This window comes from Dermacentor silvarum, chromosome 5 (genome assembly GCF_013339745.2).
Source record: "Dermacentor silvarum isolate Dsil-2018 chromosome 5, BIME_Dsil_1.4, whole genome shotgun sequence".
In the NCBI taxonomy this organism is placed as follows: Eukaryota; Metazoa; Arthropoda; class Arachnida; order Ixodida; family Ixodidae; genus Dermacentor; species Dermacentor silvarum.
Window position 1 is genome coordinate 65165243 of NC_051158.1, and position 72089 is coordinate 65237331.

Genomic DNA, 72089 nt, shown 5'->3' on the forward strand with positions numbered 1-72089 from the left:
AGCAGTCGCGCGCACCGTATCTTGAAAGCTACCTGGACACAGCTCCCACCTTTGTATACGCTCTGTGCTTTCGCCACTCAGTTTCCGTTGAAGCGATAGACCGCAAAAACCTTCGCTCGCTGCTGCAATAGGGTTGGTAATATCGATGAACGATTAATCGATTAAAAGTATCCCGCTAAACGATTAATCGTCATCGATGTCCACCTTTCATTTAATCGACCTAATCGATTAGGCCTGTTCGATTAATCGTTTTCGAGAGTTGGACAGGAGTGGCACGAGAATTTTGAAATCGTACTGGAATGGCGGCCCACGAGCAGTGTCTGTGAGGCTGGGGTGGAGCGACTGTCGACTGTCTTTCCGAGTCCAGAGTGATGCCGAGCTGAGCGCCTCCTCTCTCTTCCCCCCCCCCCCCCCCACCATATGGCACACGCCACCACGTCGCGCGAAGCCGGAGGCTTGAAATGCCCTCACAATTCAAGGCACACTATAGCGACTCAGTCATTGATCGTAGTACCACTGCCAGTCCACTAAAAATGTGGTTGATCCCTCTTATATAGGAATCGGTATAGAACACGAAAGTGAAACGTGTCTTCACAGAAGTAGTGTAATGTTTATTGCACATTGATATATAATGTCTATTGGTGTTTTGTGGCTAAAGCGCCCTTAGGCGTTGATGCACCCACGCTGACGCCTGGTGGCACGTCTCCTCCATCACGACTACCAACGTCGATGACCATGAGCAACCGTCGTGCATATGGAAGCTGCACTACGCTGCACACGCTAGCACAACGCGAAAGACGAAGCACGTAACTGACACACTAATACAACGCGCAAGACAAAGCACGTAACTGAATCGTCACCGAGTCAAATCAGCGCGTACAGCGCGTCGTAATTGCAGCCTCCGCGATCAACTTCAGAAACATTTTCAGAGCTAATTGCGGAGGCCACGCTCCGCTGTGCTGAGTACGGTGAACGCCACCTAGGTGGCGTTGGTAGTGCTTCTTGATGCCAGCGTCCTTTCGAATGCTGGCATCGAGGCGTCGTAGTGCTGAGACCACCGAAGCGTTCACTGTCGGTGCGCGTTAGTATAGTGCCTAGAATATACTTACTAGTGTGCCGACCGCCGGGCGTTTCCAATGGGAGACGCTGGCACCGCCGGTGATGCCTTCCACCGGAGGCCCCCAGACGGCGACACTGTTTGGGACCGTGCTAATTAACCGAGCGGCGCATCACGCGTCACTTGCGCTTCGGGTGCACTTCGGATGCGCGTTCGTAAGCGCAGTCGGTTGCGGCGCGTTGTAGCTTTCGAGCAAGTAGCATGTGGTGCCTCCGCATGTCATTGCTGGGTTTCTTTAATTGCGATAGCAATTATATGGACACTCCAAAGCAGATTTCTGCCGTCGGCGTCGCCGTCGCCGTCGCCGTTGCCGTCGCCGTGAGGTTCCGTATGACGTCAATGGAGATGAAATCGTCGCCGCGCGCCGCCGAACGCTGTATGTGCGAGTGAAAGGGCGCGAGGGACGCGCGCTTTCACGGGGAGTGAACGCACGGCGGAGAACAAACGCGCGTTCTGCGCCGTGCTCGCTTAAGGGCTGCAGAAGTAGGCGTCTCTTTCCTCCTTTACAATCACCATATATGTAGAGCAAACGCGCCTTCTTCTGACGCACGAAAGGCCGTGGGGGGGGGGGGGGGGGGGGGGGGGGCAGGGACGGGAGGCGACGTTTAGCTGCGGCACCAAGTGCCTATTTATATCAGAGGTTCCGCCAACAATCACCAACGCCGCACGCATTTTGTGCGAACGCGGGCAAAACGCCGACGGCGTCGACAACAATGCTGTGTGTTGCCGGTGCTGCTGCATGTCCAAGTTTGTACTGCGGATAAAACTACTATCCTTACTCCGTATAGCTCTCTACTAAGGTACTATCGCAATTGATGCTTCGCCTTTCGGGTGAAACTGCGACAACTTTTTTCTGTGCGAGTGGTTCGCACTTGTGTCTGTTCACGGACATAACCGAGATGTCGTCGCAGAAAACGAGGCGTAAAGACAGCCCCTGTTTTGTCCCATATTGTAGAACTGGATACCGATTATTCAGCGCGCCTGTTGACTGGCCAGAACGTTTTGCCGAGTGGGAGAAGAATATAAGAGGGCTGATCGAAGGCTATAACTCTGGCAGCTGTCGCTTGTGAGAAACACTTTAGTAATTGCTACATTGAGCGCTCCTTCAAAATTAGTCGACGGCATGTCGCCCATGAAAATGTGCCCTGTTTAAATACCGTCATTTATGGTAATTAATTTAATTTATGGTAATTAGATACAACTTGGTGCGAATTTAGCATTTGTGGACATGTCTCGCATATAATAGTTTACTGTGGAAAAAAGTTACACTTCTTCGGAGACCACGTATTTATTTATTGGTATTTCTCACAGAAACACCCCGTATCGTGTAGCGTTATAATGATAACTGTGCATACGATCGTTTGTAAGTGCAACGAAATCATATTCTTTCGATTACGTTTTGCACCTCAACCAACGCTCCGCAGAACGAAACGGGCTGGGACAGCCCATTGGCGTCTGTCGCACACGCGCGCGTTGGCTAGAGACGCCGCTCGGCATAGCACGGTCCGTACGGCTATCGCCGTCTGGTGGCCGCCGGCGGAAGGCATCATTCTCCGTGCCACCGGAAAGCCCGCGGTCGGCACACTAGTAAGTATATTCTAGGCACTATAGCGTTAGTGTCATAATGCAGTACTTCTCTTTTCTGCTCGTAGGCGGCGGCACCGCCCCGAGCAAGAGCGCGGGTACACGGAGGAGTGTTAGATATATAAGGCGCGTCTGCGTAGCTCTCTGCAAATGCGTTTGTGGCGCAATGGGTCAAACGCTCGGCGATCTATCGTCGCGGACCGAGCGGTCGTGGGTTCGATTCCCAAATTTTGCATGTTTGTGGAACTTTTTCTTCTGCTTTCTTTCTTTGTATTATGTTCGTGTACATTGTGAGCTGACGTATTTCCGTGACGGAAATACGTCAGTGAAGTTTGGTGGACCCCGGCATAAAACACTTTCGTGTTAAAATGTTTCACAGCATGCGCGCTGGCTTAGACCATGTATTTGACACAGCGATGGAGTTCTATATTCTCGCATGCTGGTTATGTGCCATTCAAAGTAGGTGTCGGTTTCACCTAAACATGCCAGCTAATTGACATTCCTTCACTCTGTAGAAAAGATTATGTGGTTTAAAATCCTAAACCACTGACTTTCTTTTCCCCCTGTGTACATTCCAATTTCTTGCATATTTCAGTTGGACTTCACCTTTCACTTTTGCCATTTTTCTTAATCCTTCTTTAACTGTACTGTACTTGGATTCAATAGTGCAATGTACCTTACTAAAGCGAAGCTTTGTATGTGTATAGTCGGATACAACTTAAGTCTGCAGTGAAGCCCCGTCCACGCCCTCATAACCGCCAGCCACTGTTCCTCCGCGAGGCTGAAAATAGTTCGTACTTCAAAGTTTCCCTGTTACCTAAATAAGGCGGTAACCACGAAAATGAAATTATAAACGCGTAATTTTATACGTTTTCACTTAACTATTATAGTGTAAAGTGCAAGTACGACAAGTACAGTCGTATCAAGTATGACGCCATTTTAAAACGTCGCAAGACGACGATTTTGTTTGTTTCTGTGATTGGCTGGCGGAGTAACACAACCACGCGTGGTCCCTCTACCTTTTTTGCCAACTGCTGTTTCTAAATTTGTATCCTACTATAGGCGAAATCGTATATGGCTAGGCGAAATCGCCTGTGTACACAAAACTGTAATCATCAGCATTCGCTCGAACGTCATCGTCTTCTTCCGCAGCTCGCTCGTAGGCGCCCCTCGGGTTGCGCTCGTGCTCGGCATGCGCTCGTGCCACTGCTCCCGCGTTCGTCGTCGTCGTCTGCTTCGATAGCTGGCTGCGTAGCCGCTAATCATTCCAGCGTAGAATTTCACTTCTCCTCTGTCGTCGTAATGGGGAGGCCGGTTTACGGCGCTATCAGCCATTGCTTATAGGGGCATGAGCCAATCATTGTTTTACGTGACGGACAGATTTAATTTTTGAAGCAATTTAATTTAGAAGACTCGCAAGCGGCAGTGGCAGGCGAATGCTGCTAACAACACCGCCGAGAAAATTCGAGACATCGAATGCAAGCGACAACGGCGGACTGCGGGCATACCGTCAGTGACGTCGTTCTCTTCGTCGCAGCCGAACGTGTGTGTAACCTCATAATTGAGCAATACTCTAATGAACCCTAGGGATCAACCCAGTGATAAATACCGGGGCTGCACGTTTCAGCTTCGCTAGTTAACCATCTTCACGGAGTGTTAGGGCTGCAGAATTTTTTCATTCTTGACTAAGTGATATTTTATAACACATTAGCAGAAGCCACTAGTCTTTAACAAGGTAAAGATTACTTTGCTCAAACGTTTATACACTTGTGTTTCAAACTTGGTTCCACCTCTCAAACATTGAAATAGGGCCCTACAAAAGTAGATAACTGCGTTTCAGCCTTTTTGAATGTACCCGGCAAAAATTTCGATTAATCGATTAATCGATGAAAAACCCTGCATCTAAAGCGATTAATCGATTAAAGGCTAAAACAATGAACGATTAATCGTTAATCGAATAAAATAATTCATCGACCATCCCTATGCTGCAACCGCGCTTGTTCACGCCAGCGTTTTGACAGTGGTTGTCCGCGGTCATCGAGTGTAATCTATTCATGTTTGCTGGTGCTCGCTGACACCACGCTTGTTAATTCAGTTAGTAAGCGAATATGTGCAAGTTTATGCAGCCGATAAAACTAATATTCTTACTTCGTATAGCTGTCTAATTTGCTATCGCAATGGATGCTTCGCTTCTCGCGCGAGATTGCGACATTTTTTTGCATAAAAGGTCGAATTTCAATTCAACTGAAATTTTCGACGTAACGAAGCAAATTGCAGATTTTACTGACTTCGTTATATCGAGGTTTAACTGTACATACACACACACACATGCATGCATACATACTACATACACACACGCATACGAGGTGTTATTTGAAAGTTTCCGAACTGGTGTCATGTCAGAAATAACAAAATTATAGGCTTGTGCCGTTAGATGCAGCTGCACGCATATTACACGTGTATGTACATCACCAAGTCGCGGGAAAATAGAATTCATTCACCGGCAGCGTGCGCTAAAGTGATTGTGTCAGAAACCGCCTGCATTCTGAGAAAAACATGAGCAGCGGGTTTGCGTAAAATCTTGCGTGAAGTTGTGCAAATCCGCCACGGAAACTCTGGAAATGCTTTGTCAGGCGTACAGTGATGCTGCTATGACACGCAGTCAGTGTTCAGTCAGAGTGGCATTCTTGGTTTAAGAGCGGGCGAACCTCAGTGGAACACGGCGGAGCGTTCGGAAGCACATCAACCAGCACAGCCCCGGAGAATGTTGCGAAAATTGCAGAACTGATTCGAGAGGATCGTCGCCGAATCATTCATGAACTGTGCAAATTGGTAGGAATTGTTTACGCGCAGTGTCAAGCAATTCTCGCTGAAGATCTCTTTCAGTAGTTCAGTGCAGCAGAACCAAGGCTATGTTACCAGCGAGCGCAGATTCTTGCGAAGCGAGATGTAGTGCCACAGCTCGAAACCCGTTCAATGACTAAATGACCTTGACAAGTGGTCTTGTCGGCAGGTGTTAACTTGGGAGCTTCTCTGCAGGTCGCAGGACGATTTATTGCGTGATTTGCTTCGTTCTTCATTACAATATTTATTGCGGCTCTATGATACTGAAAGTAGAGTTCTCCACTTATTCGAATCAAAAAGTGCAGAGAAAAAGAAAATATTGCAACGCTGCCGTAGACATTAATTTGCATTTAAAAAGTACAAACAAGTGCTCTGACAGTGGCAGAAATTCATAGAACGTACATGTTGTCGGAACAGCTGCGACGCCGCGGAGGACTCCCTCCTGGGTAGTGCTTCGTCCTTCGCAAATATGGCGACCGCAGACTTGCTTGTGTGATATCATTTCCAAGCTACTCTTTCACTCGATAGGAATGAAGATCAGTAATGTGGAAAGTTGGGCGAGTTGGTGATTAATCATCATACCGTATTGGTGAAGCAATGCGCACTGACCAGGACAAAGTGGAGAGACACAAGAATATACAACACTCGCTCTTTGTCCTGGTCACTTTGTCCTGGTCAGTGCGCTGCTTCACCAATACGGTATGATGAGGAACGAAGAAGTCGGCGTTGAACAAGTTTGGAACAGCACGGAAGGAGTGTGGTAAACAGGCACGAATGTTTATTAGGAAAACGGCTGCACTTACGAATGTCAGCGAGCGCACCGTGCACAAGTGGATGTTACAAGCGTTGGAGTCTTGGTAGATGCTGCCGCCGCTAGCAGACAACAGGGGCTGGAAGGGCACCTTTAAGATGTGTTCACTCCCCTGATTGGTTGAAGAAGCCCATACCTTCCACGGTGTTGCACGAAACTACTGAGAGTATAGAGCTCGCGCGTGGTCCTATTTAATTACTGCACCAAGCGGAGTAATTATAGGAGGCCCAATACGACAGAGATTGCCCTAGCTCTCGGGAGTGGGCCCATTGGTTATCGCGAGAGCAAGCAGCATAGCCGCGAGGACAATTTTCCCCAGCGGGGTGTCACGGGGAGCTATTTTTCCTTGCATGTGCAGCGCTCGGCGCCCCTTTTTGCGACCTGATCGCGCACATAGCGGCACGCTCCATAATCTAATTATTTCATTAATTAGATCACGCGAGGCTGACGCGGCCCTGAGACTCGCTAAGCCTGAAACCGCGGTGGTCAGTACTCCTGTGAGATTCGAGACACCCACAAACGTTATTTGTGCGTCGGACGCAAGCTCTAACAAACTAGCACTAATGAGTGTCATTTCTTTATTCAAAAAGAACAAATATGTCAGTCATTAGAAGAAAAAAAAACATTTATTACCTGTGTGAAGGCATTGCACATATTCGTGTAAATAAAAACAGCAAGGAAATTAATCAAATGCAGTTAAACATAAATACAGATGAGATTCGATTATACGAGCCAACAGCACAAGAGAAAGGTCTTTCCACAAGGACTTCGTACTTGCAATGAAACTCTTGTGCATCCTCCCCTAAAACAAGCCACTACGAGACAGTAAAACAGGCATCATAGTGGTCTACGAACAAGTACCATCGTACACGTATTCACATCATGCTAGTCCATTTCTAATGCGCTTTTTCGCTGATTTTTGAGCATGTGTGGGGGCAATAATAGGATGAAAGGTGCTGACTAGCCTGTGTTTCGACATCTCATACAATATCAATCAACTATAACGCAGATACCATCAGCCTAATAATGAATACTGCCCTCCAATTACCCCTGCTTTGTGTCAGAAAGTTTCTCGGATGTCAAAAACATTTGAAGAGGCAGCTTCAGGCAACTTAAAAAAAAATTATGGGGTTTTACATGCCAAAACCACGATCTGATTGTTGAGGACTCCTGAAATTGAGGACTCCGTAGTTGAGGACTCCTGAAATTTGGACTACCTGGGGTTCTTTAGCGTGCACCTAAATCTAAGTACACGGGCGTTTTCGCATTTTGCCCCCATCGAAATGCGGCCGCCATGGCCTGGATTCGATCCCGCGACCTCGTGCTCAGCAGCCCAACACATTCAGGCAACTTTTCTGTAGGAGTAAGAATCTAATAAACATGATGCAACTGCATTTTCTTTCACGCTCAAGTCCAATGTGATGAAAATCTTATTCCACATGCTTGACTATCATGACGGAATCACAATAAGAACGTAACACCTACATAGTCAGCAACTAGTTTTGTATATTCAGAAAGGTGGCACCAATCCAACCATATGTGCACACCATTTCCTCGCTTACGAAAGCCTTTTTCTCAATAAAGCTGACACCCTGGGCACTTTGTAGCAGTAACTCATCACTTTAGTTAAGCCTAATATTTGCCTTTGGTGTTTTTTTATAACATATCACAGTTGTCAACTGTCATAAGCATGCTATCAGCAATGTACCTTAACAAGATGGTAACGTCTGCAATTTTCAGAAAGTATTGCCATCCACTGATCTCAACCACCAGAAGGTAACACAGAAAACCAAACCAATAATTTTTTTTTTCTTCGGCTGTGAAGTCTTCCACTGAAGAAAATTACTAGGTAGATAGATGGTCAGTGGCTGCATTAAGCTGTGATGAAAAATTTGTCCTACCAAACAACAAAAACATTCAGAACAAAGGTGAACTTCACACTCATAAGTATTCTATTATGATTCTACACACCAATATAATCTCCAAAGCAAAACAGTCACAGAATCACACGATTTCTTTCTGACAGAAAGAAAAAAAAAATATTTTCATTGCCAAGCATTGAACAGAAACTAATATATATATATATATATATATATATATATATATGATACTATTTCTGAACACAAACCATATGCTTCCTGTAGTTTACGGTAGTCATTAACCATCTTGTAAACATGCAACTTCCATTTCTTTCTTTAGCTGTGAAAGTGATTGCGTTATAACCTGCCTGTGTATGCCTTACAACATTGTCAAAGGCAATACATGAACAAAGCAAACAGATAGTAGAACAATAGAAACATTTAAACCATATAGTGTGGTGAAGCAAAGAAGCAAAAGTCACAATATATATTACAGTGACACTGGGTAGCACTAGTTTGCTAAAATGTAATAAAAATATAGGAAACAGACACCTCAAGTGTACATCAGCTCTAGTCTTAACAAATAAATAGGGAATCTTGTACAAATAAAATAATTGCACAAAGAAAAATAGGCAAATTCTTTCTCGGCATGCACCATGCATAAATGCATATGCATAAAACTATACATATTGCAGTATGAATATGCTGTGTGTACAGTTCCCCAAAAATAGAAAGAGCGGTGAAGGGGGGGGGGGGGGGAGCATTTGCTCCAAAAAGCACACGACAATGTCTAGTGGTTAGGTGAGCATCTGCCAGCATTTTGATCCAAGTTTGTACCTTGCAATGTCAATAACACACTTATACGGCAATAAACCACCATTATATAATGAAATTTGCAATGCTTTCAATACCAGGATGTTGTTGAATTCCTCCTAGCATAGTATTTCAGTCAATGCATATTTTGCTGCCTGATGAAGCTTGTCATGAGGTATTACAAAGTGTGATTTCAGCCGTGCTGTGCTAGTGACAACTTTGTTTCAAGCAGGCTTGCCGCGATGTCACAACATTCCTACTGGACGCACCCCACAGGACACAAGATTGCTGAATGTGTTGCTGCGATATTTACTGAATATGAGTTCATACTCTCTCGCAGAATCTCAGATAGAGAACTCCGGAGTCAGCTTAGATTTGAGATTGTGGTCCAAAGAGTCGGTGCACTCAAATGATAGGCATTTACCGTGCCATGGCAACACTAGGCTATCAGAGACCTCATAGTGGGGTAAAAACTAGTAAACATCTTTGACTACCTGAAGTTCTTTAATGTGCAGTACTCAGTACATGAGTGCGATTGCATTCTGTCCTCATCTGAATGTGCCTGCTTTTGTCGAGGAATGAGGACTCAATAAATAAGGATGCAGTTCAGGTAATCTCCAAGTAAGTTGCAAGCACTGACGTTGCCTTTAACAATCCGCCTGAGCACTATGGCTACGTCACCACACCAAACGGCTGGCCGAGATGGGGTGTCAGCTAAACCCAACTGGTTGCACTAACCATACATAACTAAAGGTACGTGGTAAAGTGGACAGCGGGTGCATGGAATGACAGGAAAGACATCCCAGCTGAACTTTTTAAAAGTGGAGCATTTGAAAACCAATAAACAGAACTTACGGTGGCGTACCGTGTGATGAACAAAGCCACGGGAAGTCAGGTGGTGGCAATGCAGATGACGACCACTGGGCTTCTGTACCTCACAAAATAATCTCAAACATTTTTGACTAGCAGGACAGGCAAGGAAGTACGACATTTTAAATTTGTTGACATTCCAAGTGGGTTTCACTTAAGAGAGCACTTCCTTTACTGTTTGGTTTATAGGTATCTGCTTTGACCCAAAACTCTACAATATTTTGCAGGCATGTGAGAAAGACCTATTGCATGGCTGCAAATGCAGCAGCCCTTGACTAGATTTTTCACTGGGCAAGGCTGTAGAGAAGTTTGTTCACTTATGCAAAGACCAGCTGTTGAATCCTAACAAAACACTCACAAGAAGCTGACGACACAGTGATGGTGTCCCACTATTGAGCACAATTCGAGATGGACTTCAACGCCTGACACAATGCAACTGCCATTGGACAGGCTTGTGTGCTGAGCTCAAGAAGAGAGTTTTGCATTCCCTGTTGAGAATTACGAGAGTTTAAAATAATTCAATTGTTCTCCAGTGCCCTGTCTCTTGCAGCTCATGGAGAAGTTCTGGGAAAGAAGCCTTTCAATCAAATATTTACACAACCATGAGCACGAAAACTGATGGGCTTGCACATGTAAGCAACAGTCAAAATTGTTACTAGAGAGAGAGAGAGAGAGATACAACTTTAATGGTGCCAGCAATTCACGAGGGCGGACGCAGCCTCCCTCCGCCTAGCAGACGGCCGAGATCCCTTGGGTCTCAGCGGCTGCCTCGGCTAGCTGGTAAAATTTTTTAAAGCCTACCCTGGCCACACACACGCTTTGCAAAATACCTGCACATTTTATGTGCGCACATACCTTTAGGCACAGCACTTTTGCAGTGGCAAATTTGGAACAGCAGACGCTGACAAGCAACACATTCATTTTGGATCACAGAGAGTTTTTCAGCGACTTTGCTGTAGCCAATTTTGCGCACTTCAGGAACTTGTTTGAATAAACTTCACAAAGCAAGTACCCCTGTAGTGTATGTAGTATTGCACCATGATAAGAGGGCAGCATAGGTGCCACAACAATTGTTCTTTTGCATTTTTTGCAATCTTGCACCATCCACATCCTTAAAAGGCTTTACAATAGTTTCACAAATAACTAGCACTTTTCATAAAGCTTGACACAACTTTCATAACATTATAGAACCAGCCCAAATTCGTTACCTTTATAAAAAATTTGGAAGAGTTGGCAAGTATGCATTACTTACATGGAAAACCAGCAATCCAGGTTAAACATACAGGCAAACATTGTCCCTATTTTCCCCAATTCTTACACCTTCCTTTTGAAGCAGAGTCCTGCTGTACCTTTAAAGCGCAGCTGCATGTGTTCCCATCTCTAAGTCGAGTCACTAAATTCAACTGCAAATGCAAGCGGGCATACAAGATACAAGCACTAAAAGCACATGTGTGCCAACCTGCTTCCCTGCGAGATTGATTGATGGGATTGAAAAGCCCCAAAGAGACACCTCAGCTATGAAAGACTACATAGTCGAGTGTACCAAGTTAATTTTGTCCACCTGAGAGTCTTTCTCTGTCCCTCAATATGAGCACCTAAGTAAGCTCTTTCACATTTTACTCCTGTCAGAATGCAAACGAACCAGCTGAGAACAAAACTCACGACCATGACCTCCCGCATACCTTTAAAACACTAAAATAGCTAAAGAAATATTCATATGGGTGCTCAGTGCAAGCAGAAAGGTCAAGACCAGCTTGCCTCCATAGTTTTTTTACACACTGAATGAAGTGCCACAGCCTTGCACCACTCCCTTTCTCTCTTTCCAGGAGAAACTGCCTCCTCCGACAGGTCTGTAGGTGTCAACGTAGTTCCATCACAACACACCCTCAGAATGCGTCAGTCTGTTATGAGTGGACGCACTGTCCCGTCAGGGCTGGCAGCAGTGCTTGTCGTGCGCTAGCAGGGCTGCTGCGTCCACGGCACCCGGTGAAATCTTTTGTTGCTGCTGGGCTGGCAGAGGATGCTGGTGGCTGAGCAGAGCCACCCTGACGACCGTGTCATGGGGCACACTGGCATTTGAACGCCGGTTCGCCGAAGTGGTGGCGAGCGAGAGGTAGTAGCTGCCGGGGCGATGCTGCAGCACCTGCATGGCCACTGTGTGGCATAGGCAGAGGACGATATACAGGCAGCTTAGAGGCTTATTATTATGACCAGATGCATAACGTGAGACAAAAAACTTGGAGAACGTTTAAGCTTCATTTTTAAGAGTAGAACGCGACAGCATTCAAAGATCCCTGCTTGCTTCTCAAGCTTCCCGGCAAGTGCAGTTTATGTAACCGTAATGTTTACCGAGAAACACTGGCGACGAGCGCTATGTACGAAGGCAAACTTTCTGGTAGAAACGGGGCCTCTCGTGTGGGCCCGGAGGTAGTGCACAGCGGCGCCAGAAAAAATTAGTACACCATTTTCAGGTTTCCGTTATTGTTTCACACTTTCAATATTTCAGTCTGAGAATATTTAACAAAAAAGGCATGCAGTCTCGGTGTTTTGTTTCATGACATTTGTTTGTGGGCTGTCATTCTCAAAATTCCGAGGGATAACTTTGTAAAGAATGTAAACAAGTTATCAGCAACTTTAGTGATAGAATGGTGTGGCAATATAACCCGCATATACCACATGTCATATAGCAAGGCTCTGGCATTTACATATGCCTAAATTTATACGGAAATTTTCGCTCACGGACAACTTCGCAGACACCCACACCGGATTTTCTGTGGCATGAGGCTTAACCTTAACGTTGTCACGTTAAAACACGGAAGAAGGCGAGGAAAGGTCGTGATTTAGAGGGACTAAAAAAAAATCAACATCAGGCCAAGACATGTTGGTAAATTACATTTGCAATAAAAACTCACCAGAGTTCTGCATAATTTGTACATCGATTACAGCAATAAGAGATGAAACATGCAATGTTCGTTTCATGACATTGTCATAAAGGTATGTTGTTCTCTTATGCTGGTGTCGTCTTATTGCAAACGACGTGCAGCAAACTCTATTTACTCGCGATGCCACCGTAAAGTAAAGCGATGGTGTTTTCTTTTACATTCAGCAGAGCCCTCAGGGTTTTTCTTACATTGAGCAGGATCATGGGCAATTAAAACTCACGACCATGACCTCCGGCATACCTCTAAGCACTAAAATAACTAACGGAACTTTTGTAGGAGATGCTTAGTTCGAGCAGAAAGGTCAAGACCAGCTTGCCTAAAGTGTGACGACACATTTGCTTTTTGTTGCATCACAAAGAAGCTCCAGAAACCTTTGCAAGTTCCCTGAGCTAAATTAAAATTTCCGATTTGTCTGTGATGCAATAGACCATGAATTGTGATTAAAGCTCTATAAATGTCTTCAAATCCTTCTCAGCAGTGTCAAGTACATGTAACGCCAATGCTAACTAAAGAAATAATATTTCCTAGGTGAACTTGTCTGTGGCGCGAAATGCATTTTGTGAAAAGGGGACAGAAGAGAAGAGACAGTGAAGCGCCAAACTACCAACTGTTTAATGACAGCGTCAGAGCATACAGAAAGAAAGTTAACTTCCGCGCGTGCGCAGAGAGCCAAGGTATGACATGGAACTACATGGTCATGATAACATTTTTTCAAGAAAGCACATTTCTGCAGAATACAATGTGATGGATGTGTCACTAACACAATCAGACCCTTTCTTTTTAATAAAGTAAGCTTCCAACAACTCCCTCGAAGTTTTGTTGCCACTTTTGCCCAGAATCAACACTTGCATGGCTGTGTCGATAAGCAAGTGTCAATTCTGGGCAAAAGTGGCGACAAAACTTCGAGGGAGTTGTTGGAAGCTTACTTTATTAAAAAGAAAGGGTCTGATTGTGTTAGTGACACATCCATCACATTGTATTCTGCAGAAATGTGCTTTCTTGAAATAATGTTATCATGACCATGTAGTTCCATGTCATACCTTGGCTCTCTGCGCACGCGCGGAAGTTAACTTTCTTTCTGTATGCTCTGACGCTGTCATTAAACAGTTGGTAGTTTGGCGCTTCACTGTCTCTTCTCTTCTGTCCCCTTTTCACAAAATGCATTTCGCGCCACAGACAAGTTCACCTAGGAAATATCAGCACCAACTTGCCCAAGAAGAAGTTCTTTTGGAATATTTTAAAGAAAGAATATCCAGCACAATGTCAGCATGGCAATCATTCACTAACAGCACACTCAGATGCCTGTGTATCATAAGAACTCACCATTCTCCTTCCGTGAGAAAATGTCTGGAGCACACTTGCTGCCTGAAAATGTAAGAGAGCCTGTTTAACAGAACTGCCATACCAGCAGTACTAAGATACCAGGCCACTTTTACTACTATTGAATAAACCTGCTGAGTCAAGTGCTATTCAAACAAGTTTTCATGGTTACAGCTGAGCTTGCATTGCTCAGGAACTCCATTTATACACATACTAAGCTGCTAGAGCTCTACCATCATCATTTCCAGCTGGTTCGATAACTTTTCACAATGCCGCAAAATAAAAAAAATTACAGTTGACTTCAGTTAATTTGATCTTGACGGGACCGACTACTATGGTCGAATTATCCTGGCAGGTCAAATTAAACAAAGTGCAAAAAAAAATAAAAAATTGGTGAGGTTGGTTAACCCTGGTTGATAGCGAAAGCTGCACTGCCCTGGCTAGGCCCATGCAATGTCGAGCTGTGGTCGAGGTGTGGTTTCGCAATGATATACAGACATGTTTGCAATGAATACAGTCTTTATTCATCATTTTTTTATGCATATGAAGACACTGTGGTGATCAGTAAAGTAGTGAGACTTGGTTGCAACTCACAGCCGGGCCCGACTCTACTCGGGCAATGGCGGCAATGTCTCCTTTCAGGGCTCCGTAAAGGCCTAAATATAGTCTGACGTAGCGTGAACGCACGCACAAGTTATGTCACGTTGGCGAGAACAACAGCGGCTATAGTTTGACCAATGGTTCGACGTACTGGCGCCGTCAACGTAACCGGACACGCGGCCAATGCGCTCCGACGCGCCCGTTGTCTGATGACGTTCGCCCGCATGCACGCACACACGCACACACACCGATAACATTGGACTATAAGCACGCCTTAATGCTCTCTTGTGGTTTGACCTCTAGCTCTCAAGGTGAAAACTGTTCGAGTCGCCGACGGCTGCCCCAGGTAGCGTAATGAAGCTTTCGCTTCAAAAAGAAAACGCCGAAACACGCCCTTGACTCACTAGGCAGTATTTGCCTTTAAAGGTTGCTTCGCCGCAATACAGCCAGGTTATGCGGTGAAGCATACCAAACAGGGTAAGGAGCTCTGTCACGAGACATAACACGTGTTTCCTGATTTGCACACGCACATGCGCTGCCTCTGGCCCCAGTACGAGCACCGAGACCCCTAATAAGTTTACCAGGACGCCTTCAGAGTTTTAGAATTACTCCCGCTTTTTCCCTTGACTTTGAGTTTTTCTATTTTACCGCCTTTCTTTTCACTATCTTTCCCAAAGCACAGACCGCATTTCTCTGCTTTTCAGCGCCTGTTCGTATAATTAAGGAATGCGCACTAGGCCCCGTTAACGGTCTCCTATATGAAACATGCAAGGAGGGTGAAACGAGGGCTCAAATCGTCACTGCAACACCAGAAATAGTTCTGAATCGCTGCCAGTACACTTATTAGGTGTCTAGGTGCTCATACTGTCATCGGAGATGACACGTGAGTGCCTGTACGATTAAAAAACTTGTACTATGTCCCGTGACAGTGGCCGCTTTCCATTCTTCATATGCTTCACCGCAATAACTTAGGTACGCTTCACCACATAAGACGGCTGTACTGAGGCGAAGCTGACAAGTCAAGTTTGAATTATCTGGCAAACGGCCAATAGTGAGATCAAAATAACGGAAGTATGGGACCACAGAAATGTATGGGCGCCGGCCAGAACCTTCAGTTGGGATCGAATCAACTGAAAAATTGAATTAACCGGAGTCGAATGATAGGAAGTCTACTGTATTTGAAGACAGTATAATCTGCCTGTGTTGGTTCATCATTGTTGAAGCAGAATTTTTTTTTCGTAGCACAGGGTACAAGGACGCAGACTTCATTTGTGTATTTACATTCGTGTTTACCCAGCCCAGCCGTGTGTGTTTATAGTTGTCTGCATCCTTGTCCGATGCACTGCAGAGAGCTTCTAAGAGAATGATGATGACCACAGCAGTGATAGGGAAGGCACTGACACAAAGACACAACAATGGTCCCGCTGCCACAACAACAAAGCCACAGCAAAGGTCCCCCTGCAGCCTAGTGCTCTCGGACCTCCTTCTGTACATTTATCTGCACGTTACCTTTTTTGCTATGAACTTAAAAAACTTGATTACTGATCCTGAAATCATGACCACCAATCAGGGATTCACCATTGAACTGCAGTGGGCACAAAAGATGAAGGACACAGGCAGAGTAAACAAACAAGCAATAAACTCGCAACTCAGTTTACCTTGGCAAAAAAATGGCACACATATACACCAGCTGACTACAATGAGCATGTGTAGAACAATGCTTTATCATTCACCAAAAGTTAAAAACTGCAACAAATGTAAGCTGGTCCCGTGTTGTTAAGGAAAACGAATTCTTTTTCAGGGAGTGCAGTAGATGGTTCACTAATGCACATATTTGCGCGATTTCTGATATGGAAAGCCAGATATGTGCATTAGTGAGCCATCTGTTGCAATCACTGAAAAAGAATTTGCTGCACAAATGCTGACAGAATACCCACCGAAGCATAGCTGCTGCACGGTAAGCCGTGCCAGGATGTCCACTGTCTTGTTTGTGAAGTCCACAATGAAGTACTGTTCCTCCTCGGTGTTCAGCGAAAGCTGGTGCTTCTGCACACCAAAGCAGACGACCACTCTAGACGACCGATTTATTGCCCAAGCACGCTTGGAGAAACCCACAATGTGGCGTGTGCAAATCAGTTGGCTAGTTCATTTAGCATAATTATGAATAACCCGGCTGGCATAAGCTCGTAGAGCTCGTATTTATATGCAGAACTTCTCTTATAAAGCAGCATTTCGTCACCAACTGGTGCAAAAATATAAAAAAGCAATGTCGAACGCGCATTTTGCCACCATAGAAATTAACAGCTGCGGAGATTTGGACTGGCTTGGCCACCTGTCAGCAAGTAAACGTCAGAAGAAACAAAGCAAACAATGACACTGTAGTGGCACGACATTTGATTACAGCCTGCCGAGGAAAAAGAGAGCCACGTGCACATTCGCATGTGGAATAGAACACGTTAGCGTGCTTGGCCTGAGTGGTCGCATCACCCTGCCACTCCCCGGGACCATCACCATCATGGCTAGCTAGCTTCAATAAACAGTGGCCGCGGCAGCTCTCTCTCCTCAAATGTTTCTATTGACCCTTTTCATCGAGCAGTTTGTTCCAGAGAAACGAGATGGCGCTTGCGGCGGTGCGCCATACACTGCCTCTGCGACCTCGCACGAATGCGAAACTATAACCGCTTCTACCTTGCTTCTGTGCAATCAGCTGTCGGAAATGCAACTGAGTTTTCGCTAATGCACTGTGCTCCAATCATGCTGGATTGAATCATGTGGATTGAAGACGTGTGCAATAGATGGCTGCAAAAATAGTGACTGGCATGTTAAGGAATGGAATGAATCTGTGTGGCCAAGTTCACAGACCGCTGCTGCAACTGTCCGAACGTGTTATTGGCACTTCGAGATGTACGGCATTCCTCAAGGATACAGAAATTTGCTCATTCGGCGCATTGTATCGCTAACCTTCAAAGAAAGGACTTCAGCCCCAGAACATCGGCAAGAGTGAGCACCACTCGTTGAACAATGACAAAGGGAGCAGCGCCGCTTTCCTGTCATAGTAAGTTTCACGCGTGTTATCTATACACATCTATCCCGACTGGCCGGAAAACTTACGCTCAGTCTATCGCCAACGTATCAAGAATAAGCGAATGGGCACACACTTGAATATATAGGTACTATATATGCACAATAGATGATGGACTACACCGATCGCACTACGAATGATCGAAGCTGAATGTTTCATGACGGTCCACAAGAGTAAGTGAGTTACTAGCGATAATATATATTTGCTACAAGGTATTTCAATGTACAAAACAGCTACGTTTCAAGCCTTGTGCGCAGCAAGAACAAATCTATCGGAACTGAGCACACCCGCGAGCGATTAGGCAGAAAATAATCAAATAGTGGTCACACCGAGGAACTTCACCGAGTTAGAAACTGACAAGCCGCTGCTTCAAAATATTTTCCACATAAAAACAAAGAGGACAATGCACTAATCCTGATTCAATTCATGAGCAGAACGTTTGGATAGCTTGGAACACATAATTAGCCTCGCTTTTAGAACAAGCACCATATACACGGCTTGTACTGTTTGGACATAGCTTAATCAGCTCCGAAAGCGCTTCTGCATGTTTTCTGAAGCTGTGATCAAAGCTTCGTGTCATCCACCCAGTCACCGTTTACGATATCTCTCAAAACAGATGTTTTCTAAGCCGCGCCGGCATCATACACTTAAATTGTAAACAAGGAGGAAAGCAATGGATGCGTCACCACGTGATCAAATATGGCAGCGCCCATGGGATCGCCGCGAAAAGGGTCAATATAAGTGGCGACTTGCCCAATCTGGTGCCAGCAGGCAGCCTTGTGTGTTCCTCAGACTCACGCTGGTATGACGTCACAATGTACCAACTGCGTTTCACGCCAAGGCCCCTCATAAGGCCAAAATTTTAGTTGTACTGACACTGGCTGTTGTAGGACGCCATCAAGAAAACGTTTTACTGCCAGAATTTTTCAAATTCCTTCAATATTAAAGCATGCAGGAGAAATTAAGATTTTGTGTTGCAGTAATTGCAAAGAAGCGAACTTCATAACTAACATATTTATTTATTTGTTAAGGTACTTTCAAGGCCCAAAGGCATTACAAAAGGAGTGGTATACATGAACAACACTTCCAATCAACGATTCACTGCCAACGTGAACTTCCCTGCCGAGGGACCACACTCCATTTGTGCCACGAGTTCTGCCCCTTCTTTCTTTTCCTCTCTTCCCTTTTTCGATGCGTGGCACACTTTCAGTGGCAGTATTACGCATTCCTAATTGGACAATTTACCAAAGTCAAGTGCTATAATTGGCGACGTTGAAGGCTGTGCGCCTAAGTAGAGGTATTTATGCATCTGAGCTTAGATTCTCCAGCAAGAAGTGTGGCTCCTTCGAGAGGAAGGGCATGAGGGCTCTCATTTGAAATTTGAGCTATTTTTTTCCCACCGTGCACTGGTTTGATACTGTGTGGACACAATCTACGCACCGCACTTTGCTGTTGGCAATGTCAAAACCTGGTGATGGGCCCCTTTAAGCGTAGGCCATACTGTACAGCCACGATCAAAAGTTTGTTGACGATGTGTGTCCTGAAGAGACTTATTTTGCAGCCTAGACATACAGCCTGAAATCAAGTGGTACTAGTATAATGAGCGTGCATGTCTTTGAACAACACAGTGCTTCTTATAATTCCAGGCTGCCACAGCCATGCTGAGCAAAAAATTAAATATTTTCTCAACTGCCATGATCTCCAATCTGTTCGTGATAGTAGGAGTGACACAGCACTCCTTTTACTATGGCTGGTGACAACTTAAGAGCACCAGCGACAAATACACCACTGTCCAATTTGAGGAAGTTTTCATAGATGCACGAGCCAATTATACTTGCTTCATTTTACATCACGACAGAGGCAAACTTGTTTCGATAACAGCGTACCTCTAGAACTGCATCTTGTAGCGAGGTTTTGAGAGTGGAGCATGTACCAAATTCATAACGAATTCGTTAAATTCTAGGATTTTACATGCCAAAACCACGACCTGATAATGGTAGGGGGCTCCGGATTAATTTTGACCACCTGGGGTTCTTCAACAGTGCACCCAATAGCACGGCACGCAGGCATTTTTGCACTTCAGCCCCATCGAAATGTGGCTGCTGCAGCCGGGAACCAAATTCATTGGTTGTCCCTAAGTGTAGGTTGTTAGAAAACTCTAAAAGCGTGAACGCCATGGTATCACTGGCCTTGTTGGTCCTAACTGCATCACCCCAGTTCCTCAGAAAGCACATGTAGGTGCGTACCTGTGGGTCGTAGTTTTGGATTCCGTGGAACGTTTCCAGGTAGTGGGTGTACTTGGGCTCCTGCAACTTCTTCGTCTGTTGAGGGGAAAATGAAATCGATCAAAGAGACAATCATGCTGTTACCGCTAAGAAGCCTGCGTGCATCAGTACAAATGGCAGTCACTAGCCTGTGAAGCAGTAAAAGACCACAGTGGGGCATGACTGCAAGGCAGTTATTGAATTTACAATGTGCTACTATTCCATAAATGTGCAATGAATGCATGAACAAATGATTGACTATAATTCCTGCAACACTACATTGTTGATTTCCAAAAATGTAAAATAGTTCTGGGTCACAACAGAATATAAAGAAGCGATGAATTGAGACTCCAGAGAAATGCAGTCAGTGACCGATAATTTGAACATGTGATTATTCATGTTTTCATGATATTTTCAACATGTGGTCAGTCCTCAGAGAGTCCGAAGTATCATTTCGCAACTGTAATCACAGTAGCCTCGGCTAAGCAATGTGTTAAGATTCACATTCGTTGTTTACTCAAAGTGAGGCACGATCGCCCTTTTTCAACAGCTGAAAATTTCTTAGCGCATGAGCCCGTGAAAAGGTTGTCACATTGCGTGCTGTCAAAATATCTGAGCTATAAACTTGCCAGTGACCATCAAGCAGCAGCTGTAAGGTGGTAATGGCAACCTCAAAATTATTTAGCAAGCACACATCTGGTAAATTCATACTTTCAACTTTTGAAACTTCTTTCTCTGTTCAGTGAAAAATAAAATCATCAGTGATTACTGCGTACAGCTTAGATGAATATGGTTCTCATTACTAAAATTAATAATTAAAATCCAATCAAACTGCCCCTCTACGGCCACATTAGTCAAGCACCTAGCGTGACAAAATTGACACGAAATTGAGTGAAAATGTTTTTTTTTCTTTTAATTATGCACATCCAACCCACATGCTGCAATCTGAGAAGGGAAGCTTTCGTGAAGTGGTTAAAGAAATGTCATGTAATTGACTACACAGTGCACGTGTTGCACCATAGTGATTATTTGCTTGCCAGTGACGACTGCAAGACACAGACACCAGGTGACCACACATTAGTATACTGCCTCTATGATTGGCCCCCTTTGCTGTGACACTTTATCCAGGGTTGCCACGCCGACTAGAACAGGCTGATCATGAAGATAGTGCAACAGTAAACTGCACTTTACTCAGCGAAAGACCGACCAAGCATTTGCACAAAACCCTTAACCCCAGGAACAGGCCATGAAAAGATTGCTTTATTAAAGAAGTTGGCGATGTATATTTATTTATTTATTTGCTTACTTATTTATTTACTTATTTATTTATTAAAGTACCCTCAAGACCCAGAGGGCGTTAAGAGGGCGTGGGTTACATAAACATTGTAATAGTAAAAAACTGAAAAGTCAAGTGCATCTAATTAGAAAAAAGGTTCGTGATGGCAGGCTTGAAGAACTTGCTATGTTCAGTGGCAGCAATGGGAGCGGCTAAGGTTATTCCAAACTTTGATGGTCCTTGTCAAGAACGAATATAAGAAAATATTAGTGTGACAAAAAAGGAAGGAGGCCATTTTGTTGGAGTGGTCCATACAGGATGACAAATACAATGGTTCTGAAATAAATCCGTGCCCAAGGGTTTGGCTGTGAAAGGAAATCATTTGAAAATGAGAAAGGCGAAAAATTTTTCTTCGTATTACAGTGGAATCTCGTTGATACGATTCTGCATGATACATTTTTCGGAATACTATGTTTCTTTTTCTTTTCCTGATAATACGATTTCGTTGGATAATATGTTGGATGATACGATTTTCGAATGATACACTTTATTTTCTGGTTCCAGTGAAGATCGTATCAATGACATTCCACTGTACCAGGTTTGGAGGGCCAAGGGAAGATTTCATTAAAGTGACACTCGGCGTTCGATTGTAATCTGTGAGAATAAATTGAGCCGATGGGCTTTGGACGGATTATAAAACATCAGTTAATGCGTTTTGGGGGAGGATCCCATATTGCTGCAACAAATTCAAGCTTTGAGCAAATTATTGTAGAGTATAGCAGTAGTTTAGGGCACGCAAGGGTTTGGTCAAAGTTTCTGCAAAGTTATCCCAGTAGGCAATTAGCATTGTTCTAAATGTAGGTTATGTGGTGATATCACGATAGGTTACTGGTATTTTTGTTGTCTTATTGCGATATTTGTGGCAATGGGGTTTAGGTGTCATTTGTTTTATCACTGAGTAATTTCGTAGACGATGTGGTGAGCAGCCTGGTATCTGTAAGGTAGCAAAAGATGGTAGTGTTCATGAGAACTATTATGCAAGACAGCAGCAGCACGTACAGTCAGAAAAGTCCAGGAGGGTTCGCAAAGAAACTCTGCTTTAAAACAAAAAAGCATTACTGCATCGTACCAGCCCAGCACACCGAAAGGAAGGGTAATTACTCCAAGTTTGCCAGTTCAATGATGGGTGTGCTGCAGTGGAAATTCAGTGCTAAATTTTGACAGTGTGGGTCCTTTAGCAACGAAACCTCAGTGAAGGCAAATTTTTTCAGCTGCCCCCACCACAAGTGGAACCCGTAGTGGAATAATCTGGCTGCTGTGTTACCATAGCTGGTAGACTAATAATTGACTGACTGACTGACTGGCTGTACTGTACATATCAACACAAAACATGGGGTCTATGAGAGGTGCCGCAGTGGAAAGCTCTAGACTAATTTTGAGAGCCTCCGGTTTTTTAACATGCACATAAATTTAAGTAGACAAATGTTTTTTTGCATTCTATCCATGGCCACTGAGCCAATTTGATGGGTAAAAACACAAAGGCACTGACCCAGAGGTCCAGGTCACGGCGGCTGGCGGTGGCATCCGCCAGTGGGCTGGTGGCCTTGATGAGCACGCCGTCCACGTAACGAGAGATAGCTGGCACCAGGTGAGCCACACGTGTGGCAGTCCCGTCGTACTGCATCTGCCAGCTGACATGGCCGGTTGACACGCTCAACAGCTGGAACTGCGCTCGCAGACATGAATGACGACAACATCATTCCAAAGCTCCAGTATATGTTCGCCAATATTTACACTCTGTTTCATACTTAGCAGGCAGCACTGCGAAAGCTACGCAAGTAGTGTAGTTACAGAATTCTCACACCGTACATTCTGCAGTGCAATGGTTTTTTATGTCTAATGCTTCCTATGGATTAACTATTTTATATATATTACAACTACAACTTGTGGACTATTTTCTGTTTTGTTAACCTTGCGCTTTAACACAACTGATTCGCCAGAATCGTTTTACATCGGATCGTGCATTTTTGTGCACCTTTGTGCTTCCAGTATACAATGTACAATCAAACCTCTATATAACAAACTTCAATGTAAAAAAATTCTCGATATAACAAAGTATTTAACATTTTATAACTTCTTGTCCATAGAGCCCCATGTATTTGGGCCTCAATACAACAAAGTGAGTTTATACACAATCTCAATATAATGAAGTCTCAATGCCGATGCAAAGAAATGCCAAGACAACAAATAAAACTTTTGTGGATGTAGATGGTGAAATGGTTAATTAAATGTGGCTGCTTACTCGCACACCTCTCGAATTGCATGCTGTGCAACCGAGAGTGACCGCCGAAGCGGAGCACCATCATGTTCCATATAAAGTCCAAGTGCGATAAGATCCTATAACATCTCCCATGCAGTATGCTTTGGGTGCGAGTGAATGTGTGCAAAGGTGAGCCAAGAAGAATGGTGGCTTCATGAGCGCCGTCTTCCCACGTGAGCAAGGGGAAAAGGGGGGAGGGTACAAGCTTGCGGTAGCATGACCAGCAGGGACCAAACACATGACCACGAAGGGTTTCTACACAGCGCTTAATTTTCTTGTTTGTTTCACATCCAAAAAATACACATGCCACCAGAACCACATGAGCCGTGTCAAGCAACTCACCAGTGTGGCGCGAGTCCCATGATCTGAGACCACAAACAGCTCGTAGGTGCTGAATGCTGTGAAGTGGCCGGCAACTAGGCTCCTGCAAGAAGACATGCCTAAATTTAGTCGGTCCCTTAGGCACAAGCTAAAGTTTGGTGTAATGCAATTACAATGCGCACTGCACCAACATTCGATTCCACTGCTTATCCTTTGGTAGTGGTTATCAGTAAACAATCTCCACAGACTTTTATCACACATGCATTTCAATCTCAAAAAATAGAATTTTTACTTATCAAATTGCATATGTGTTTGTGTATATATATATGGGTATGTATATGAGTGTGTATGTATACAGTGGAACCTCGATGATACGAATCTCAAGGGGTCACGAAAAATATTCGTATTAGCCGAAATTCGTATCATCGAAACACAATTAAAACTAGCTAAATTAAAGAGTCAGAGGTGAACTCACTCAGGCACATGCACGTAAAAAGCATTTACAGTATAGATAACTTATAACGTAACCGTTTATAGTGAAGAACTGGCTACAATGCGGCCTTTTCCGACTCCCGTTCCAGCCACATTCCTCGACTGTCGCATACGCGTGGTGGCTCGGTGCACATGTTTTGCATATGTGCGGGCCTTGAAAATTGTTGCTTTGGTTATAGTGCGGTACCGCTTATAGTGCGGATATTCGCGAGTCCGGCGACTTACGTTATAAGCGGTCTACACTGTATTATAAATTGCATCAAAATTAAATAACAAGAAAATTGCAAACTTCAGCGATTCCTCTGGCTTTCTAAGTTCATTTACTCTGACAGCGACAGTCTCACACAGTGGCCATCCTCTTGAGAACAACTTCTTCTTTGCAATGCACACAACATCAACCTCGTCCACAACGGTATTTGCCTGCTGTGGCCACTGAAATGCACGCAGACGTCAACTACTCTCAAGTTTTGTGAAGGCGCAAATCACAAAATGCCAAAGTTGTATGACAGAGCTGTAGTTGGCCCATCTAGTGCCCAACAGAACCTTGCAGCAGGAGCATGAGACGGTGGTTGGCAAAGTAGTGTTTTTTTTGCCCGTTAGCGAGAGTGAAGCCAAGGAATAGGAGGTGACCTGACAATGACAACACAATAATGACGATAAGCTTACGATGGTGACAACAGCTGTTGTCATCAGCATACAGCAAAGGGAAAATAAACAGATGGATGCGGCAAACCCAGATTCACACTTTCAGCAGCTCTCGCGGCAAAAAAAAAGAAAAAAATTGGAGGACGCTTAAGCTTCGCCTTTAAGAGTGGAACGCGACAGCGTTATCGGTCCCTGTTCGCATTGCATTTTCTTTGAGTAGGCTTTACTGCAACACAGGACGTGGGAAAGCCAGCTTACAAAGACCAAGCTTACACCAATCCCTTTAAAGTCGGCTTCACTTTTAAACAGAATTGCATTGCTGGGAAGGCATTTTTCCTGGGGCAATATAAGTCGTCTTATAATAAAATGTGAAAGGATCGAGCACCTTTTTTTATTATTTCAATAATTGTTTGCTATTGCCCCGACGGGCGCTAGTGTCCAAAACGCATTAGGCAGGCGAAGTCCCAATTTGACCTGCCGAGGATGCGAGCGCCATCTGGATATGAATTTCGCAACTAACCTATCCGAGAACGCCACTGTGGGTATGGTAGAAATGCTGGAAAAGGGGTTTGCGTTTTAGTTTCCTCGTAACAGAATTATGTTTTCTCGTACATTCAAATTACAATCCGACGCCACCATGTCTGTAGGTTGTGGTTAGGTCGCACTTTTCCATTTTTCTGACGGATTCCACTGTGAGAAATTCAATTTTTGTTCTTTAACACCTTGCGCCACGCAGAAGGCCTGCGCGGTCGGGGGTCGGGGTGGTTGGGGATGATTTTCTCCACCACGAACGCCGACATGCACGCTGACGCCGGATTTTCTGTGACACGGGGCCCTTAACGCTATCGCATTAAAACTAAGTCGGTCCACTGCTTCGTACAAGTAATATGGATTAGTAAATCACTAATTCAGCCCTACCAGGCCTGCCACCAAGCTAGCTTCTCCAGATATTATTAAACTTTCTTTCTCTTTCCAATCAAACTCACGCCTATTTTTTTTATAAGTGATGCTTCCAACAAAGCAGTTTATAAGGGTGGTCATTCTTGCTGAAACGGCTCTACCTGATGGGCGAGTCGAGCTTGAGGTCCGTGCTCCAGCGCTGGTGGTAGTCTAAGCCGGCCAGCTTGAGCAGCTTGCCCTGACCCCAGGCCAGGATCAGCGAGGGCTCCTCGTCATCTTGAAGCACCACGAGCTGAAGGCCGTCCCCACCGGAAGCCTTGCTCTTGCTGCTGGCACAACGTCCCAAAGTCAAGGTGGAGTGGACAGACAGGTTTCCGTAACATTTCAAGAGCCAAACACGACGAGGGTGAATTGAAAAAAAAAAAAGAACTAACAAGACGTGACAGAGAAAAAGCTTTTTTTTTACGTGTGTCCAATGGACTAGTACACACTGAATGGGAGCACGGACATGACATTTTGAACCTGTCACATTCTTCACATTAAATACAGGTGCAAGCCCCCTGTACCCTAGAAGAAATAGTACTGCCAATGGTCAGAACATCCTTAATAATTTATTATGGTATGCTTGTTTCTACGAATCAGTTTAAGTTTCGATGCACAGGGAGTAGATGGGTCACGACATCGTGATACGCAGAGTCGTTCCGTTCCTGTGAGTGCTGCGACAGCCACACGCAACCACATCATAGAAAGAGTGCTGCATTCTCGCTCATTATCACAGCGAAGCTTTCTTTGCCTCTTCCTTCAACTGTTGTTGCCGTCTTGGACGCCATGTTGGGAGGTGGTTGATAGTCCAAGGTAGGATTTATTTAAACATTTGCCATCAATATCAGCACCTATTACCGTCAATTAATACAAACAGCACAGAAAGCTTTGCTTACACCCCTTCCCAGTGTGCATGGGATCTGTACATATATATATATATTTAATGAGCAGCCTCATAGCAAGTAGGCCTATTCCTACAACACATCCACAAATTTTGCTTTGCCACGACGTCATGATAACGCCAATGACAGCAGGTGCAGCATTTAGAGACTCAACTGTTGCACCAAAATACATCACATGAGCATTTACCGAGCATCTTACTAGCTAAGTGTAATTCTTTTAGATGTGAGAAGCACGTAGTAACTTCTGGAACTTGGAAATTTTGACGTGATATGCCTTCAAGCTGCTTCAGCAGAGTGTGCAAAACCACAGAGCAGAAGCAAGAAAAATAGCCAAATGGTCCCAATATCAGCTTATAGTTCATGGCAAAAGGCACATTGTATCATCATGATCATCATAATATCATCATTATCAGCCTGTTTAGTTCACCTGCAAGACAGAAATCTTTGCCAGCAATCTCCAGTCAACCTGTTCCTGTGTTAGTTAAACTCGCCCTATGCCACCAAATTTCACAGCCTCACTGAACCACCCACTTCTCTGCCGCTTTAAACTGCACATCTCTTCCCTGTGTGCAACTACCGGTTATCTGTTCTTCACAGTAACCACCTTGCTCATCAACTAGTATACCATATTTATTCCCATAGGGCCCGCCCCAATGCAAGTCCTGCCTGTGTGCAAGGCCCGCTCTCTTGCAAAGCCCAGGCCAATTTAGGAGTGCAAATATTTTGAAAAAAAAAAAAAAAGCTTCAATGGGTGTCGTGCACGCACTCGCGTGCTGGTTAAGTTTCACAAGCCACCACTACATGGCACTAGTTACCGTCCTACTGATAATGACATCATCATCGTATCCCAAAATCACATGGCATAGATCCAGCATGCTTCAACAGTACATATATCAGGGTCGTAGGCTCACGGACTTAACGTCATCAGCATAGAAGCTGTCGATTAGTGCATAATCTATATACAAGAGGGATGTCAGTTCTGACTCATCTGCTAGCACGCTTTATCTTGCAGTTGCACGCCCGTTCTTACTTATCGGGACACCTTTTGTCGCGCACAATAAACTCACTTCGCCTCGCGAAGTGTGTTTTGCACAGTGCGTGTGGAAACGCTCAGTACTGACGTTCACACACCTCTTAGAGAGGTATGCAGCGAGGAGGAAACGGATCCTGCAGGTGAGAGCTGCAAAGGTGAGAGAAAAAAACACTTGCTCACCTTCGAGCTAACAACGGTCCAAGGGCCCTTTCAGGCAAGTTAGAATAAAGTGCAGAGCACAGTGCCAGTTTTTTTAGAACGAGACGCACTGCCCATTTCTGCAGTAAAGGTAATGCTCACATCGCTACAGAAAAGGTTGCAATTTTCCACTGCGTTGACAAACATGAGAAGTGCGAGCAAGTGCGACACATCCCAATACACCACGCACCATTCTCCCATCACATCACTGTGCAAGGTGAGCTCACCTCCACATGACCTGTGCTGTGGTACCGTCTTGCGTTCGGTTGACAGACGAAAGCTGACTCAGCGGCACATTCAAGAGCAAGCCTGCAAAGAGAAGAGGCACGTTAACAGAAGGTGAAATCAGGACGTGTCCTGCTTTTACTGCCTTGGTACCGCTGCCCCACAGATTACGTCTGGGACGTTGTTTTGTCCCGCTTTGGCTTCTCTGGACACCGAATTGTCCAGAAACGCCTCCCCTGCGGCACCAAATTGGCTGTTTACTTTGACGTGAGGGGGGGGGGGTGGCGCCATTTTCAATAAGACTCGAGAGGCAGGCGGCAAAGCGAAACTCTGCCAGAAGTGAGGCATAGAGCGTGTGACAACTTACAGCTCTTACTAAGTTTTCTCAATCCAGCTGCAATGGACTTCGCAGTGCGTTGGTTAACAAGCTGTAGCCAAGACAAAGCGCAATGACCATGCCTTCTTCATGTCGTCTTGCTTGTCATGCGTGAGTTGTTGAAAGCACATGAAATAATGTCGAAACACAGGTTGAAACTTACTGAAGGACTTGGAAAATTGTTTTCTCTTCACATAAACAAATTTGGAATAAATGTTGAATCTCATTTATATATGACCGGGTTCTAACACTTATCTGCTGGTGTAAAGATGTCTAGCGAGCAATCACTTACACACCTATTTTAATGCGAAAGCATCATATGGCTCATGAGGCAGAAAATTCGGCGTAGTAGGCGTTGGCGTGACCACAATGGTCCAAGAAGTCAAGTGAGCCCAAGTGAGCCAATCAGGTAGGATGTCAATTAAGGCAAAGTAATTAATGCAGAGTGAATGAACGCAGAGTGAATCAAGACGAAGTTTATTAAGGCAGGTTTAATTAAGATAGAGTTCAATACGGCACTCGAACCCACAACCATTGGTGGGAGTCGAACCCACAACTGTTGGTGTTAATTAGGGCACAGTTAATTGAGGCAGAGTTAATTAAGGCACTTGAATCCACAACCTTTGGTGGGAGTCGAACCGTCGACCTTTGGTGGTCGCAATGCTTTTGCATTAATCCACATAGGGATAACTAAGTGCCCCTTGAATGTTTTTGTCCTCCCCTTGAGTGAGGAAACCCCACACAACATAAAAACGTTCCCAACTTGTTGCAGCTGAACAAAGTGTCCAGAGGTGTCGCTAGGAACAGTACTGCCACCCAGTGTTCCGGTATTCTGTACATTGGAATAGCATAGAGACAAGCTAATGATCTCCGACTTTACTCAATCTCGAGTGTTCAGTCTTTGTCTTCTTCGTTCATCATTGGTCAAGCCCTATCAGCTGCGCACCTTTGTTGGCGTCTGTAAGGCAGTGCACAAAGACGTCAACGTGGTGCGAGGCGTTGCGGCCATGCTCTAGTGCTCCGAGAATGCGCGGGATGCTGTTGCACTGTGGGAGCACCAGGGGCGCCCTCAGTAGGCGCCCATCGTCCTGCGAGACCAACGCCAGTGCCCTCTCCACTACGGATATCGAGAACGGCTCGGCGCTGGGCTTCTCCACCTGCACACAAACACACACAGCTTAGTTGAGTTTACTGATGAAGGCTACTGGTATATACCTCTTAAATATGAGCTCAATTTAATTTGTTTTTTTTGTTCATTGACCCTTTTAAGGTTGAGAGAAAGAAAACACCTGAAGAAAATGTTTATTTTTCATTGAAATGTGTGAAATGCGCTAAGAATAGAAATATTCCATGAAAAAAACATAAATATATATATATATATATATATATATATATATATATATATATATATATATATACATATTTTGCGAAAACTTTCCCAGCAATAGGTTCTCTGCATGTTGGCAACACTAGGCTTAAAGCGTAAATGTGCTGCCTTAAGTCAGCACATTGGATTCATGTGGAACTTGTGCAGACAGTTTTCATCAGATGTGAAACCGAGGTGTACATTGCATTTTTTTTTTACATTGCATTTCCTCTGCGATGCCACTGCAGCCAGAGACATTAAGTCAGTCTCTATCCTCTGACCGTCCTATAAAATAAAAAAAGGAGTCACGTGCGGTACTTCTTGTTACTCATAGCACAGTCCGTGGCTGCCACGAAACCACCTTTAGGGCAAAGTTCTCCACCACCAGCACCACTGTAGAGGCGGGGAACAGAGCCACTGGCCGAAGATAAGACGTAGACGATTCATAGCATCTCCGTGAATGGAGAATGCTTTTACAAAGATTTGGGCATTGCATGCAGTTACGTGCGTATTTCTTTTTTCTTTCCAGGGTGTTGTAATTGGGGGTGCAGCTTGTACGCGGAAAAACAGATATACAGTAAGCTTCTGTTAATTTGACTCCAGTTCATTCGATTTTTCAGGTAATTTGATCCCGACCAAAGGTCCCAACTAGCGCCCATGCATTTAATAGGCATAAACTTTCGTTATTACGATACTAAAATTGGCCTTTGGCCTTCACCAGATAATTCAAACTTGACCAGTCAGCACATACGTGCCTGACCCCTATGGTGACCCCAACAGCAACCCCATTAGTGGCAGCATTGTTTCACTGAAGCTTTGGGGATAGTGAATGCATTGAACACGTCATCTCCCGTCGAAAGCACCTATTTTTGGCCCTGCTCTACAAAGGTTTTCAAGCAATAACCGTAGTTTACAATGTCAGATTATGGTATTTACCAGATTCTAATGTGTGCCTTAATTATTTTTCAGGAAAGTTGTGCCAAAAATTGCCTGCGCACGAAACCGAAACTGCCTTTGCAGCATTTGTATGACTTCCCGCATTTCATGGCTGGATTGCGGCGAAGCTGACTATAGGAAAACAGTCGCCATTTTTAAAAACCAGGTGCGTGTTAGATTTCTACTTTGGCTACAAGCTTTAAGTCATTTCTACGTTAGTTTTCTACTTTGAACACATAGAAAGTGGGTGCATGATTGATTAAGGGGCATGATAACATTGGGCAAACATTGCCAAATGAATCGGTGGTGTGTTTTAGCGTTTTTTCTGCATCTTTTAAATTAGACCCGCCAGATAATTCAATCACCTTCGTCAGTCCCGCGAGGGTTCAATTAACAGAACTCGACTGTATTCATCTGTTTAGAATAGTACTTCGAAAACTTCAAATACTGAAATTCGAGTCGAAGCAAATAGTGAATAGCATAATATTCGATCGAATATACGAAAATATTGAACATTCGATAATAAATGTTTTAAAAACTTTTTCAGCACGTTTTCAACTTTATTTATCCTTTATAGTAAAATCTGTTGCATGTTCCTTTGCTCAACACCTGAATCGAATTACACAGCCACCACTAGCATTAGAGAAGCTGAACTGAGAGTAGCTGCATGTTGCAAGCAAATAAAAGCATAGCCACATAGATAGCTGCATGGCAGACTCACCTGCGTAGAGATAACGAGGTCTGGCAGGCCATCCTCATTGCAGTCCGGCACCACATGAAAGTCCGAGACAGACTGCAAGGTACTGCCACCAAGCTGCCCACCGCTTCCATGGTCATGTGCATACCAGAGCACCACCCCTGTCATAAAAAAAAACATGCATGTTAAGACAGTGGTGCACCGATGTCGGAGGGAGGAGGTCTAATCCTCCCTGCCCAAACCAACCCTGATAGTATCACAAAAGTTGTTTGTCTCCGTTGAGCATACAGAATGCATACAGAGGACGCATGTATGTGCGCAAGTAGTCATTTATGACAGTTGTTCTTTCAAATAAAACTTCAAGTGCGAGTAAGCGCCTGTGGGGTCTTCTTTCTTCGTCTGCTACACCACCCTCAATCTATAACATATCCACACAACCTCGGCCAAATGTCAACCTTGTTTAACAATTGTGCTGATTTACTTCTAGGCTCCACACCGTTTTGCTGACCTAACCTGGATTAACTCCCAGGACAGCTGGTAGTTCATACAAAGGAGCACAAGCTGTGGGGTCTCAAGTGTGCCCTTGGGATAAAGGAGACAGTAGTGGAAACAAACCAAAGGGCATTCATTGCACCTTCTATAAAATAGGCAAGCTAGTTAGCGCATACGAGTGAACACGAAGGTGTTTGCGAGGCGTGCCTGCAAGGCACCCTGTTGAGTGTGCGCGCAGTTCGTCGCGCGCCATGTTCCCACAGCCCAATAGGAGGAGGCGAGTTTCTCTTGCAGCCAAGTATCCCAGCCATCAGGTAGAGGTAGCAGTGGAAAACTCATGCCATTTCTTGCACTACTGCGCAACTACCGACTACAGGCGCCACACATGTGCTAAGTGGTAAAGCCAGATTCCAGGAGATGCGAGCGCCCATATGGGGAAAGCAACGTCAGAGGACACGAGAGAGTCAAGCGTCCCCAAAAATTCAGAGGACAAATGGAGACAATGCAACAGAGGCACAGCAGACCTAATGGCGTCTACGCTACATTGCCTTTGTATGTTTCGTGTATCCATACCACAAATGTGGCCGCCTTGACTGCTAGGGGCGCTGGCTGCGACCAGACGACAGCACTTCAGGTATACCAATCGTCTGTCCTCTCTGACGTGATGTATGCCTTGCCAGTCTTGAACGTGCCGCCAAATGTGATGTCTGAGTTGGAACGGGACCATCGTGTTGCCCTCCGAGTCATGCTTGGCTTACCTCGTGAGGCCCAATCTGTTCCACTACTCACGGAAAGCGCACCAGTTGCCCCTGAGCTTGCAAGCAGACCAGAGAAGCGCTACACCATATCGAACGTTTGCACCGAGCATCAGACGGCCAAGCACTGATTAATCGGCTGCTTCAGCGCCCTTTCTCTCGGATGGGGAAAATGGCGGCATTGTTTGTGGACATTACACACAGTTCACGAGACACTACTTCTTTCACTACTCCGAAGAAGCGCAACAAATGCTCCTTCCCCATTTATCTGACAATTCCTGAAATACACAAAAAATCTAGTCAGCCTATTCCGGCACTATTTCAATTGGCCCAGTCCCACCTATTTGAAAAATTTGAAGGTTATATTGAAATATTCACGGACGCATCTGTACACTGCGACGCGCAAGGCGCTTCTGCAGCTTTCTTCTGCCCTTCGACTGGCATCAGACGGGTATTCAGAATACTACATCCAACCTCATCAACAACTGCAGAACTAGCAGCGATTGATGTTGCTCTGAAATACGTACACGAAGAATTAAACGCCTTGAAGGTCGTCATTCTTACAGACTCCCGTGCTGCCCTCAGCAGACTTAGACAAGATGCCGATAGCCCATTGTTGTGCAGTATCCAAGAAACTTCGGGCAAAATTACTTCCTGTGGAGTGTCCCTCATTGCCCAGTGGGTACCCTCGCACGTGGGCATCGCTGGAAATGAAGAGGCTGATCGCCTCGCTTCAAGCTGTGCCCACCATGAATGTGACTGCCCTGACATTTCGTGCACGTTTGAAAACGCCCGTCTTCTTATACGCCGACACCTCCTAAAGCAGCACCCAGACCGGCGTGTTGCAGACGGATCGTTCCCTCCCCGCGTTCGTGGTCGAGGCTTGCCCCATCGTGCTAGAGCACTGTTATACAAGTTAAGGGTTGGGTCTGTGTTGGTGCGCGAACGCCTATACCGACAAGGACGTGTGGACAGCCCATCGTGTACGTTTTGTGGCTCCTGTGAGACACTTGAACATCTAGTTTTAGAGTGTCCCGCATTCGTTGCGCAGCGCGCATTACTAATTAAGGAGTATAGACTTATGGGGCTGCAATGTGCGACCCTTGACGATTGTCTTTTTCCAAAGGGGAGCGCTGCAAGACGTGACCAGGCCCATCGAGCCTTGCCAAGTTTTCTGAAGGACACTGACTTGGCCTCCCGTTTATAGACATTATTTGTATTTTGGTTTCTTTTTACTTTTTTTTTATTATTTGTTCTGTCCGTGTCTCCGTCATTTCTTTATTTCCTCTTTTCTTTTCTCATATTTTCATTTCCTCTATTCCCTCCTCCTATAGGAGTAGGCAGGCGTTGTGCCCCTCTCGGTGGCAGTTGTCACCTTGCTCCCTCCTTAATCCATTTGTGTCCTTGTGTGTATATGTGTACAAATCAAATAATAATAATACCACAAATTTGGTTGACTAAGAGGCTTGCAACCCAGAGAAACACCTGGGACTGCATTTTTTCACAATCCATTCAATTTTCCATTCTTTTCACTTATCATCATTGACTTAGTGCTACACCACTACTGTAAGGGTCAGACACTAGCTGCAACAGGTGATTAAAAAAAACAAACACTGGGGTCGTCGAGCAACGGCCTCCCTCATAACTTGCCGTCAATTAACGGCAAGTTATGAGGGATGCCGTGGTGGACAGCTCAGGATTCACTTTGACCACATGGCGTTCTAACCCATAAACTCGTGCTTGGCTGCACAATGCCATAGCCACTGATCCAGTGTAATGAGTCAATGTTACAAGTCTCTTCAATGGAAACATGCCATTTTTCTTGTCCACAGCTGACTTGCCCAACCCCATCTTTCTGAGCTCCTATGCTCTGTTTGCAGACTGCTGCTTCCTCTAGATTTTGTGGCCTGCAACAGCTTGCAGGCCTGCCTCTGACAAGCGTCAGCTTGAAGTCCAATATCCTTAAATTTCTTGCAATAGTTCACATGCAACAAACAGCTTTCTCTCTGCAGATTCCCTTGAAAGCAATCACTTTCTTTACCCATTGATGGACAGCTCAACATGTAGGCCCCACTCTTCATGGCAACTGCGTGGTAACGGTAAAATACCATATTTACTCGCATAATGAACACACTCGCGTGATGAACACCCCCCTACTTTTCCAATCAAGAAATGTGTTTCTTCTTTTCCTCGCATAATGAATGCACCCTGAACTTGCTGCCATGAAGTATGAGAGACACGTTACGATTTGGCGTCCGATATGGCATCCAGCGGGTACCACGGTATTGGACGCCAAATCAGACACCGAATCGTACCGAGCGTCTCCTACTTTTATTGCGATAGGAATTATGGGGACACTCCAGGCGCATCTTTGCTGTCAGCGCCGATGATCACGCCTTAATCTCCCGTGTTCGAGGGGGGAAAGCGGAGAGGAAACGCGCCATATTCCCTCACGCGCATGGCGCTGGAGGGAGGGGGGTGGTGCAGCACGGCCGCGCGTGCCTTATCTTGAAAGCGATCTGTGTCGGGGGCCGAGTCTAGGCGCGATGACGGCTTATACCTTTGCACATGCTCCGTTCTCCCCGCTCAGTTTGTGTTGAAGCGATACACAGTGGGAAGGTCACTTCGCTCGCTGTTGCTGCTGCGCTTCCTCAGGGCAACATTTTGGCAGCAAGTGTCTGCGGTCATCGAGTGTGATGTGTTCGTGTTTGCCGGTGTGCGCTGACACTATGCTTGTTAATTTGCATAGTTAGCAAATGTTTGCAAGTTTATACGTCCGATAAAACTACTATCTTTACTTCGTGTAGCTGTCCATGCATTTGCTATCACAATTGATGGCTCACCTTTCGGGCGAAACTGCAAACTTTTTAAAGGTGGCCGCGGAAAAAAACATCTCAAAATTTTACCCCGCATAATGAACGCATCCCTCAACTTTGCGCATATTTTTAGGGAAAATATGTGTTCATTATGCTAGTAAATACGGTATAAGTTATATTTCACCATTACTGCGCATTGAAGTTGTCATGAAAAGTTCTACCATAGGTATACTATGTAACTATACATTGAACGTTTCATGCACATGTGTTCCTGGATCTCATTGTAACATTTCTTTTCGTTTAATTCCATGTTGAACAACAAGGCGGAATAGTTGCAGCGATTGTTTCCTCCCTCTTTCTTTGTGTTTCATTATTTCTGTCATCTTTCTTTAAGTCATTTACGATGACAAATGGCAACTCTTTTGAGCAAAAGAAATCACTGGACTTAACAAAGTACATAAATGTAAAATTTGGTTGCCCGCGCTTTGCTTTATTGGATGTTATCCAGCTACAATGAAAACAAAAATGTGTGATTCAACATGGAAGCAGAGAATACATTTTTGTTTGCACGTGGCTTAAAATACGTCCTCTGGTAACAAAAATGTCAAATAACTCAGTGCAGGCAATATCAAACGGCCCATTCTGAATGCAGGTGGGAGTTTTGAACAATGGCTGGCAAGCCAATGTGCCAATCTCTTGTGATTGCACCAAACGCATGGTTGCATATGAGCAATGGTGCAAAACTTGTGCATGCAACTTAATGTTCCGTTGTTGTGTAACAGCTCGGCCAGTAGCTGAAAGGCCATCAAAATTAGCATGAGAGCCCCTTGCTGACCTGTCAAAGGTGTCCCGCTTGTGTTTATTCCGCACAGACCCAATCAGGATTATTTTTATAAGTGTTTGTGCTTATAATGAATACTGGACACAACGAAGGCGTTCTTGAATCAAATGCAGTTTCATTAAACTACTGTTTGGCTGTAGCACTAAAATTACACTCGGCCCATACTGACCGTTGGACTTGTTGACAGCAGCGAGAAGCGAGTTGGAGCCGTCGCCCAGCACGAAGCAGACGTCTGGGAGGCACTGCTGACGCACTGCAGCCGCGTACAGCTCCCGCTTCCACATGGTCGCCCCGGTCATACCGTTCAGAGCCATCACGCCAACTGTGGACGTTTCGTTGTGCTCAGAGTACTGCCGGAACCCCAGGTGCACCGTGCACTCTTGCTCGACATCGTCCTCGAACGAGGCCTCCACATTGGACGTCAGCGCTGTGTTGAGATACAAGCAACGTTCTTTGTCACAACAGTAACTGTTCTGCAGTCTTCTCTTGGTTTTCAATATTGTCATCCATAGCATGTGTGCCAACCTTGTGATTTGTGGTTGCATGGTACCCTTTATCAGAGCTCCTTTCTCACAGCTGGTGCCACAACATTACAGCCAGCTCTGCTGCCATAGAAAATACGAAATAGCCTTCTACTAAATAGCCCCACACCTCTTACGGGAGTGCCCAATACAATTTCTTTATTTTTCTTCCTCTGATACATAGCTGCAGACCCAATAACTATGACAAGAAGTCTCAATTCCTTGAGAGCACAACAAATAATTAATCAGATCATCTTTAAATAAAGTCACTTCAAGAGAGATATGCCAAGTTCAGCACAGTCACAGGTTACAGCACGAAAATAGCGGTGGCGGTCACGTTCATCACAAACAGCAGAAGTCGGCAGGAATGGTGCAACACACATGCAAACCAAACCACGACCGTGCTGGTTAAAGCTGAGTGCGTTGCTAAGCTGAAAATTGGCTTTTGAGATGCGCTAACCAAACTGTACCACACTGCACGAGGGAATCATAAATTGGCAATGAGGTGACAATAGTTAATCCGTACTAGGCAGAAGCTTGCCGTCATGACGACGTGCAGCGGCTGATGGTTGCACACGTTTCCCCTAATTTTCTCACTGAGGGTGTTCAAGCACATTTTTCAAACAGCATTGTTTGCTACATGCAACGACGATGAGAAAAGGACTCCGAGGACGGCACATGCCTGAAAGAATGTGCCCACAGCTCATCGGTGAACAGAATGCCAATCGGCTGAACGCCTGGTCTCCCGTTATTGACGGCCTCATCCACCTCGATGACATAATCAGCCCCGCTCCACTGCCTTTTCAGAGGTGCCTTCAAAGCTGGAAGTCGGAGAGAAGTGAGCTAAATCGAGCACGAAGCCATGGCACTCACCGACCCCCTGGTAGAGGTGCGTCCACTGCTGCAGCACGCTGGGCACGCTCTCGAGCGGCTGCAGGCTGCCGTAGCGGCACGGCAGCAGCCAGCCGAGCCCAAGCACGAAGAGGGCGCTGCATGCCAGGCTCAGTGCCAGGCAGCACTTGCGCCACGCCGACAGTGGCGCCGTCCCTTCGCTGCTCCAGTCGGGGACTCCGGCTGCCTGCACATGCGCAGCAAGGGACAGGCCCCCACAGGAAGATGTAGAACTGAGGAAGGGGGGCAAGACATCAGATGCAGTCTACCCATGGAGGTACAGTAAAACGTTTTTAATGAAACCACTTTATTCAAAATATCACTTTATTAGACATTTTTCATGTTCTGACGTTACTAATACTCTTCTTTAGCTCCTGTGCCACTTAATAACAAAATCAATTTCTGGTCTTGATGACTTCGTTACAACGTGGGTTTGCCATACTAAAAAAAAGAAGCAAAAGAAAGAAGAATTCATGTGAAACTGTTTTGCACTGCTGTTGCACTCTCGCATTATGTTGCATTAAATTGCATCTTTTCTATGTGCCAGCCATTCTTTAGGGCTACACCGTACATAACCTGGATTAAAGCCTCAAAGCTACAACCTGTTTCCAATAAGTGTGCCTTTGAGGGACACTAAAGAGCAATGTAAGGTGAGTTGAATTAGTAATAACATATTAATCGCCTACAATAGCAAAGCAGTCATTCTTACGCCTCGCTCGTTACGAATCGTTAAGCCAGAAAACATGCAAGAAACAAAAAATCCAGGTGGTGACACCGCCTTGAAGTTTCTCCACCGCCCGCCTCGCCACGGCACCAAGGACGGCATCTGCTTGGGCCTACTCAATTTTTTATCAGTAAACATGGACTAAACTCGGTCCTAAACAAACAAATGACTGAACTTGGCAAGTTTCAATAACTTTTTACCGCAATGCGGTGCCAAAATCGCATGTGAAAACGCTCTGAAATCCTTGACGTCACACTGACGCTCAAAAAAAATTTATGTAGCTTGCACTGCAATGTAAAGAGACAGCGGAGCTGATGCGCACCTAGCTAGCCCTGGCTTTTGGGCTAGGCTAAGCACTACCAAGTCATCCTCAGCATTTTCCGGAATTTATTGAGTATTGATCGATTATTGATTAGCTATTGATTGGATATCGATTGGCTACCACAAGGTATTGGCCCCGTATTTGGGCTAGGCTAAGCACTACGAAGTCATCCCCTGCATATCCCGGAATGTATTGATTATTTGTTGATTATCGATTAGCTATTGATTGGCTATCGATGACTGACAAAGCTTAAGTAGTCCCAACTATGCTTAGCTAAACTTAGCAAGGCTCAGCTTCGCTAGTTCACAGGGGTATGTGAAATAGCGCTTGGACCCTTTCTGCACTTCCGCCAGGATCAGCCCACATTTTCTGTTTGCGGTTGACACATTACGCCCGGTTTAAACAGTTCCGCTGTTAAAAGCAGTACCAATGTACCAATGGCACATGGTACTAAGTCACTGACTCAGTGACTGATTTGTTCACTTAATGACTGACTGACTTAAGGTGTTTAACATCCCCGAACAACACAGGGCTATGAGAAGCCATAATGGAGGCTCCAGATAAATTTTAACAACCTGGGTATCTTCAATGTGCATCTAAAGATTAGGTGTATGAGTGTTTTCTTGCATTCCAGTCCAACTCCTCTTCCCCATTGGAAAAATATGCCACCACTGCAAATCAAACTTGCAACCTTTGCACTTAGTACCAGCATGCCAAGTTCATGTCTTTAACCCCACGAAGCCTTAAACACCATTCCACATAAAGAAAAAATTACAACTTTCTGGCCATGGACAGTCAACTTGTACAAAAAAAAAAGATTTTTAATTGCATAAAATTTATTCGTCAGGTCGAACTTTCATGAAGTAACTGGGAATTTGAACTGGAAAATTGAAGCTTGGTCTGTACATATGAGTAAAAGCAGTCATTTGTATGAAAATTGTTTAATAACTGCTGCTGCTGTGTAAAGGGGCAGCCACCTCGTCAAGCTACTAATTTCAGTAGCTTTTTGTGGCTACTCCTTCCTTGTGTATCTGTTCAAGGAGAATAAATTTCAATTCAATTCAATTAAATTCAATTATTTTTGACCCCAATGATTTACATCAGACAGATCTATAGAGTAAGGTGCCAGTTTGGGTTAGTTTGTTCAAAATGATTCTTAATTTAACAGCACACAGGTTAGAGAGAACAAAGAAAGGCATAAAAACACAGCACTGATTTTCGCCATGCTTTAGTCCCTTCCTTTCTTTTGTACAAGTGCTACCTTCACGCTGTTAGTTTAATCAAGCTTTATCTAGTGGCTGTTTCATATGCAGCAGTCAATGCTACGAAGACTAGAAAGGCATTTCTCACTGCTTGCATATGTAAGCAAAAGGTAGTGCGCCGCATATGAAACAAAGATACAGGTATGCGTCATGTAATTTAATGTAAATTAATGGCAATTTCATATGCAGCAGTCAATGCTACGAAAGATAAAGACGCAATTCTCACTGCTTTCATACACAAGCAAAAAGTAGTGCATCGAATATAAAAGAAAGACACAGGTATGCGTAATGTAATTCAGTGTAAATTAATGTCTCGTAGTTTTGAAATATGACATAATTCTTTCGCAAAAGACGTTACAGATATGAGCCCATTTACCATCGAACAAGTGAACTGACACGTTTCTGTCCCTGGTAGCGACAGTGCACCGTTTACGCTCGCGACCAAAACATAGTTAAGTCACACATTAAACCCACAAATGTGCGCAAGTAACTCATGATTCGATGACGTCTTACTCCAAATGTTGTAGTTGTAACAAACGAATTAGTTCTTCCATAGAAAGCATCGCAGATCAAGAACAGCTGCACTGCGAATTGCGTGCAACGAGTTCTTTTGTGACCACACTAGTACTAGCGTAGCTTCCGCTGTGTAGCCTGCTAAGTTTGAAGCAGAGTGTTGTGGGTGTTCTCCAAGTAACTGCACATAAAGTATTTCCCCGAGTGCTCATACTGCCCCACATTACTGCACGCTACAAAACTAATCAAAAAGTCCGAGATAATCTCTTTCGCTGCAGAACCCTTTCAGCTGTCAATTCATTCTGTTGATTGAAAACTTGCTTTCACTGCATTTCTTGCACCTTCAAAATCATAAAAAGTGTACAGCTGTACAATAAATTAATAGATTTTAATTCTTTAGCGAGGTTTGTCAGCTTTACAGTGTGTGGACTCCGTGCAAAAACGCCATACAGGAACATCAGATATGGGAACATCAAGTATTTCATGTCTAGCAGGCTTAAAAAGCAGCTATGCAGACACTTCTAAATTATGCCTCGTGCAACACTTGAAAAACAATGAAAGTAAACCTGCTACATACAACTACATACTCACACCGAGCAATAACACACAATCGTCTACCTTCCCACTCGTCTTACTGAAACATTTTGATTACGTTATTCGAACTTGCAGCACATTCTCAATCAGAAGTGTCTCAAGATACATGGGATACATTTTAAATATCATTACTTTCATTAATGGTTTTGCTGTTGATGCAATTGTGTACACAGTGCCTGAAAGGGTTAATGATACTGGAGATGTAAGAAATGTCTTAATTTCCAACAGGCAGAATTATTCAGCACCTGGAAAGGTATGCATATTTCAAATCTGAGGCCAATAAACAAGAATAGGATCTTACGAACAAGTTCTTTTAAAACTCACAAGCGGTATTTCAACGATTGAGCTTTTCAAGCTGTATCATAGCTGTAGAATATAGGTAGTTTAACAAGGTGGCTAAGCTTTGTCTGTGATCATAGGCATGCTTCTACAATGTTAACAAAGCTGACATAATGATACTGAAGTCATTTGTCTCTGCAATACAGCTTCATTGTCGTTTTTACACGACCATCTGAGCGCCTCCACTGCATTCTCAAAAAACCAGTCAAGTGTGCCACATCCTGGATCTCTGGCGCATAGCACAAATACACACTCACGTCAGCATGCTTGGCCTCCAGACGTGTCATGGCTATGTGTGCTGCACCCGCAGAGGGTCCAGGAGCCGCACCAGAGCGACCATTTGCCGTCGCCGCAACACTGGAAGCGGTGACCGCGTTGTTGCGGCGCTGAGCCTGCCGTTCCTCTATCCTCACGACTTCGTCGTCGCTCTGGCTCTGCGGCAGCGGCACGTATCGCTTGGGGGCCCCGTTGAACTTCATGGCTGCACCAACAAAATGCAACAATACGTAATGCATCATAGGACTCTTGACGCCTCTTGAGGCAACACATAAAAGAACCTGTTCACAGGGCCTACAGAACAAGAGCAACATTACAGCTGGTGGCAGACAGCTACAGCTGAATTTCAACAGCACTTGCTAGCAGGGAAGCAAGCCAAAAAGAAAATAAAAATGCTTGAGTAATATTATATATCATTTGTTTATTTATTTCATAATATCCCTAAAGGCCCCCGAAGGGGTATTACATAGGGGGAACAGATACATGAAATAATGCAAGCTTTGCACGTTACGGAAAAGAAAAAAGTTATACAAAATTACAACATCTGGCAAAATACACAAATAAAACAGAATACAAAATACATAAGGCAAGTGAAAATTAGAGGGAAAATACAAAATTGACTGAGAAAACACAAATAAAGGGCATTAAATAGATACAATATACAAGGAAAAGTAAAACCAGGTCTTGCTCGGAAACTGGGTAAGTTGTCAACTTAAAATTAAGACATGAATACACCTATACAATGTACACGCAAAACGGTAAAACAAATGATCAAAGTAAGTAATATATACACTAAACAACATATGAACAGACAGACAGACAAAGAACCTTATTAACTAGGTCCTGAGAAGCCCTACCCTAGGGCAGAGCTGCAGGCCGCTCCCACGTAGGGACGGGTAGGCCGAGCCTAACCGCCGCATCGTGGGCTCTCTGGACAGCCCAAGTTTGTTGTGAAAGTTCTGAGCTCTGGATGGCAGAGCTCCATTCTTCTTCCGTGATGCGATTGGGTCCCTGTAACGAGGGGCATCGCCAGAGCATGTGTTCTAGATTGCTAACAGCCCCACAGTCGGGGCAAGTAGAGCTAAAAGCCCCTGGAGTGATCGAATGAAAAAGGGCCAGGTTGGGATAGGACTTAGTCTGAAGCATGTGTAAAGTGGACGACAGAGGTCTAGCCAGTTTGCTATGAGGGGGAGAATAAGTCCTCCTACCCAGGTGATAGTGCTTAGTGATTTCGTTGAAAGTAGTGAGAGTGTCCCGAAACTCAAGAACCCCGGGCTCTGAGCTCGCCCTTGCTCCCGCGCGGTGGGTTAGTGCGCGCGCTTGGGAGTATGGACCCTGAAACGAAAGCCCTGACCGCCGATCTCGAATCAGTGAAGATTTGTGTTTTGCTGCTATCTATTAGTGCCATAGCAATTGTGACCTGGTCTGCTCTGGATGGAGTTGAGCACTTCAGGGAAGCTGCATTCACTATCTGTCCGTTGTGATCAACGATGGCAGTGGCGAAGTTAGACGACTGTCCATATTGGGCTGCGTCGACAAAACATGCCGAGTGGGGATCGTCTTTGATGCTCTTGAGGAGGGCGAGGGCTCTTTCCCTGCGTCTGCCTACGTTGTGTTGAGGATGAACATTACGGGGAAACGGTGCGACTCGTATATTATTCCTTTAATCTTCCGAGATTTGGTATTTCTGTTCTTCCATGAGTATAGGGTTGATCCCAAGAACCGCCAAGATCTTCTTTCCAGCCGGGGTGCAGGATAAATGGGCTTATTTGGTTGGAGTCAATCTCTAAGTCTTAGAATAAATGGGCCAGTTGGGCCGACTCCTGGGCCTCAATTATCTCGTCTAAAGTGTTATGCACTCCTAGTTGCATAAGGAGGTCCGTGCTCGCCCGTAACGGAATGCCTAGTACTCTTTTGATACTCTTTCTGATGAGCATGTTAAGTTTTTTCTTTTCGGAGTTATACCAATTGCGTGGAATAACCTGAGGAGGTTTTCTTCCTGAAGGCCTCCACGACTATTCAAGACTCTGTTGATGAGCCTGATCATGTTCTCGGTTTTAGCTGTGAACTTGTTGAGCGTCGTATTGTGAACATATGAAACAACATATGAAGAAACATTAAAATAGTACATGGTAAATATTTACACATAACTGTTATGTAAAAGTTCCTGAAAAGTTGCAAAATCGGTTTGAGTAGCAATGAGTGATGGCAGGTTATTCCATGCAACTATTGTTCGGGGAATGAAGGAGTTAGCGCAATGAGCTGCAGCGACAAGTTATGCGTTTTATCTTGAAGATTTGGTTTGTGCTTGGAAAGAAGGCTGTCGGTGGTTTGAAGATCTGGCAAAAGTATGGATGATGATAAAGTTTGTGCAGCCGTGAAACACAGGCAATTCTGCAGCGATCAGATAAGTCGTCAAGCTGAGCGCAAACTTTTAGTGCTGAAATACTAGTATACGGTGAATAATAAGAAAAAAAATGAAACAGACCGCGCGGTTTTGTAGCGATTATATTTCTTGGGTGATATAGGTTTGGCAAAGGTCCCAGATAGCTGATGCATACTCGATTTTTGGGCGTATTAATGTGATGTATGCTAGTCTGCGTAGTTTAGCTGGAGCATGGTGAAGGTTGCGTTTGAGGAGGCCTAATGAGGGGTTAGCTGTTGGCAATGTCAGGCGGATGTGATGATGCCACGTTAGATCAGACTGTAAGTGAGCACCAAGGTACTTGGTTGTAAGTTGCAAGTTCAATTATGTCGTTATTTATTATGTAGGATGTTAAAATACAGTGGTTGTGTCTAGTAAATGACAATAACTTCGTTTTAGCTGTATTAAGAGTCATCAATCATGTTGAACACCATGTATTAATTGCGTTAAGATCGGTTTGAAGAATATCTTTGTCATTGTCACATGAAATTAATCGATATATTACGCAATCATCAGCAAAAAGTCTGATGTGGGAAGAGACACAGTTAGGTATGTCACTTAGATAAAGAAAAGTAAAGGACCAAGAACGCTGCCCTGCGGAACACTGGAGGTTACTTTGGTAGAAGAGGAATTTCTGTTGTTAACAGATGTGTATTGCACTCTGGATGAGAGGAAATCCTCAATCCATCCATAACAGTTGGGTGTATGCTAAGGTTCATTAACTTCAGTATTAGTCTATGGTGAGGAACGCGATCGAAAGCTTTTGAGAAATATAAGAAGATAGCATCAACTTGAAACCCTAGGTCTAGGTATGAATGCAAGTCATGTACAAAGCCGGCTAACTGTGTGTCGCATATAACAGATAACTGTACCACTATTTTTTAGTATATGCCATGGCTAAGTAGTAAAGGGAAAGCTACGATGAAAGAACTTCATGAACCACTCACATGTGCAGGTATATGATCTGCAGCTGCCTACTGCAATTGCATTTTACACAATGAAGTTACACAATGGACAATGGGAGACACCGCAGTGGAGGCCTCTGGCTTGTACCCAAGCAGCTGGTGTTTGACTACCGTGCACGCAAATCTCTGTACATGGGCATTTCGAAATTCTGCTGGTACGGGGTACCGTCCGGTAGTACCCTAGAAAAGTTACTGTTTTTCAGTGTGTGTCCCTGATGCCCTGCTGAACACGTATTTCAATGGTAAGAATAAACAGGGGCTCTGTACATGGGCATTTTGTAATTCTGCTACTAACGGGTGGAACCCCTTCAACTAAAAGACACATATCCGGTGTAGGACCCTCCTATGCCCCGTTGAAAACACATTTGAAGGGTGAGGGTATACAAATGCCGCCAAGGGGCAAATCTCTGTACATGGACATTGAAGAATTCTCTGGTACCGGATGACTGCCAACACTAGCTTTCACATAAGAGACAAATTACTGGTCTGTGACCCTCACGCCCTGTTAAAAACATAATTCAATGAGGAATATACAAAAGACACTGAAAGCACCCTCATGTAAGAATACATATAATTTATTTCAACCTGCTAGAGAGTTTGTCACTATGCTAACTAGATCGCACCAATGAGTTGCTTTGTTATAATGCAGCATCCATTCACAAATATGCAACCAAAGACCTCACACTGTAGCGAAAAGTGTCAAAGAGCCTGTAAAACAGTGCATTTGCTTGCTGTTGATGTTTTGATTTGCAACATCTTAATTGAGGAACTTAGTAGACTAGTATGTTATATGGGTATTTCTGGAAGTTTCTCACAAGACCTTTACACTTTTTGGTCAGAAGTGCTCTAACCTTTAATTTTGCAGCATAAGCAAGACACATGGAAACGGTAGCAAGTACTACAGCAGCAGTATCCCCTGCATGTAACACTTAATACCCTACTTTTGGCATTACAGGGTGAATGCTTTTAGTGGCGTTGCCTTAACTTTTGCCTTGTTAATAACATTATCTTTTGCGACACTGAGATCGATGAACATACTTCCGGCACTCATTTCAGCTGTCATCATCACTGTATTTCTTGTTACAAACTATGCACGTGTATCCTAAACTTTAGATACGGCAATGAGAAACTTCTGGTCCTAGACTCTCAACGGGGCCCTGAGACACTTTTCGAACACATTGGTAAGAAAACATTGCCAAACTGCAGACTAAGCTCCTGCGAACGTGTGATCCAGATATCACTGCATGCAGTAGGAATTTACAATCTCGTGCCAAACACAGTAGAGAGTCGCCTATTCTCTCATTCGCAATGTCGTCAGCGACCACTTTGCAAGACGCAGCTCCAAGGGCGTGGTGAGGCGAGGCAGCCCGAGCACCCGTCTCGTTACGAGAGAGCAATGTGCACACCCCAACCAGAAGAAGCATCATAAAGAAAAACACACAACGAAAATGCCCAACTTTGGGGTGGGGCCTTGCCACCCTTGGCATCCCCCTGTCCAGCTTCAAGAGCACTAGCGGACGTGAAAGGAGAAAGAGATAAGTGCATCGGTGTGATAACTACCCATAACTCTGCTTATACTTGAAGGATTCGCAAAATGTTTGCAGCAGGAAAATTGTGACGCAAAGTCCTTTAATAGTGAGGCCATTCAATGATTAGTTATAAGTGTTTCAGATTCCCTTTAACGGCATTGACATGTGGCACAAGTATAAGATGCACTTGCCATGCTGAGATGTTAATAGATAAGCATGTAAAAACAAACTTCTCTATTCAGAGGTTAATGGTTTGGTCGAAGGCGTTCAGAGGTGCAGCCTGAAGTGCCACCCCTCTGAGCCCGAATTTCTATAAGGTACTCAAAGAGACAATGTCGGCATTGTTTAAGGACTACTCTTATCGGCTCCAACAGTGTTGGCCACGGAAAATCAAATAGTAAGCTGCCTGAGGTGGGAAAAGCTTTGTCTAGTTCGTAAACTTTATTCTAGCATACCACCTAACAATATTGTTAAACTAGCATCCCGCAACTACAAGCGTATCAACCCTGGACAAAGCGTACACGCACAAATAACATGTTTCCTCGTTTTCTTTCGCAAACAAGTGCGCATCTTTCATATCTTTTGGAAACAGCTGCCGACCGAGAACTGAAAAACCATCGTCGACTCCCCCCCCCCCCCTTTTTTTATTCACTTTTATTTTACTGCATCATTTTACTTTAGCATCTATTTTCATCTTGTTGCACTTGCATTTCTGCTTGCCACATGCACAGATCATTTATACATTTTGTTTTTCTTGCTTATAGTACTACATATTCTGCACACACTTTGAAGCTATTTTTTGTCAGTTCATTTTATTATTCAACCTGTACCACCATCTGACTTTCTTCATAATAAAATTCTTGTGCCTCTGATCACACACGCATTCTTTTTACGTATTACTCTACTACATTGTGACTTATGTTTCCTCCCCAACCCAACAAAAATTACAATTCATGAGGCATTTTGGGTATTGAAAATACATGAATTGTTCGAATGTTCCCAGTTAAAAAAAACATAAACTTGTTCAAATTTTAAAAAACTTGAAACTGCCTGGACACTCCAGCCGGAAACGATTCATGACTACGAGCATCACAGTGAAGTTACACAAACTTGTCACTTCTGTATGCAAAAAAGGTTAACAAGTGAGCCTTGTTTTACTAATGGTTGGCTCAAACATTTGTAAACAACAACACCGAAATCTTTTCACTTACACAGAAAGAATTTCACTCGAATTGACACGGACGTGGCATTTGATTCCCAGTTGCAGCAGAGGAGCTTAACAGTATGAAATGCTTGAGCAGCTGCATTTTCTTTTCATGTTATTTTACGAACCCTTAAAGCGGTTGAGACATCAAATTTGTGGCTTGCGTGTTGTTTGTTTCAAACGTTTCTTATTGCTCCAGAAAGCATGATACACGCTGGAAGGTTCCATATATTCTCGGTAAATAATTTAATATCACATTATTTATGTGCACCATTTTCGGTTTCGGTTTCTCAGCGCCGAGTTGGACAGTGACGTCACTAGCTAGGAAGCTTGGTCACGTGGGCCCACAAGGCTGTGACGCACGCACTGCTGCATCGTCTGCTCTCGCACACACGTTTTGTACCAGCGCAGGCAAACAAACCCACGCCGACAGTTGCCATCGCTAGCTGCGGCAGCTCCAATTCCGACTGCGTCTGCTTATACTGCACTCTAGACTCGAGGCTCTCGAGGCTTGCCCCGTGCTGTGGGTCACCGCTCATTGTACGTCACTCTAATGTGGTATGATGTCACTAAAACGCGTTATGCTTCCAACACAGCGACGTCGATGTTAATCGCGCTAGCGATGGGTCTCGATCGCGAGAACAAGCATTTAGGCACTCTTTGGAAGCGAATTAAAATATATTTTAAATGTTTTCTGTGTCCAACACTTCATGTTGAGTGTCCTTTCATACAGAGGAAGCCTACAGCAGGCCTTTTATACCCTCAAAATTTGGTGTCTCAACCCCTTGAAATGCTCAAATACAGTGCAATGCACCTTCACGGTCTTTTGGTCAAACACAGGTAGAAAATACCTTGGCTTCCTCTTTGTAGCATTTCTTCCTTTATTTCGCTGCCAGTGACATAACCTCATGCATTACTTCTTTATTTTTAACATTCTCTTAATAAAGCGAACTGCGGTGATTTTTTGTGCTCCTACTGCCATGCTTCATTTTTATTACCTTAGTCTTCGAGATATGTCATATTGTTCTTTCTTTCCTCTTTCGTATCTTTCTTCACATAACTTCTATTTCTATGTCTCTTACTTCCTGAAGGCAGTTGCAAGTCTGCACGTTGCTTCTTTTTTTTTCCCCTCTTACAACTGTATATGTGTTTTCAAACCAAATAATAAAAATAATGGAAAATGTTGGGAATGCCAAGGTGAAGCTCGGAACAAGCTCCAAACGCAAATGTAATTGATCAGCAAAATTTTTAGCAATTAAGCCTAAGAAAGTAAATTCCCCTAACGAATTAAACAATCAACTCCATGGATATGGAAAGCTCATTAGGTATAATAATGAATCAATTCAACTCTACATTGAATGAGAGTTTGCTCGTTGGCCCCTGAGGAAGAACAGGTGTTAAGTGCCCCAAATAAGGAAAAGAAAAAGTGAAGAATTGAGTAAACGAGGAAGGGAGCTAATATTCGCGTAAGCAAGTACAAAACCTGAGGAGGTATTTTCGGACGGTCACTTTCGGCGATATCACTTTCAGCGCCCGCTGATTGGCTGCTTGAGCAAAACCGCTCGAATCATACAACGCGCAGTGTACTACGTCACGCGACTGCGATAGTATCGCCGAAAGTGATCGTCCGAAAATGTACCCCTACGTTACTGACACACATCAGAAACCGCGATCAAACTCACGCGCGTGATTCTGAGAAGCAAAATCCAGTTAAACGGCGTGAGAACAATGCACTAGGTCAGTGCAGGACGTTTTACCAGTCGTTAAAAGACAATTGTCAACTCAAGTGCAGGGCTCACCGTTTCAAGAATATCACAAGCTTGCTCTGTACAGATCCGCGGTATCCCGCGTCTTTCCCAGCGGTGAAGAAACACGGACGGCTCTATCGGCGAACCAGGAAACGATATTTGTGTGTCGAGGCATATAGACGCGATCACGTTTGACTAGGCGTCGTAGACTCCGGAGCTCGCCCCGAAACCGACTGCGCTAATGAGCAAGGGCTGAAGTCAGCGTCGTACGCTCGTTGCCGTGATGAACTGCTCACGTGCTTCAACCGGCGACAGGCGCCCAGCTGCGCTGACAGCACCATGCAGCTGGCGATATGAGAAAAAGCCAGCGCAGAACAGTTTAACGAAGACCCTACGGCAGCCCACACGCCTTTCCGCAGCGGCGTCGTCTGCCGTATCCCATCTTGCACGTCGGATTGGCTTCGGATTCGCCTAATTTCGGATGTTCGCGGAAATGTAAATTTCTGTTGCACTTCACATCCGAATGCGCGAATTTTTGAATCACGATGTTTGCATCTGTTATGCGAAAGTCTAGCGGCGTAATTTAGTAGACCGTGAGGCAACGCCGCGTCGTGGCAGTGCATTAGCGGCACAGTCTGTTCTAACCTTCGCAAGATTTGTGGCATTGATCTTTATCTTAAGTGACATCAGTGATTTGTGGCCAGTAGCGCAACCAGGATCTCTGCCTGGAGGGGGTTAAAATTTTTGTGGGGGGTAGGGGGGGGGGGAAGCAAGAACTTTGCATAATATGCAATTTCCTTGCTTTAGCCAGAGGAATCCAACAGCAAATAAAATGCCTAATAATTATAATAATGACACAAAGGATGATGACGATCTTGATTTCTTCAGCGTTTCAGGCACTTTGCGTGTATTCGCTAGGTTTCTTTCACACTCGGAAAAACACTTTTATGTAACACGTATTTAGCAACAGAAAGCTGTATCGGGGATTTTTCATGTTGCTCTACAATTTCCTGGTTGACAACCTTCATCTATAATATTTGAGAAGTTGATTAATTAATTAGGACAAAATATTTAATTAGGCGGAATGCAAAAAAATAATCCGAGTATCTGCAAGTGATGGCAAACGATAATACCTTGGTTCTGTCCAGCTACGTGGCATTTGCATATTTTAAAATTTTGGTGCAAGATAGTTGGGACCGCCTGTACAGTATACGTTACGGGTACTGCATGTACACATCAGTGCTTCATGCATATCACAACGCACCCAGTCTCTTGGCTTGCACGACGAGCTTTGGCATGTGAACTCTTGACATGACATTTGGTCGCGCTATTATAATGTCGCTTTTAACAGATCGAAAAGGGCAGACGAGCTCATGAAACAAAGAAACGCAGCCTTACGCGCTCTCCTTCCAAATTAACGCTACAAAAGATAGCCTCTAATAGCATAAATAATACGTGAAACTTACGACTAAATGTGGACGTTCGTAGGAGGTGAAAATCCACATGCTGGAAATGTCCATTTTTCGTGAACAAGAAGTGCAGCGCCATAGAAACCGTGCGAAGCTGCACCGATCAAGCAGCCACTGAACGTCTCTTCCCGCCAAAAGCTCCCCCGAAATGCCACCATCTACGCGCCTGCCTCTTGTCGGTTCCTCCCCGTGAATGCTGCCTGAACTGACATGCGACAGACGGTTGAGGCGACCTCCTTCTCCATTCTTTCGCTCCCCCAAGTAGGAAGTCGACGTCGACTAGGCGGCGACTTCTATTCTGGCGCTGGCTAGGCGGCGGGCGGGGGCATCTTCTATGATCGGCCAGCAGCGTCAGGCCAGCGTGAAGCCGACGTTTCTGGCCAGCCAAAACTTTCGTATTCGGCATTATGTAGCCCTACACATCCGGGCCAGCATCCATGACCAAGCCAGCGCCGACAGGGGTCGGCAACATAAGTCGGCCTTTTTACGGCCCAAGCTCTTCAAGCCAAGTTGATCGGCTCCCAGCGATCTGCCGAGCACCACCTGATGGTCGGCCCTCGACCAATTTTGCTTGGGAAAGCGTGGGAACGGGACACAACAGCAATTTCCGGGAGATTTTCCTGTCAACCGTACAACCGGAAGAAATGGTCCAAATCCGGGAGTCTCCTGGGTATGGACATGCAGTTCGACTCAATTGAGAAAGGCCACAGCCGCTTGCTGTGGCCACTCTTTATTCCCTTTCGCGACGTCATAGTCAAAACCAAGCAAGGTTGCCAACATCATAAACTACAGCCACGGCATGCAAGCGGCTGTAGCATGCGAACATAACACCCCTCCCCCCCTTAGACAGAACATTATTAATAATCCGCTAATACTATAACACTGAGAAGAAAATTTACAGAATAAAATTGGGTTGGAGTGCATACGGCAGGCATTACCAAATCCTGACTGGGAGATTACCACTGTCATTGAAAAGAAAAGTGTACAATCATTGCATTCTACCGGCGCTAACATATGGGGCAGAAACTTGGAGGTTACCAAAGAAGCTCGAGAACAAGTTAATGACCTCACAAAGAGCAATGGAACGAAAAATGCTAGGCCTAATGTTCAGAGACGGGAAAAGAGCGGTGTGGATCACAGAGCAAACGGGGATAGCCGATATTCTAGTTGACGTTAAGAGGAAAAAAAATGGAGCTGGACAGGCCATGTTCAGTGGGTTTCCGCTGAACTATTACGTTAAACACTTGCCTTCGCTTCGAGTTGTCGAATTCGACTTTGCCCTGCCATCTGCTAGCCACCTGGTTAGCTCAGATGGTAGAGCGGCTGCCCAGGAAAGGCGGTGGCCCCGGGTTCAAGTCCCGGACCAGGACGAATTTTTCTTCGACTGCGAGGCTTTCTTTTCGAGGAACCTGTATGGGTTTCCTTTCTAGCAATTGCTACAAAGCCTGCAGTTCGGCTTTGTTCGTGAGGCGAGGCGTGTTTATGAGTGCCTGTCTTACTCGACGTCGGATGGACCTCTTCGGAATCGATGAGGAATCCCAGAAATTCCACGCGATCCACACCAAAATTACATTTGTCCTTGTTGACTCTCAGCCAGACTTCTTGAAATCGACCGAGGACATAGCGGAGGCGGCGAGAAAGCTCTTCGGGTGAGGCACCAGCAATGATGATGTCCTCAAAATACGAAACGACACCTCGTATGCTGCGCAACAGGGTTTCCATCAGATTTTGATAATGCCGGGTGTGACATTGACCCCAAACTGTAGTCTTCGGACGCGGAACGGTGCGTCACTATAGTTTGTGCGTCGGCAGGCACACAATGTGTCCTGCTCATTCTAGGCTCAAATATACAATGACTAAAGATGAGAATTTACATTAGCAATGCAGGGGTCGCATTATCATAAGGTATGACCACATGGGGCCACTAACCTTTCAGGCAACCTGTGAATTGACTATAGCTTGATCCAGACAAGAAAATATATCTTTGGGCAGTCTCACAATGTTTGCATTTCATTAAATCTATACACTGATGAGTGGTGCTCTTGCATGCCACTTATCTCCTTCAACGAAAACAGCACTCTACATGTGTCTTGTGAGGGGCCATTCCTTTGTTTCAACACTGTCGTTAAATAGGTTTATTTGATTCAACTGAAGGTTTGTTCCTTTCAGAAAAGGTGAAAAACCCAACAAACGAAAAGGCACAGGTGGTACTGACATGTGGTGCAGTTCTCAGCACCTTATGCGAGGATGCAAGATGCAACCTGTCAGCACTGCCACCACTAAAATGTCAATCAAATGTTAAGGTGCAGGCCTGTTGTCTGCTGCTGGTCTACAATAGTGCTGTGGGTAAGCACTGGCGGGATGACAGCAATGACAGGTGTCCAAAGGCCGTTTTATTTATCCTGTGAGCTCACACATCTGCTGACACGGACAACAAAATGAACAACTTTCTCGTTATGAAAATCAGAGTCTGAGAGCGAAAACGAGGAAGTCAACGCAGTGTTGTGCCAAGTTGGTGCTAAACTGGTCCACAGCAATCGCATTCCAAGATACCACGAGAGAGTTGTGGCCAGGTATTTTGATCATGAGTTCAAGCGCCTTTTTTGGTGCTCCAGAGACACATTTCAAAGCCTTGTGGAGCGTTGTCAAGTCGTCTGCATTTTTTCTAATGCCTCGGAAAGGTCGCCCGCAAATACCCATGGAGAAAACCTGCCTAATTGCTTCGAGTTATTAAAGTACTAAGAACAGCATGTGTGAAATTGTTGATACCTTCGATGTGTCTGAAGGCCGTTTCACATAATGCGATTTTCATCGCACCAGAAGTGCGATTTCCGTCGCATGTGACAAAAATCACAGTCGCAGTGCCGACTCTGCGATTTCCGGCTGCGATTTTTCGTTGAAAATGTGCCGAGAGCTGTTTTGCGGTCTGTTTTGGAAAATGGCGTCTTGCTCAACAAGTGCGATGCGCGCGAAGGTGCACTGCTGAATCCGGTAGGTATGCAAAGGGAGAATAAATAACTTCTGCCGCAGATTCCATTCTCCCATTTCTAAGCGTTCGTTTACGCGCTACGTATATCAACCAAAGTGCATTTTCACCTTTGCTTCATATGCTGTAGACACACCTACGCGATTTCCCAATACTATGAGGTGTTTGATCCCCACGAGACGATATGGCCTTTTGGAGTCATGACAATTTTAATTTCTTGAGTAGCATACAAAATTGCGCGTACGGAGCAGTTTAAATAATTGCAACTTCTGCAAAGGCAAATGACAAAGCAGCAAGGTACCCGAAGTTTCAACGTTGCGCTGAACGCGCAACCGTTTAGATTAATTCTTTTCCTGTCGGTTTCCCACACGCGTTAACTTCCCGATGCATCTTGAAAGGTTATTTTGCCTCACTTGCTTATCAAATTTGACATGCCAAGCGTGCAGGCTATCATAATGAATTTTCTACGACAGCATATTTAACTCCACGACTTGAATAAACAATGTCAATTAGTTTTCGAATACTGCATGCATGTCAAGTTGTATTTTCTATGATGGAGAATTTTTTTTCTATGCAGAAACCAATAAACCTTGAATATATTGCAGACTCTTTACCCTATTCAGGCAGAGCGACACATAGAAGGCACATGAGACAACACACAGTGCTGAACAACCAGCCGCAAACAGCTGTTTACGTACGTCATGCATAGGAACCACCGTTGCGCACTCCAAAACAAATTTAAACTTCAACACGCTTTTAAATTACAAAACACATGTATTATTTCGTCCTAATAAAGAGAGGACAATTATCTTATAATGCGCACGTCTTTTTCATTACATTAAAAGAATTATGCAGCGCGTGCGACAAAACCTGGCAGCAAGCAACCCTGGGCGTCGCATCAGTCGCATTCTTGAAATCGCAATCATGTAAATGAGCCCTCAAAATATCGCATCGCAGTTGCGTGCAACCACACCGATTTTTTTCACTTCCTAGTCGCAGCATGTGAAACAGCCTTGAGTCATCAGTGTCTCTGTGCCTCAAAGGGTTCTGGACTTCTCATTCAACATGAGCAAATACGCGATTGCTTGGCCTAGCAATCAAGAGCGGATGAATATCAAAGCACGCTTTCTTGCTAGGAGCAATGATAAAGGACCAATAAACACTATAGGGTGTGTTGACGGCTGCCACATTAAATCCCTCACCAGCGAGTCCCCAGCATGTACTATAACGAGGAAAAATTTCCCTTCCATCGTTCTGCAAAGAATCTGTGACTAAAGCAGCCCTTTCATCGACATTTTCGTTGGCTATCCTAGCTGCGCACATGCACGCGTGCTGAAAGCTCCATCTACGGTGTATCAAAGACCAAGTGCGCTAATGACAACATGCTGGGGCAGGGCGTATTCGCTTACGCCATGGCTAATGACTCCATATAAGGATAATAGGGCAACATTTAAGCATTATAAGCGGAATTTCAACAAGAGACACAGCCAACGTGTGGCAGCTAAGCATGCATTTGGCATTCTGAAACAGCATTTCAGGAGACTATCTTGTAGATGCAGACAATTGACCAGTGTTGTCTCATTGTATTTGGAGCATACGTGCTACATAACCTATGCGGCAGTAGCATCGATATCTTAAGTGACTGCGAGGACCCCCCCAGGCATCGAGAATGAAAATGATGAAGCCATCACAAGGACTGCAGCTATTAAGATGTGCGAGCTTAGACGCAAGAATATTGCTCAAATGCAGTGCCGAGTTTACTGCTGCAGCCTCCACTTTTCTCAAGAATGCGAACTTTGTTTTCTGGCTTATTCTGCCGACTATAATTTGTTTTGCATGCTTTGCAGTTCTCATCCTTGTACCTTCTTTAACCTTCTGTTTTGTGTGTGGATTGTATAAATAGCAGAAAACAAGATGTTTATTTTCTTGCTTCATAGGCGCTCAGGAAGTGCTCCAGAAGGGCCATTTTTTCAGTGTGCCGGGTTGCCTTATTTTTTCTATTTCGGCAAGCTTTTGCAGCAGCTGCACTAAGGGCAAAGTCCTTCAATTTGTGTAGCTCTGCTTCCTGCTTGCTTTCTGCACTTCGGGTTTGGCTGGGTGGCACTTCTGGGGCCTGCATAGTATCCTGCAGCAAATGTATAGCACGTCAGAACTTTACTTTTTTAGAGAGAAAGGCTTGCATGGCAGCATGCCTAGCATATTGCTCCAGATTGGCATGATGACAAACGAAATGTGCACAGTGCACGACAGATACACAACACACACCACATCAATTAACAAACTAAAATATCTCAATGAGACCAGTGTCCTCGCTTTTACTGGCAAAAGACATTCAGGCCAAGAATGTAATAGGTAATAAGGCCATAGGCCAAGAATGTAATAGCTGAAGAGATGGCAGTCTCCGATTAATGTTCAGCAAGGTACATTGAGGCTCTGCTTTCTGAAGTAAATAGCCTGTAAGCGCAGATAAGTGGGCTATGTCTTTGCATACGTTGCAGACACGATACAAGTGGAGACGATATCCATTTTATTAATATCCATATCCGATATCCATAGGTTAAGTAGGAAATGTTTACTTGTGACATTTAGCCGAATGTGGTTAGGGAATACCTGATTGTGCCTCCTAAGGCCACATGGCATGCTAAACTAGCTCACAGGGTAGCAAGCACAAGTACATTAGCTGCTGTTTCGGACTCGGAACACAGAGTCCATGCAGACAGCACGCAGGATGCAACACAAAACGTAAGAGCTGCCGCCTTTACAAGACCATGCTCACTTCTCCCCGTCAACTGGCACCATTCTTCATCCCGCGCATACTATGTCATAACAGGACTGACATGGTGCTGCTTTCCCATGAAGTCCTGCAGGTCTCTAAAATGTTAAATGCAAGTGGCATCAACACTTTAGTACACCAGTAAAACTGATGCATTAACTCTAGCTAAACTTTATATTGTGGCAACAACAGAGAAAGGAAGTTTCTGCTCTTCGCTTGCGTTGCAAACCCAGTGCAAACAGTGATTGGGAGTGAGAAACAGAGGTGTCGAACAAATCACTTTTCAATTTACACATGGCTTGCAAAAAGCATAACTGCATACGACAGGGGTAAAACTTCCTGTAAACTGAATGATGGACAGTGATGTATCACTGGAACACAGCTATTCCCTGAAGTTGACACTTGCTAGCATTGCATGCTCAGACATTTTGAATGCTTTGGTATAAAGTATTTCAGGGTTTCCTTAAGCCTGGAAGCAGTCAGTTTTGTTACTAATTTCATGTATACGCTGTGAATAAGACATTCTTTCAATGCATGTGTATCATGTGCCACACAGACGTTAGGTGTTAGCTGAACTATGCACTGGCATACGAGACCACAAATAAAATAAAAGCAGCAATGCGAAAACTTACCCGTCAGAAAACTGCCCTCGGCAGTTGCGCTGCCAGATTTCTTGTTCTCCTGAACTCTCTCATAGGCTCTCTCAAGTGATTTCCATTCATCACCTGAAGAACGGCGACGGCGCACTCACTCATGTTGATGGCATCTGTTAAGAACTCTATCAGCTGCTTTTTATTACTGTGTGCAGAATACAAAATGCAATACAATACAAACAAAGCGAATGCTAAGCCTTGCTTTAATCCCCCCTTTTGCCCAATGCACCCGAAATCCTCCTTATAGTGTTGAATAAGGAACAGTCTTTCTGCTGCTATACAAAGCTTCGTCAGAGTTGCATTGCAAAGACGGCATCGGCAGCGTGGCGTTTCCACAACACAAAGTTGCAGCTCCGGACTGCTCAGCATGTGTGGAATTGGTGGTAAAACCACTTGGTGTTGTTACAGACCAGCACCAGGTGATACAGAGCGTGCCGTTGACTGCACTTTGCAGGGACTCACGAGTGCCCAGGGCACCAGGCAGAGGACACGATGGCGACGTAACAATGAACAAAGGCGTTTATTAATTTAATCGCCGCGGAGCAATAAGTTCTACAAGCTTCCCGACTTCAGCACTTTACTTGTGCGGAAGTCCGGTGGCAGGGGCACCTTAAACGCCCAGGCTTTCGCCGTGGCTTTGGCAGTGTGGCACAAACTGTTCAACATACAGGCCAGCTGTAACAGCGTGCAAAGGACTCGCACCCATCATCCATCTGCAAAAAAAAAAAAAGTCACCACTGCACATACAAACGACGCTATCACGTTTACAGGGGATAATAGCAAAGTTACTCGCTGTAGTATAAAGCTCGGCATCTCCATCAAAGACTATCACGCCAAGCTTATGTAAGATCAGCAACAACTCTGTCAGGCTGCCGTCAGTGCCCACACACATTGCCATTGCACCATCGTCTGTGATCGTGGTTCCAGTGGCTACACCTCGTTGCAACAAGGTTTAAAGGTGCACTGTACCATGGTGGCACCTAACCTCGCACCTTGCACAATCGAGGACGAGGGTGCAGGGGCGTCACTGTACCTCGGAGAATTGAGGGCTTAGGTGCAGTGCACCGTGAATGGGTGCAGAAGGTGCAGAGAACTTTGGCTGAATCGAAAAGATCTCAAGTTTCTCTGAACCTATCGCGGTGTGCCGCACCTAGGCCCTTGATTCTCCGGGGTGCAAGGCAAGGTCTTGTAACAGTGCACCCCAACCAGCTTCACCTGCACCTTTGTTTTTGGTGCCGTGCACCTTTTCTGAATAAAAAAAAAAAAAAAACCCTAATAGTGAACCAGATATCTGAAAACAGCTATTTATAATTTACAAGCTGCTCAGCTGAGCCGACGTCCAGTTGTGAACAGCAATCCATCCTGGTATGAAATATAAACCTTTTTGTATGGGGGGGGGGGCACGCAAATCTGACTCGAGAGTACTATTTCATTTGTCTGCACCACTAGGAAAGAAAAAACGAACACAAGAACCTTTTTTAAATTTGAACAATTTTGAGGTCTTCTGTGCCAGACCATGAAGGGGCCGATACTGTAGGTCGGACAAAGACGACGGTGACGAAGTGGCCAGAGGCGCACGACAGCCTTGCATCTGTCGCCGCTGCTTGTCTAAACCTTGTATATAGTAATACTTCCTCAATAAACGTTATCCCCATAACAATGTAATTATGAGGCATGCTTAGTGCAGGACTCCAGAATAATTTTGACCACCTAGGGTTCTTTAGCAGCACCTAAATCTAAGTACACGAGCGTTTTAGCATTTCACCCCAATCAAAGTGCAGCTGCCGTGGCTAGGATCAAACTCGTGACCTTGAACTTAATAGTGCAATGCGAATAGCCACTCAGCTACCACAGAGGGTTTTTTTTATTAAATGAACAGCAAAAAAAAAAAAAAAAATGAACGTGGCTTACAGAACAAAGCACAGTATAGTATGGGTAAATGAAACTTTTTGAAGCCCAAGGTACAACCACAATAAAAGAACCCGTACCAATTAAACTGCATTCTGTTAGAGGAGGGAGATGCAAACGTTGAAGGGAATGTTGGATAGTAATTGTTTCTGCAAGAATACATAAAGGGTCCCTGAAACAATTTGTGTTTTATGCCTAAACAGAGTATTTCTCAAGGAATGCTTCCTCACAAACATTCCGTGTCAGTGAACTATAAAAAAAACAGGCATTTATCGTTAGGACCACAAATACACAACAAATGCACTTACAAACACCATTTCAGTGGTCTGATTGCAAATACAAGCGCAGAAAGTAGTGCAAACGACATTGCTGGACAGTATCGCCAGCAGTCCCAATGGTGTGACCTTGGTGCGGCAGCCCCATCCTCTTCCCTCGCAGCACCGTTACAGTATTTTTCGTCGTCGGGTGCCTCACTCCAAAGCATGCACTGTGCCAGCTGCTCGTCCCCCTTGACCACATTTTTGCACAACTAGTACCACGAACGCAAAGTACCCCCTCGTGCATCAACAAAACCATTGCCATAACAGCAGGGTTAAAGAAAAATTTTCTCAGAACCATGGCCTACCAAGCACCAAGGGAGAAACTGGCGCTTGTGGCGCAATTCCCGTTTACCGGGGGGGGGGGGGGGGGGGGAGGATCCAACCTCACATAGCCAAGCTTACGTTGTGCCAGAAGTTAATGCTACATCTAATTTACAAATCAATTCCTTTATTACGGTGATTGAAAACAAAATTATTGAGCAGAGAAGATGATGTGGTGCAGCAAAGAGCCTAATAGCTTTGCAGGGATCCGACTACATAAATTTTCAACATCGGCAATTTAACACCCTATCTGCCACGCTATTATCCCGAATTCTGACCGAAAATGCCGAAATTATTTTTAAAGACCCCTGTTGACAACATGTCTTAATTCCTTGGAGAAGAACTTGCTTCTCCGTGCGCTGTCCCGTGCAGTGTTTGCTGCCATCTACCAAAAGCCCGACAAAGCACTAAAACAAAACTAGGCTCATCCATGGCATTGCTAGAAAATGCAAAGTATCGTTAATGAGATGAGCTCATCCTTGGACATTTTTACCATAACCGTAAAGATTAATCCTGAACGTCCAAGGCACAGAAGGGGTTAATCAGTCATTTTTCCCAACTTTATTCCTTGAAATAAGAAATTCCCCGACTTTTCCAGGTCACTGGACACTTTGGCGATTGCGCAAAGGAATCCAACTGCAATAAGAATGCTCCTTCCGGGAGTATAGGTCCAATAGGCCAATCGTCAACAGCAGTGCTCGCTCACGTGACCTCCATATGCAAACATAGTGATATGCTCCACTGAGGAGCAACGATCACATGCCTGTTGAAGCATTCCAAGATAGAGCGATGGCCAATGTGCTGTTGAATTACGTGCGCGAGCAAGACGCGGGACTTGTAATACAGATTTCACAGACGATGGGCATTACTACGATGCCTGTGCACAGTGCAGTATGCTAAAAAGCACAATTTTAAATGAGTATGGATGCGTCACGCAAGCTTACGGAGTTATAGAAGTGGACTTAAAGTATTGGCAGACACATTGTGATTGAATTTTTTTCGATTGGTGGCTCTGAGCATACTCATTTCCCTATGAAGCATCAATCCCTCGAGTGCACAAAACACCTAATTAGAACACCTTCTAGTGCAATAAATTCAAAATGCTTGCCAAGCGTAGCGCTGCTTCAGACTTGGAGGAGAGACCATACTTAACCAGAACCGGAGATGGTGTTCACGTGCCACCGCACACCACTAATATATGTTCACAGTATCACGACTGTCCCACTGAAAGCCGAGTGCATTCGCCGAGTGCTCGATGGGATACAGGATGCAAGAGGGACTTCCTGCCTTCCTAGAACAGCAGCAGTCCATGGAACACAAGGTTTTAACCTTTCAGCACCACTGGTACCGATACGTTTACGTGCTTCTGTCCCGCCATATTCTCTTCCCTTTGACAGATAGGAATGTGAGGACCACATCATGAGAGGGTGCGTCACCTCTGAAAACACCCGACACAAGTTAAAGGGATAATATTGAGAAAAAATTAAGCCAGTTCCACGCTTGTGAAATCTGATGAAACAATGGAGCTTTGCAAGCGTGGGTGTATAGCGTAGTGGGTATGACGGTCGCCTTCAGACCGTGGGTACCCGGGTCAAATTCCGCTTCGCCACAAAGTTTATATTGTTTGTTTTTTATTTCTCTTTTTTTTCTCTCTCTCTCGCGCGCTCATATTCTTTCTCTCGCTCAGAGCAAGCTGTATCACAATCGTCAGTACAATCCAACCATTTGGTTCCCATAAATGCATGTTCTGCAAGCGTGGGTGTATAGCGCAGTGGTTACGACGCTCACCTTTCGACCGTGGCTACCCCGGGTTTGAATCCTGCCTCGCCAAGAAAGTTTTGTTTTATTTATTTCTCTCACTCTCTGTCTGTCGCTCTTTCTTTCTCTAAGCACCTCCTCTCTCACCACTCTCCGACCACCTGTGGCTGGCGCTGATCAACGCTTGGCATGGTTCAACCTTGATCTTAAACAGCTCCGCTGTTAAAAGAGTTTAGGCTGCAATTGGTGAATTGCCCTGAGAGAATACTTAAATAGCCACTTTACCACAAAAACAGCCTTGGTAGCGCGAGAAAGAAGCAAGACGGCTGGCACCGCCGCCACCTTTAGAAAGGTGTGCACCAGCTCTATGTGGTGTCATCAGGTTTGATGGAGGCTTATCAGGCCTAGTTATTTTTGGGGGGGAAACGCGAGCCACACTGTATTCTAAAACAGCCATGGATGGATCTAAGCAGGTTTCAATAACTTTTATAATGAATCACAAGAGCCCAAACATGAGAAGAGTCTGAAATACACAAAGCCACAGACATACTGGCACTGAAATTTTGGCACAAAATTCTTAAAATGTAACTTTGACCTTCATTTTTCCTATTAGTAATCAATGTCTCACCATGAAATTCCTAAAAATAGTTTTGAAATACTTCATCAGCCTAAATAATTTTGGATTTCTCTTTAGTTTTCCTTTAACCGATGTCGAATGCAGTTAAGTGCAGAATGAAGACAGGAAAAAAAAAAACATTTGGCAGCATGTCGCCAGCTTATAGCAACACGGTCATTGTCTAGCCTCCAACCACTGCACTGGGCTGACTGGTGCACGCTTGCAAGTGGCTTCTGATCTCATGTGACTACCAGCTCTGGTTTTGGTGACACGTACAGCCTCTGGCTTCACATTCAAAGCCACACAGCACCTGGCATGCATTTTAAACTGGTTGCATCAGAAGTAGATGTAAATAATTATTTGTTGTGCTGTTAGAGAACTGAGGCTTCGTACGAAAATAATAGACAGCTTTAGTTTAGTGTTTTTATGCTCCGCTTAGCTGCTGAGTGGAGCGGAAGTGCGAATGCGCATGCGCCCTCCGCTTAGCTGCAAGCAGGCGAGCAGAGCGAGAAACGCGGTCCGCTTACGAGGTGCCTAAGCGGAGTGTCACTGTTGTATTTCGCTAGTGAGGGTGGTCGGTGCACGCGCCCTGTCTTGCGTGTGCATCGAGGCACCTTACATCGAGGCACTAGTCGTGTCAGCACGAATAACTTGTGTAATACACCTCCAACGTTTAAGGAAATAAACTGAACACAGCTAACAAAAACGTCGCCAGTGCATTGGCATCAGAAAGGATTGGATTGGATGCGGAATGCAACGTCGCTGGCTATCATGTGGCATTCACCAAGTCGATGCTTCATTTTCCACTCGATAAAATGGACCAGTAACGCATTACAAGCGGCTGTATAGATACTTCATGAACGAATAAGTTATATATATATTCGTCTTACCTTTCAAAAGTGACAAAACGTTTTTTTTTATTTTGTTTCACTAGGCTGAATTTGGCCAGAGGGCGCAGCAACTACGGAAGGTCCACTCCGCTAAACGTACAACTAAAGCATGTGAATCGCCCGCCGCTCCCCTGTGGTTTAGCGGGGCACCTCGGAACGGAGTGGACCGTAAAGACGCTCAACTAAAACACACTAATGTGTCGATAGCTACCTAAAGTAATAAAATAAAAGACAAGAAAAAAAAGTCTTCATGTGAATATTCCTTTAAAAAGGCTGGCTGTATGCACTACATGGACGTGCATATTTCACTTGAATGTGCGAAAGAGATTTTGTGCTTACCGATTCATGGTTATTGCTCAAGTTTCACAGTAAGATCGCATTTTGGAGTCCATGTCGTTCAGTGTAACACTTAGCACAAGTAATTGCCTGGTTTTTAAGAAAAAAAATATACAATGTTGCCCTCGTTTATGGGGATGCAAGCTGCTGCCACGACAGAAAACAGTCGTTCAGGGAGGGTTGCGACCTGTTCCAGATCAGCAGGCAACACGCGGCCCTTTTCAAAGCCTCCCTGCTACACCTAAGCCTTTAGCAGCGTTGATTGCGTTTACCTTCCGGGGGCAATTTATAAAGGTATGCCTTGTGTATTTTCAAGGAATGGAGAACCCATCAAGCTGAATGCAAGTAAAGAAAGAGAAACACGACAAGAATAGAAGGCGCAGACAAAGCACTAAAAAAGAAAACTACAAATTAGAGGCTTTCTGCACGTGCCTCCACCATTTGTTCCTGGTAGAAATACAAATAAAATCAGACAACGCGACGACACTACACGTAAAGGGATGTTGGCTGGTCCAGAAACTGGCACTGCAAACAACTGCACAGAGCCAAAGGGGGCACTGGCTGAAAGCACAGACGCAGCGCTTGGCCAGACCAGCCGTGGCACCAGGCTGGGAGTCTCGGAGTGCAAAGCCCGTCGCCGGCGAGACCCCAGAGAGAGACCGGTTGACCTTCAATGAGTACACCACTTTGCAGAAGGGTGTGCAGAAGGGGGCATATAATGGACAAGGTTAGGTTAGAGGAAGCGAAAGGTGCCACTGGGTTTAGTGTTCCCTCCGACCACTATGGCCTGCAAGTGCGCTCCTGTTCTCGGGAGGCACCTAGCAGTGTAGGAGGGCTGGTTTATTCACAGGATCCGAAAGGAACTGAAGTGGAGTCGTTGGATGAAGTTTGACCACATTGAGCTCTTTAACGTAAGCCCAAGTTTAAGCACATGAGTGTTTTTACATTACTCTCCAGTCCCAATTATTTTTTTTATATTGTGTTGGAGTTAGTGTGAACTGTGGTAACTGTATCTGTTCCTACTACCATGCTGTATTCTTTGTTGTCGTTTTATTTCAGTTATTGCAATCTATCATCTCGTGCCTCCTTCTCTTTATTTCCCTTTTTTTTTCATAACATTATTGCCTTACATTTCAATTCCCTTCTTCCTGAAGAGTAGGAAGGTGTTGTATGTATGACTGTACATATGATCACATTCACAAATGATAGACAAGAGTGCAGCGCATGTTTCTTTGAGCTATGCATGCAGGTCAACTGAGTGAGCCAGTGCATGTCATGATGCAGCCAAAACTGCGTACCAAAACCAATACTGCTTCGTAGGAACAAGTATTATGGTAAATTTTTTCAGGACACCGTGATGTTTCCAGTATTTTTTCTGAAGTTTAGAAAGTCTGGACCATCACTGAACGCATGAAAATTCATCACAAATGCGTCGGCACTCTTTTCGGGCATTTCACAAAAGCATGTCTGCATTTGGCTTCCATCATATTGCAGTTACTGCTGCCAGAAATCAATGACCTCATGCTCGACACCAGCGCATAGTGGCCGCAGTACCACTGCAGCAACTATGGTACCAGAAAGGCTTATAGGCTTCAATCACAAGTGTGTTCAGTGAGAATCAGGCTAATTAATGATGGTGATTGCAAGATACCATTATTTAACTTAACCTAAAAGTCAAGGCAAAATCTCGTACTCAAGTGTAGCCATCTGCACCCCCTGTGTCTATTAGCAAGCCCAGAAGAGTGGTGTGCGTATTAATTGAATTTCGATCACGCGTGCTTGAACATTGCCTTTGAAAAGGAAGTGATGTGGGGAAGGAAGAGGGCAACTAAAGAAAAAAAAATTGCCAGTTTCTTCTAAGAATCTTCTACATGAATACGTCACAGCTAACTTCTATGGTGGGATAAGTTCCTGTCACTCATCTTCCCTATGATACAATGGGGCACCACCCGGATAAGAAAAAAATAAAAAATAAAACTGATACAAGATTCTACTTAAGACGACATTCACTGAAGCAGACAATTTCGCGATGCACTATTATTTTGCTACGACTACAGTGCACGCAAATTAAGGATTTCCAATACCGAGGAGTGCAAATTTCAATAAGCCACCAGAATTTCTCAAACATCACAAGGTAGCATAATAAATTCTGGCTCAGAAGTAAAAATGCTGTAATATTTCATGGTCTTTCACCTGGAAGACACGTCACCAGGAGTATCAATCATATTTTACATTTGCTTTATTAATTGTCACAGCATTGCAGGGTTTTTCATAACATTAATGCACGCTAGTGTGAACGCAAGTTCCTGCTTTTTATTAAACTTAGCTGGTCCCCAGTAGCTCCAGCGGCATCTACTCCCATAGCAGTTCGCGTGCGTTCCATGCTACAGTACGAAGTACGCCCAAAAACGATAGCGCCGTGCAGTAGTCTTTCCATAGTTTCAATATTGGGAGACGTCGGTCGATGCGATGCCTTTATTTCCGAGCAGCCGCCCAAGTCAGAGACGAAGCACCGCACGAGACAAAAGATGAGTCGTATGTACAGATGACGACGACGATATGCCCAAAATGCGCTCACACTAACTTCCCCCCCTTCAGGAAAGCGGTCAGCAAGACTGCAAGCTAGAAAGGGTAGGTACGGTGAATGTAGGGTTTCAGGCGAGATACGTGAATGATTTCCGTAGTACAGCGGCGGCAGTCAGTAGCTGAGCTGACAGGAGTGACGTGGTAGTTAACGGCCGAAGTTCTTTGCAAAACGGTGTAGGGGCCGAGATATCTGTGGAGAAACTTTGCACAGAGGCCCGGTGCGTGAACAGGTGTCCACAAAAGAACATCGCCTGGGCGGAACGAAGCAACGCGACGCATCATAGTGAATTTTCCTTTTGTCCTGAATGGTAGCGGTGTTGACGCGGGCAATTTCATGGCAGCGAGCGATGCGAGCAGAAAATTCTTCAGGAAGAGACGTGGATGGAGCAGCAGGTGCTGAAAGGAGTGTAGTGTCCAAGACGAAAGACGGTGCACGACCGTACACAAGGAAGAAGGGACTGTAATTGGTTGTACGTTGGACGGCAGTATTATACGCAAACGTCACGAAAGGTATAATGGTGTCCCAGTTGGTGTGATCGGGTTGAACATACATTGACATCATGTCAGACAAAGTTCGAAGAAAATGCTCTGTAAGACCATTTGTTTGCGGATGGTATGCTGATGTGGTCTTATGGGTGGTGTCAGAGGCCTGGAGGACTTCACGAAGCACATGCGAAAGAAACGTCTTGCCACAGTCACTTAGGAGGACACGAGGTGCGCCGTGGCGCAAAACGATAGCGTGCACGAAAAACTCGGCGACTTCTGAGGCAGTACCAGAGCGAAGAGCAGCTGTCTCAGCGTACCGCGTCAGATGATCCACTGCGGTAACGATCCAGCGGTGACCAGCGGGCGTGAGTGGGGGGGAGGGGTCCGTACAAGTCTATGCCCACAATTTCGAAGGGGGTGGACGGGCATGGTAGAGGCTGCAGAGGACCGGCTGGAAGGGATGCCGAGCGTTTTCTGTGTTGGCATGACGCGCAGGAGCCAACGTATTTGGCGACAGAGGTGGAACGGCCCGGCCAGAAACAACGCGTTTTGATGCGGTCGTAGGTCTTATGAAAGCCCAAGTGGCCAGCCGTCGCGTCGTCGTGAAATGTACAGATGACGACGACGACGTGCCCAAAATGCGCTCACAATATCATTTTCCATGCCAACAAAACCAAGCTTCCGAAGAAAAAGTCAGGCGTAGCAATAACAGCCTAGAAATAACATGAACTGACCACGGTAGCTAATCACAATAAATGGAAAAAAAAATTAAAATAGCGTTGTAATTTGTGAGCAAGGACACGATCGACTGCAGTCGTATCTGCCGGCCTTCAGTCACGATATTACTTCACAGTACTTCAGTTTCAACTCTGGCTAAGAAAACACACGAAGAGCGCACAAGCACATCGAAGGAAGCAAATTACAACGAACAAATCACGATTTGCTGTCGAGGTATGTACGATGGGGTAATGCCGCTGTAAGGTTCAGGAAACTTCTGCGCAACAAATGCGGCTTGCAGTTCGTACCAACTTACCTTCGCACCCGCCAGCTGTGAGTAGTCGGCGTTGTTGTACGCAGGACGCAGCAAGCAGGTTCAGAGACGCGCACGCCGTCACATTTTTTCGAAGTTTTCGTCAACTTTCGCAGTAGCTTCAGTGCTTGCAGCAACCTGCAGCATGTGAAGCCACACCGGTTTCGCGGGCATGAGTGAACTTGCTGTCAGCTGCTAAAGGACTAGTCACTGCAGAACTACAACAACAAAATTGCTTTAAAAAACACATTTTCAGCTGAAAAATTGCACAAAAATTTCTAAAATTTTACATTGCAAGTTTATTGGTTCAGTTGATAGCTTTAGAAAAAAAAACATTGTTTTCTTTTTCTCTTCGGAGCTATAACCGCGCGAATTTTGAAGTTTTTAGTGCCTGGGGGTAGGGGAGAAGAATAACGTGACTGATTGGGCTAGCTTGTGTTGAAGTATCTTGCGTGAGAGCGCGAAAAGTTTGACAGCGAGACAGGAAAACAAATACACGAGGAGCTCTGGCCTTTTGTTGAAACTTGTGTGGCCTGAATCTTCAACATCATCAACAGTAAAACAAATATATCATCAAGTATTCGATATATTATCAAGTATTAGAATCTTTGCTGATGACTGCATGTTATACAGAGCAATAAACAGTCTCGACGACCACCTGATCCTTCAAGACGATCTCAACATTATCTCTATCTGGTGTAGCATCTGGCTCATGACCCTAAATACTAACAAATGTAAAATTATTTCTTTCGGACGTAAGCGTGACGTTTCCATTTTTTTCCTACCACATACAGGGAGACGAGCTTTCCCGGGCACCATGTTATAAATATCTTGGCGTTTACCTTACACCAGGCCTCTCCTGGTTTGAACACATCACTGCTGCGTGCGCGAAAGCCTCAAAAACTTTAGGGTATCTACGACGCAACCTCCGTCATTGCCCCTCAAACGTTCACAAATTATCCTATTTAACTTTCGTCCGCCCACAACTTGAATATGCCTCATCTGTTTGGTCCCCTTCCGCTCATTATCAAATTAACATGCTTGAAGCAGTTCAGAACAGAGCCGCCCGTTACGTTTCATGGAACTATGACAATCATTCAAGTGTGACTCAACTTAAACTTGATCATTGCCTTCAACCATTGGCCATCCGCCGTCAAATGTCTCTCCTATGCTTGTTTCACAAGTACGTCTACAGCAATAAAGTAGCCTCGTTACACCTTGAACGCCCCCTTTTCACGTCACGCAGGCTACATAATCACCCCAGCTTCACGCGCATCTTTGGCATTACGAACGCTTTTAACATATCCGCACTTCCACAAGCCATCCGCATGTGGAATGATCTTCCCGATGATATCGCCTCTGATAATAACCTTAACATATTTCGCCAGAAGCTTGAGGTACATATTTTCTGTTAAATAGTGCTGTAACATGGTCTCGTCGTTTAAGTTCTTTTTGTTTATTTTGCGATGTGTTGCGTTTTTGTTAGTTTTTTTTTTTCTTCACTTGCACTCAAATGCTCTTTTAATGCTTATTTCGGAAACGTATTCTGTTGTGCAGTATTTTTTTTTCTTCACTTGCGTTGGAAACTTGTTTTACATTTTGCAATTTACTCTGTTGCGTTGTTGCGTTTTGATGTTCACTTGCATTGTAACCCTGTTCTATACTCGTTTGCTTGTGCTTTCATTGTATTAAGTAAACCCGGCCCCCTTACTCAATGCCCTTTGGGCCTGTAAGGTATTTTTAAATAAGTAAGTAAATAAATAAATAAATAAATAAACAAACAAACAAACAAACAAATAAATAAATAAATAAATAAATAAATAAATAAATAAATAAATAAATAAATAACTTGTTCTGTAATATGTTTCTGTCACGATGTTTCTTCTATGTTGCAGCTCTGCCGAAAGGTCGGACAACAATTCTAGAGTAGTTTAAAGAGGAAAATATGTTGCGCTTTGTGGTTAACAGTAGTTTTATTTGCGTGTCCCGAAATATGGGGACTGTGGGTCCTAATTACATGACGGCAGGTTAAAACTGCGGGAAAAAACGAAGACAAGCGGAAGGAACATGGATTGGTTGCCGTTGTGGTGCATTCGGTGCAAGCAGCGTTACGAAGTTAGTCTGTAGAAGTCTCTATTATGTTATGTACACATGTGTGAGTGACGATGTGGTCACGAGCCTGGGTTCTTGCTTTAAAGAGCCTACGCTTTGATTACCAAGATTAAACAGGTGGCAATCTGCACTCGTGGGGTATTGTGTGTTCCTTCCACTTTTCCTCGTTTTTGCGCGCAGTTTTAACCTTCCGTCAAGTATGAAACCAACTAGCCGGCAAGAACGTTGTACCTAATTACAACTTTATGAATTTCTGGAAAGTACTTGAGTGATAAAGAAATCCGTGGCGCTCTAACTAGAGAAAAAAATTAATTATGGGGTTTTACGTGCCAAAACCATGATCTGATTATGAGGCACGCCGTAAATCCCGGCCACGGCGGGATCGAATCCACCGTGGCCGGGATTCGATCCCGCGACCTCGTGCTCGAATCCCGACTACGGCGGCCGCATTTCGATGGGGGCGAAATTCGAAAACACCCGTGTACTTAGATTTAGGTGCACGTTAACTAGAGAACGACACAAATATTTCAGACTCGGAGACACCGAGTTCTTCGCTAATAACAGCGACGGTAGCGACGTTGAAGCTGACAGTGATGATTGATGACAGCCACGAGAACCACGACCACGAGACCAACACAGTCTCCAAGTCTAAACTCTGCGCCCAGCAACCGCGACCATTCTGGCTGGACTGCTGTAGGAACTGGCATCAGACGAATACCCAACCTAAATTATTTACCTATATATGGCGTCATTTTATAACAGCTCGTCCTTAACTTTCGGGCATTGTATTTAGAATTTCATGCAGCAAGCGTGGTTTTACGTAGGGTCATTTTATCACAACGCCGATGTGCGGTGGTAGTGCTTTAAGATGACCAAGATATGCGAATCTTGTGAAGGAAATAGGCCAAATGAAAAATTTTCTGTCTTGATAAAGCACTTGCTTCATTCATGGAAAGTAACGATTCCTTTTAGTACAGACAGTATGTTGTGTTGTGAACATTACACTGAGCGGGAAATGTGCAGAAAAGGAAGAGGTAGGCCAGACAGATAAGATGGTATAAGTTGCGCAGTTTGTGCCTCGTACCAACAGCATAGTTCTCACAACTAATGTCTAAGGTTGTCTTCAACATGTTTCTCTCAACTCCTTTTCGCACGTTGTTTGAGCTGATTCAGGGGTGGGACTGCACAAAGTCATTTTGAAGCAATTACAGTACCGCAAGCACGCGATAACAGAGAGGAGCTGTTCACCGAGATCGCGACGCGCTTCTAGAGCACTGCACGGGTTCGGGCTTACCCGAAAGCCCGGGCCCGGCCCGGGGCGTGGGCCGGGCCGGGCCAGGTAGGGCAGTTTTTTTACGGGCTTGGGCACGGCATGCGGTTTTTGACCCGGGCCCGGGCCGGGCTCGGACTTTCTGGTGGTGTGCATGTAACGTGCAGCGAGTTATCCTCGCGCGTTTTGACTCTGAAAAACTTGTTGCCCCGGCGCAACTGGAAGCTAGCAGTGCTACTCCCGTGTACTTCCCTTTTCTTCTTCCGTTGTATTTTGCGGTGTTTGAGCAGAATGTAAAAGTCTAGAAAGACCTTACCTAAATTATGAGGAACGCCGTATTGTGGCACTCCAGATTTATTTTGACCACCTGGGTTTATTTAACGTGCAGCCAATGCAAGATCGGGCTTCATAGAATACCTACGAACTTGATCGACTTTCGTTGATTCTAAACTAAAATATTCATTACCTAAATCAATGTAATTAATGCTTTCAGTGCGGTGCAAGCACGTTCGCGACTTGCTGA

General features: G+C 44.8%; 1 protein-coding gene and 1 long non-coding RNA gene across 3 annotated transcripts; both read right to left on the bottom strand.

The window, feature by feature from the left end:
* Window positions 1-6970: 6970 nt before the first annotated feature.
* LOC119453423 (uncharacterized) lies at window positions 6971-50504 on the bottom strand. Of its 2 annotated transcripts, XR_007467144.1 has the most exons (15): window positions 50104-50504; window positions 42163-42386; window positions 38134-38338; window positions 36909-37166; window positions 31860-31996; window positions 29783-29993; window positions 28463-28544; window positions 26222-26386; window positions 24045-24126; window positions 22932-23108; window positions 20089-20163; window positions 16698-16806; window positions 14164-14205; window positions 7697-12052; window positions 6971-7457 (listed from the first exon to the last, which is right to left on the bottom strand). XR_007467144.1 is itself a non-coding variant. In XM_037715452.2 (14 exons), exons 2-14 carry the CDS (start codon window positions 42382-42384, stop codon window positions 11826-11828), a joined length of 1992 nt encoding a protein of 663 aa, XP_037571380.1. In that variant the 5' UTR covers window positions 42385-42386; window positions 50104-50504; the 3' UTR covers window positions 6971-11825. The 2 variants fall into 2 exon arrangements, 1 of the variants encoding a protein (XP_037571380.1); XM_037715452.2 differs by having other exon boundaries at window positions 6971-12052.
* Window positions 50505-58434: 7930 nt separating this feature from the next.
* Window positions 58435-68511, bottom strand: LOC125945823 (uncharacterized). The gene is made up of 2 exons (XR_007467146.1): window positions 68188-68511; window positions 58435-58646 (listed from the first exon to the last, which is right to left on the bottom strand). It is a non-coding gene; the product is annotated as an uncharacterized LOC125945823 (long non-coding RNA).
* Between the last annotated feature and the right edge of the window lie 3578 nt (window positions 68512-72089).

What these genes read in the sequence shown, in the direction of transcription:
- LOC119453423 (XM_037715452.2), bottom strand. Translation starts at nt 42,384, where the DNA reads ATGAAGTTCAACGGGGCCCCCAAGCGATACGTGCCGCTGCCGCAGAGC. An exon ending in CGTGCAGCAGCTATGCTTCG is followed by an intron (nt 14,206 to 16,697) that starts GTGGGTATTCTG and finishes TTACATTTTCAG; the next exon opens with GCAGCAAGTGTGCTCCAGAC. An exon ending in TTTCTCACGGAAGGAGAATG is followed by an intron (nt 12,053 to 14,163) that starts GTGAGTTCTTAT and finishes TATGCCACACAG; the next exon opens with TGGCCATGCAGGTGCTGCAG.